At 37.8% G+C, this 72,089-nt stretch overlaps 3 protein-coding genes across 3 annotated transcripts in view; 1 reads left to right on the top strand and 2 right to left on the bottom strand.

Moving 5' to 3' along the window:
• The window catches only part of LOC141303557 (ADP-ribosylation factor 3-like), a 22,022-nt gene extending 18,123 nt beyond the window's left edge, over positions 1-3,899 (bottom strand). The window contains exon 1 of the mRNA XM_073832438.1: positions 3,734-3,899. Within this exon, the coding sequence (XP_073688539.1) occupies positions 3,734-3,899 (166 nt within the window). The remainder of the gene's footprint in view (positions 1-3,733) is intronic.
• A 14,214-nt stretch (positions 3,900-18,113) lies between these two features.
• arf2a (ARF GTPase 2a) lies at positions 18,114-31,772 on the bottom strand. The gene is made up of 5 exons (XM_073839226.1): positions 31,690-31,772; positions 24,357-24,514; positions 23,049-23,159; positions 22,835-22,959; positions 18,114-20,259 (listed from the first exon to the last, which is right to left on the bottom strand). Exons 2-5 carry the CDS (start codon positions 24,502-24,504, stop codon positions 20,098-20,100), a joined length of 546 nt encoding a protein of 181 aa, XP_073695327.1. The 5' UTR covers positions 24,505-24,514; positions 31,690-31,772; the 3' UTR covers positions 18,114-20,097.
• A 5,576-nt stretch (positions 31,773-37,348) lies between these two features.
• Positions 37,349-48,511, top strand: wnt9b (wingless-type MMTV integration site family, member 9B). Its single transcript, XM_073833403.1, has 4 exons — positions 37,349-37,485; positions 38,529-38,782; positions 41,004-41,269; positions 44,393-48,511. The coding sequence occupies exons 1-4, from the start codon at positions 37,400-37,402 to the stop codon at positions 44,861-44,863; spliced, it is 1,077 nt and encodes a 358-aa protein (XP_073689504.1). The 5' UTR covers positions 37,349-37,399; the 3' UTR covers positions 44,864-48,511.
• The last annotated feature ends 23,578 nt before the right edge of the window (positions 48,512-72,089 follow it).

Genomic DNA, 72,089 nt, shown 5'->3' with positions numbered 1-72,089 from the left:
ATAAGCTCCGCCCACCAAAAAACATCATCACTGCTTGCAAACACCAAATCGGTCTATATGACATCATAGTGCTCAGGCCCCGCCCATGACCGTTGATGGTCCCGTATTTGCATATCTCGCCTTCAGCCGGTTGAACGCTGGCTGCCATTTTCTCTGCGCTCGAGCAGCTGTAGTGACAACAATGTCTCGTAAACAACTGCAGGTGTTTTGTATTTAAAATGTTAAAATGTAGTGTTACTATAATTAAGCTCACTGAAGTGGTTTTCATCCAGGTATGCTCTCTCTTAGCCATAGGACCTGCAAAGCTGCGCATCGCATCACGTTGCGTTCTTCTGAGGTAAATTCTGGTTTATTCCTCTCAGCGCATCTTCTTCAATAAGCGAAAACTAGCCAAGATGAACTTGATGAATGTTCACATTTGTTTAAGGAGGTGATGTGGGCGTTTACCTACGTGTCCGCATGTCTCACATGGATGTTTAAAACATTTGAACATTTTTAAAGAGGAGCCGCTCATGGGTGTGATCACATTAGAGATAATGAGTTTAAAAGGGAACAACTGGAACTCGAGTTGGTATCATACGGATTTCTTTTATCAGAGAATTTTTTTTTTCCGACATGACTTACTTCATTTAAAAGTAGACATTTCAAGCTTTCTATACATATATTTCTCATGTCTGTGGAGGTATTCGCTAAGATTCAGGTTGTTTTGTTTTGTGTCTGTGAAGAGAGAGACAAAGACCGAGACAGCAGAGAGTACACCTCTTTATTTTACAAAAGCACATTTTGTTTTGTTGTTATTATGACTATACAAAAATAAAAGTAGACCCTTTGCAGGTTCAATCGATACCCTTTAGATCTTTTCAAGAAAAAGACGAGACAGCAGTGCGGTCTTCAACCCTAGAGGGTTTAACAGATGTTTTTCATATCCGCGGGTTATCCCAATAACGTGTTTCCCACATCGTCCCACAGCAACATTAAAATAATGTAGATTAGTGCAATGTTTTATTCATGTAACATTTAATATTGGGGTCATCCAAGTTATTCGACATATTTGAACTTTTTTTTAAAGTAACACAATAGTTACTTTTCCTGGTAATTAGTTACTTTTATAATGATGTATATAATGACTAACTCAGTTACTATTTGAGAGAAGTAACTAGTAACTATAACTAATTACTTTTTTATAGTAACATGCCCAACATTGTGCGCTACCGAATACACCTAAATTTGTTTACGTGTGCGCAAATCATTTTACTCCAGACTGCATTCTGAACGTAGGAAGACAATTCAAGGCAGGTGAGCAGAGCTCATTATTATATAAAGTAGGGCTGGGCGATATGGCAAAAATGTATTCTCGATAATTTTTTCCCATATTGAACGATAACGATATATATTTCGATATAAGCTGTTGATGTTGCCAGCTTTAAAATAGTATCCCAACAGTGACTAAAGCCACAAAAATTAAAGGGTTCATTAAATTACATTTTAAAGTATAGTTTATTAACAAAAACAGATTACAGATTTGGCCTTAAAAATTAAAACAACTTACTAAAATAAATTTAAAAAATAAAAGTTGTGACAGAGTATGGTAAATGAGAGTAAATGTACAAAATGTAAACTATTGTAAAAACATAATTTGTAACAATTATTTATTTATTTATTTATTATTATTAACATAATTGTTTATTTTCTCTATTATAGGTTGAGCTATTTAAATTAGAGGCAACCACTGCATTTTGAAACAATCTACAGTATAAATAACAAAAAATTACGACACAGTTCTTTCTTAATCGTATTAAGTGCAGATAATTCAGCCATAATCTAAATCTAATCATAATCACATAATCTGATCATAATCACAACCTATCATAGCCTACATACTAATAACAGCTTAGATATGTCATGTAGCCTAATTTGTGTGCATTGGGGAGTCACTCTCTAAACAAGGGGGATTAAAATTGATTTTGAATGCGCGTGCGTTTTTTGCTTTCGGTTTCAGTTTTAACATTCGCGCCAAACTCTCAGCTGAGGTGAGAGTCACTTTTCAGATAGCCAAACCACTTATATAACGGAATTCATGCTACCTATTTTTGTCGACAGTTTCAACATCTTTGGATAATAACTCGAGGTTAGTTTCACTTTCGTCGCTGCTTCCACTCTCTCTCTTTTTTTTTTGTCGTCCTGGTGTTAAGTTTGCTTCGCAAAGTGCGGTAGGAAATGAACTTTGTACTTTGACGTGCACACGCACGCTGCACGCTGATTGACTGTTGTCTCATATTTCTGCTGTGTGATTGGCTCTTAGATTAATCCATATCGAGCAAAAAATGTCTAGAGCCTATCATCGTTATTAACAAATTTTATCGCTATTCGATATGATATCGTTTATCGGCCCAGCCCTAATATAAAGTGACATGCAGCTAAACAGGTTTCCGTTAACAGAGCTAACAAGGTAAAAAGGGTGTTGTTTTACACAACTATTGAGGAATTTTAACCAAAGTATGTTGCAGATATTTAATGACGACCCTAAAGAATCACACCATCTTGTAGAAAAATGGGCATCCATTCCGATGTCCCCTTTAAAGAAGAAGTGGGTGGTTCTAGACAATTTAGAGCATGAAATCATGTTCATTTCAAAGGCTGCAAATAGTTTGGTTTTTCTGTATTTAGACAAATGTGCAAAAACGGTTACACTGCAAATTAGTGGCTTCATGTGTCTAATCATAATGACATTCCCTCCAGACATGGCAGAGTTATTAAAAACAGCTTACCTCCATTACAATATTCATCAATTTATGTACTAAATAAACAAAATCATTAGTATTAAAACACACACACACACACACACACACATAGGATGTTATCTGTATAACAGTATACCATCAGTTTCAAAAGGTTTGATACATCAAGTTCAATCCACCGATTCCTAATGTTTGAGAAAAACAAAAACAACAACTAAGAATATTGTGCATCCATCACAGCTTTCCCCTGTACATCTTTTGTGTACCTACACAGACAACATGCCAAGCACACACTAACATTTATTTTCACACATCCCTGGGCCACGAAAACAGAATTTCAGTGAAGGAATATCTACATTTTGCACTTCATTCACAGGTACACAAACAAGCGAGCATCTCTGGTTTAACCTTCACATTTTTGCTTATACTATTAAGGCCTTATTGCATTGTGCCGTGAAGAGCCAGGTTGATGGATAACTGTAGAAAAGCACAGTGAGGCACAGAGGATTCAATAACCTCAATTCTTCATCACGCATTGACATCCCATCTTCTCACCGTCTGGATTTTCACTGAAATCAGCTTCTCCCTCACCAATAATACTCCTTAAATTCCTTTTTAAATGCCTCTGCCTACATTTATCTGCCTTTGCTTGTTAAATCCTGCTTTTTACTTGCAAAATCAAGGAATCTTCTTTTTGTTTTGTGCTGTAATGGATGAGAATGACAGCTGTCTCTCTTTCCTTGTGGACCAATAAAGCAAATTATAATCATTATGATGTGCATATTATATGCCATTAGTCTCAGGTCCTCCCTTGATAATAATTATCTACCCATCTCCGTTTGAGACTCATTCATATGCAGTCACTTCACAGTATTGCATTGAAAATGTAAAACAGTTTAATTTCTGTAGATTCTATGGAACGACTGGTCTGACATCTTCCACTCCTTTTGCTATATAAAGAGTGAATTTTCCCTCAAATCATAACCCTAACGCACAACACACATCATCACACACCAACCCAGACCTTTGGGTTTCCATGGCGACCGTGATGATGGTGGAGGGGTGCTGTATTTTGCATTGCTGCGTGAGCTGAGGAAAGTAAAGAAACTGTGGGGAGCTGTGTTTACAGGCCACTGATGAGGTCTGAATGTGACAGGCCATTACAGCCTTTATAGCACAGCACGTTTTAGGAGGGAACAGAAAAGAAGCATTAGAATTGCAGACACCAAATCTCATTTACTGTATGTGAAACCGGTGCATGTTTGCACTAGGGATGCTCATATTGACCGTTTAACCGTTAACCGACAGTAAGAATTTTAACCGATTATTACTATCAGTTAAACGGTTTAAAAGGGTTTTTTTTCTTTTTTTTTTTTACGTTTGCTGCATGGTGAAAGAAATAATGCTATTTGTAAGTTATCCGTTTACTCACGCGCAGTGTGGCTGTATAGACATATTTTGCTTCACCTTTACTTAGTAAACTGATGTAGTATATGCAACGCAATGGCAAGTGGCGTTATTGGGTTATCAGAGAGTGAATCCGTGAGTGAATGTATTCAAATTCTGAATGAATTATAGTCTAGAAAGTGCGCAATAGGCGCTCCCGTTACAATCACTGGAAAGCTATCACTCATCCTAGAGTAGTTCATCACAATCTCATAAACTTATTAAAAAGTAATAAAATAACCTTTACACTGCACAATTAATCTCTTATTTATATAATGCCAACACTTTCTTTGTTTTAATAAGAGAGTTCGCGAAAGTGTAGAAGTCAGCAAATCTGAAACCGGCACTTTGGTTGGTGAGTGGATTGAAATATAGCCTCCTCTGATTGGCCACAGTGATAATCGAATTAACATACATGTCTGTGATTGGCTATTGCTGAACGCTGTAAAACACGCGCTTCTCTTCAGTCCTCACGCATATGACAGTGGATGGAAGTCCCGAACCGCAAATTGAAAGGGTTTTTGTGATGGTGTTTTTTTCGCGGATCTAACAGTTAACAGGCAGCGGTCCTGCCTATCCGTACAGCATGTGGACATGTTAAAAACTAGGCACACTGAGGTATTGGCTGGCCTGCTATATATTTTTATGTCCGACGAGAAGAATAAGACCGGTACAGTTCTTCAAAGCGCCTAAAAGGATTCAGTGTGTTTTAGTTTTGTCATCTTTATTAGGTAGTTATTTCATTTATACATATTTAGTGTAGGCCTATTTATATTATTCTTTTTTTTTTTCATTCAGATTTTCTCTGTTCTCAGAACCGCTGCTGATGCGTGATAATTTAAGTATATGTCAATACAGTTTTTGTTGTTGCTCTGTATGCTGCTGTTTGCACGTTAAAATAAAACATTTGTTTGTATTTTTAATGTATCATCACAGATACTCGTGCATTCTATTTTTATTTTAAACTAATTTATTATTCTAATTTTATCAGTTAACGGTTAATGTTCGGATAACGAGCAGCGGTTGTCGGTCAGGAAAATTAACCGAAATGAGCATCCCTAGTTTGCACACAAAAATCACTTTTCATCAATACATTTAAACTTAAAGGGCTTTAGATTCATGGAATGTGTTGAGTCGTAATGTACATTTTCCCTACTTTGACATTTAGAATACCTTTGTCATAATCATGTAAAGTATTCTTTAACCCTTATGCGGTCTTCGGGGTATTTTTTACCCCAAATGACGTTTGGAAAGATTTAAAAAATGTTCTCTTTGTCCAAGAGACATGAGACTCTGTAAAACTGTAAACACTTTGTAGATCTACAAAAAAAAAAAAAATTTGGATTGATAGCATGATTTTATCTTGGTGTAAAAAAAAAAACTCACACTCGTGGTCTTTGGGGTCTCTGGAGACCCCAGGCAACAAAATGCAATTTTTGTTACAAAATAATAGTTAAAAAAACAAAACAAATGTCATTTTCCTGTTTATTAATGTTTTTACTCCTCATGTGTGTAGTTTTTGAAGGATTTAGGATATTTTTAAAATATATATAAATTAATAAACAAATATTTTGTATAGGTTTTTACACAAAAACAGCTTTTTTTGTAAAATTCCCTTTCATAAAAACCTCACATGACTAACTTTCATTCATGTAGATAAAATGGATAATTTCACATGGTTTAGAGTAAGATTTTTGCCCATCTTTTGGAAAATCCAGTTTTAAACGTAAAAAAAATACTTTTACCAGTAGGTGGCTCCAGAGCTCCACTATATGCTTTTTGCTATTTGACCACCTGAAAGATGTCTTTTCACAAGTTTTTTTTTCAGTTGAGTTCATATCTACATATCATGAAACACACAGGACTACATTTGGAGACCATAAAAACTGCTCTCTTATAATTTGTCAAATAAAAAGTAAAAAAGATGTTGTTGTTGCATTCTTATGTTCATGTTTTGTACTGCAACTCAATATGTAATAGAACTGGTTTTGTTTCAGTACAAAAAATGCTTAACTTTGTATTTTTTATTGTAATAATTGTGATTTCATAATATGTAGATATGAATTCAACTGAAAAAACTTGTGAAAAGATATCTTATTGTTGGTCAAATAGCAATTAGTTAATAGTAGTGCTCTGCAGCCATCTAGTGGTAAAAGTTATTTTTTTTACTTTTAAAACGGCATTTTCCAAAAAATGGGCAAAAATCTTACACTAAACCATATCAAATTATCCATGTTATCCCCATGAATGAAAGTTTAAAATGTGGGTATTTTATAAAGTGAATTTTACATAAAAAGCTGTTTTTGCATATAAACCTATTAAAAAAATATATTTATTTAATAATTTATATATATTTAAAAAAAACTGCGAAAACTGCACAAATGTGGAGTAAAAACATTAATAAACAGGAAAAACATTTTTTCGTTTTTTTGTTACCTTTTATTTTGTTACAAAATTTAAGTTTTGTTGCCTGGGGTCTCTAGAGACCCCAAAGACCATGAGTGTGATTCCAAAACGAAGACCGCATAAGGGTTAAATACAGTAATACAAAAACATGTTAACTATAATCTTTTGCAAATGTCAACTAAAAATATTCATTTTGAATAATACACGTTGTGATATTGTGTTTTTAGGCAGCATTTATTCTATTATTCTATATAATAGATAGATAGATAGATAGATAGATAGATAGATAGATAGATAGATAGATAGATAGATAGATAGATAGATAGATAGATAGATAGATAGATAGATAGATAGACAGACAATCCCATTCAAATTTTGGGCTCAGTAAGTTTCTTATGTTCATCAAGGTTGCATTTATTGCTCAAAAAAAAAAACTAAAAAAAAAACTGTAAGATTATGATATATTATTGCAATGTAAAATAATGGGTTTCAAATTCTATATACTTTAAAATTTAATTTATTCTTGTGATGCAAAGATGAATTTTTATCAGCCATTACTCCAGTCTTTAGTATCACATGATTGTTAAATTAATAAAAAGTGATAGTAAAGACTTGTATTATTAGAAAAGATTTATATTTTGAATAAATGCTGTTCTTTTAAACTTTTTATTCATCAAAGAATCCTGAAAGAAGCATCACAGGTTGCTAAAAAAATATTAGAATTTGAATATTAGAATAATTTCTGTGTGACACTGAAGACTGGAGTAACTGTTGATGAAAATTCTACTTATATAATAATAATAATAAAATAGAAAACAGTTATTTTAAATTGTAATAATATTTCACAATTGTATTGTTTTTACTGTATTTTCCAATAAATGCGGCCTTAATGAGCATAAGACATAAAAAAAACATAAAACATTTAAAAACATAAAAAATCTCACTGATCCCTAACTTTTGAACAGCAGTGTGTATATATATATACACAATTTTTTTTTTCAAAGAAAGATAAACACATATGGTGATAAAAGCATTTTCAGTGTCAACATTATTTATTCTTCAGAAGTTCCTCTTTAAAAGAAAATAAGTATGCAAAGTGACCCACATTTGGTTTTTGACCACTGAAAATGTGTACACTTTACTCTTGGAGTCATATTTAGATCCTAATATCTCTGGAACTGAACCATACAGGGAAAGTTTGTTAAAGGGTTAGTTCACCCTAAAATGAAAATTAGCCCATTATTTACTCACCCTCGAGGCATCCTAGGTGTATATGACTTCCTTCTTTCAGATGAATCCAATCAGAGTTATATTAAAATAAATTCCTGGCACTTCCAAGCTCTATTATGTCAATAAGCAGATGTTTCTTGCCAACAGTACAAAACAAGTCTAATAAAGGTGCACCCATCCATAATAAAAAGTGCCTCACACGGCCCACGAGGGGTGAATAAATGTCTCCTGTAGCAAATGGATGTGTTTTTGTAAGAAAAATATACATTTATGAAAAGTAATAATCAGTTTTCTCTAGAAATGTAGTCTCCTCTTGGCTTATATCGAATTATTTCTTTACAAATCCTCATTTTGTATTTCTAATTCATGACTGTTGTTTTGTTTACCTCTCTACACTGCGCATTCGTCACTTTTGAGCGACGCATGCATTATTAAAGTGCATTGATTTGCTACAGTAGACCTTTATTCATCCCCCCCCCCCCCTTTCATTATTTTTATTATAGACGGATGCAATTTATTGGACTTGTTTTGGACTGATGAAGAGAAACACCCGCCCATTGCCATAATTGAGCTTGAAAGTGTCAGGATAAATTTTTATATAACTCCTATTGTATTCATCTAAAAAAGGAAGTAATATACATCTTGGATGCCTGGAGGGTGAGTAAATAATGAGCTAATTTTTATTTTTGGGTGAAATAACCCTTTAACACCCAAAATCTTAAGAGGCATTAATATGTCATTAATGCTACTTTAGTTACAGGCATTTAACTAAACTTGAAAAGTGCAGTTTCCCATTTTTGAACAGTCACCATTGGCACATAATGCAACAAAGATTGCTAAAGTCAATAGATTTTTACTAATAGACCTACCAATCTCTGTGTAAAAATAACATGACGCTGAAATCCTTCTAAGATAATTTGAACCCTCTTCAATTTGGCTCTAAATCTCAGGTGAAAACCCTCCTCTACAAAATAGTGGATTACTCAGTAAATATACATCCATCACATTTAATATTCTGGCTTTTATCACCATACATGTTTATGTTTCTTCAAATAAAATATTGAAAAAATCAAAAATTTAAGTCAGGGAAGTTTCTGAAATTTGGTTGCTTTGACACAGAATGACCCTATAGCTTGCGTGCCAGTCATTGCGTGTGAAGCTGGATGTGAGCTGTCGATTTGATGCAGAGGAAAATGTGATCTGACACCTTAAAAGAGGTCAGATAACCGATGAAATGTTCACAGATGTACACAAATACTCCAACTGAGCTAAGAGCGAAACCATGTTGCTACTCTATAGAAACACAAAATGGATCAAACATGCAGAGGTGAGATCACACATTCACATTTACACCCACATGCACACAATGAATAACTAAAGGGGCACTCAAGATGAAACAGACATTTACAATATGCCTTTCTAAACTCTTAGAAAACACTGAATTTATTCATAATTATTTTAAAAAACCTGACTGCCTGCTTGGGGAAAAAAACAATCTGAATTGAAGAGCAAACAGTTAGTTGTGACGGATGAATGGATGGATGTGCATCTGAAAGCAATTCTCATAAAAGAAGAATTTACTGCTTGACTGTTTCATCAAACTACATTTTAAAACATGAATTAAATAAACATTTTTAAATATGCATTTTTCTTTTAGACACATATTTTATCACATAAATAGTTTTCTATCTATCCATCTATTAATTTTCCATCAAAAATGTAATCCCCCCCCCCCCCATTTCTATATATAATTCTTAAAAAACAGATTCCTTCATTTCATTTTCATGTGTCACTTCTAGCACTCCATAAAAATAAGGCATGTTATGAATCGATGAGGTGACACAGACATGACCTTTAACATACTTGGCTCAGCTATAACAAAACGCTAACTTTGCAAAGAAATATGAGGAAAAATGTCTTCTCAATTATACTTTGTTCCTTTATGGCAGTGTGGGGAATAAAACTCTCATCCATTCATCTTTCCTCACTCCACGATGGCCTTCAAACAGTCCTTTGGGGTTTAGAGGGGAGGAGAGATGCTGTGTGTGGCGGAGGCTGAAGTTGTCGAGCTTGTCAAATGAATAACTGCCCTCAAATTTCAAAGGGCCCATAGGTTCAGCGATCAATGCGATTAATGCCGGGTGAGTGCATGCGTGCGTGCATGTGTGATGCACGCTCCTGTTTTCTCTCCTGGGAGACATTGGGTGGGGTTACTATGGCACTGAACTCGAGGTGTGTGATGCTGAATTCGATATGAATATTTAAGAGACGTGCCTCACCGATCAAACAGCCCCCAGACGTGGAGGAGAGTGAAAGACAGGAGGTTTCTTTTTCTTATCTGTTCCTGCTCTTTTTCTCTCTCCTCTCAGACTCTATAAATAAGTAAGGTTCTGTTTCCAAGGTAACATGTCCCCTGAGATTCGGTCCCTTCTACTATTAGGGGGAAAAGGTGCGAGAGCAACCAACACACAACAGGTCTCACAGTCCTATACGTTATCTATTCACAAATGTTTACAATCAAGCATAGGCTAAAGTCATAAATCTATCTATACGCCTCGTGTTTCCCATCATTCCCTGATGCTGTGTTTGTGTTGCCACCAATGCTTCGTTCCCCATCAGCAGCCTCCTTTAAATCACAGCATATGGGGAAGGCTTTGTGCTGGGATGCATGAATAAGTGCTCATAAACTGGTGGGAAATTTACAAGTACACTGCTACAGCATGTCAGTAACAATGAGAACAGATGTCAAGCCGTAGAGATTTGAAGGCTGCTTTTGCAATTAACTCTTTATTGCGGTTAATATCTGACTGCTGACTTTGCTCAATTCGACATTGTAAAGAAAAGCAGAGAAGCTTGATATACTTAAAGCAGGTATTAACCAACAGGAGTGCTGGATGGATAACAAGGCCTCTCACCTGCAGTTATTGTGAACGGCTCCCTCTTGTGGTGGTTTTGGTGTTTGAAAGCCGAGCAGTGGCCTGGAACAATGTCATTTGGAGATCGAACCAGGAACAATCCATTCGGCTGCACAGGCGATTTAACCAAGCCATTTTGACTTGGCTGCGGACCAGTAAAACAAATTTAGTGTACTCTAGTCAAATTCACTCACAAGTCATTATATTATGAGAGATAACCGAATACTGGCCGGAGAAAGTTTAAAACTACCTGTGAAACGTTGTGCGTCGACTGTTTTGAATCAGAACAAACATTACTGATTCACGAATGAGTCACTCGTTTGATTCCATGCGTAGGACGAAACGTAAACGTTTTGAATCGGTTCGCGATTCACTCGTAAGTGAATCATCAGCTCAGTCACGTGGTAAATCGTTTGGCGCGATTTAGAAAAAACATTTATTTTATAACACATAGACCAAAAATAGCTGGATGAATTAAACGATTACCTTTAATGAATTAAACCTAAACTTGCAAAAATTATTTTATCTGGTTTTTCAGTCATGAAGATTTCCTGGCTGTTCCAAGCTTTATAATGGCAGTCAAAAATCTATCATAAAACTCCACACGGCTCCTGGCGGCTAATAAAAGCCTTCTGAAGAGAATCGATGCATTTTTGCAAGAAAAATATCCATATTTAAAAGTTACCGTAATTTCCATTTTCTGTTAACTGTCTTAAACACTTTCGCAAGAGCTGCTGAAAAAAAACAGCTTAAACCAGCCTGGCCAGGATGGGAGACCAGCTAAAACAAGCTACTTCCAGCTTAAACCAGCTAAGACCAGCCAACCAGCCTATAGGCTTTTCTCCCTTTTTCAGCAGGGATATATAAAAATTCACTCCTTTACGTATTTTTTCTTTGCTGTAAACAAAATTGGCGAAAATATGCTAGTCTACATCCTACATAATCCACTGGAATGCCACTCTCCCTGGTGAAAAAACCAGCCTAGGCTGGTTTTAGCTGTTTTGTTCACCAGGGATAGGCTACTACACATTTTATTAGTCCTAAAAAATCCTTATTTTGCACTTTTAATAGAGGGTTTGCAATTACAATTTGTAATCCGTTACTGATTCCAAATTACATGACAAAACAAAAATTTAGTCAGTAGCGTAATCTATTACATTACACATTTTATGTAGAATCAGATTAATTTAGGTATAATTAGATTACTTTTAGATTACCTTTGATCTAACTTGTTTATCACATTGATTTAAACAGAATAACCTTGTACCATAATTATGTAAAAATACTAAAAATGAGAAAATACATTCCTTTCATTGTAATTAACAACATGAAGTGCATTAAACATTATATTACATTAAGGTTTCCCAAACTGGGGTTTGTTAAGGAACTGCAGGGGGTTTGTGAGTTTAATAAAAGTAATGTCAAATCATCCTACGTCATCTGCTGGAACACCACTCTCTTGTTAATGCATATAGGACAGTTAAGCTAGGGTTTTTACGGTTTAAAAAGTTTTAAATATGGATATCTTTCTTATACAAACACATCTCTTCATTTCAAAAAAACTTTTTTAACCTACCGAGCCATGTGGAGCACTTTTTATGATGGATGGATGCACTTTTTTGGGCTTCAAAGTCTCAACAGCCTTTCACTCCATTATAAAGATTGGAAGAGCCAGGACATTTTTTAATATAACTACAAATGTATTCATCTAAAAGAAGAAAGTCGTATACACATAGGATGACTTAAAGGAGTCATCAGATACCCATTTTCCACAAGTTAAGTTCAATACTTGCCCATGCAACCTTTCAATGACTCAATATCCAGTCGAAACTATCCACGAATATAAATGTAATAGCATAATACGTGGATATGTTAATCACTAAGTACAGTAATAAATAATTTTACCATCAACATCTGTGCTCTGTCATAATGAATAAATCTTTTGGAGATGCTTTGTAGCCCAGTAACATTAATTATAACCTAACTATTTACTGTATGGTTATGTATCTTTACAAATGGATAGTTGTAAATGTGGATTTAGTGTATCTTGAACACAGTGTGATTAGAGCTTAAGAAGCTAAATATGCCATACGATTGCTGTGAAAGTTTATGAATTTGATTTTATATTAACTGTTAAGTAGATTTCTGTCTTTCCAACGCGGAAGTAAGCCTATGGACGAGACTTCCAGTTCATTATCCGCTATAGGGAAATAATGAGAAGAATAACAACAAGCAGTAAATGTTAAAACTGTTTGCACTACAAAACAATATGATAAGACACGCCAATTTACAATATCAAGCAGCAAAACAAGCTGTTCTGTACAACTAAAAATAGCTGGACGTAGATGAGACCCGAAACCAGACCCATAAAATTTACAAATGACTGCACACACTCTTATAGAAAGAAAAAGGCGGATAGAAAATAGCCTACGGAGAACACTATAAGATGGCCACTTAGTGAACTGACTTTGCCTGAACTCAGTAAGCTCGCTGAGGCTAAAGACATGCCAGCACTGTCGATTAGTATATACACTAGTCAAAGAGTCTATGTTAAGGTGTTAATGGCACACACTAGGGAGTATGAGAATACAGTATTAACCTCTGATTACACACACCAAGTCTAGAGGGAAGAGTATCTAGCGTAAAATCCCTTCTTGTCTCTCCTCTTTTCGATAATGCCAATTAACATTCTTTAGCTGAGCAGATCCCAGGAAACATCAAAGCGCAGGATTAAATTATCACAATTAGTCCACTGGAAGTCATTATCCAGCGATCATCCCAAATATCAGTCATGGGGATTGAGAAATGCAGGGAGGAGAGATGGGTGGAGTACCGTGAGGGTGTAGAACAATGCAGTAGAGACCAAAAAATAGATGGAGACAAAAGGAAAACCCAGATGCTAATAATCTAATATTTAACAAAGGCTCATTTGCAAATGTGCAATGATGGTTCTTCACCTCAGTTAATGTGTGAGTGACATGGGGGAGCTTTTACATCAATGAAGCATTCACACCAGATTTCTCCAGAGCAACACACCCCCAACAGTGACTTTTCTCACCTTCACTCTTGAAAGTAAAGATGATTCACGATGCCATAGACAAACCTTTATGTCTAAATGGTTCTATAAAGAACCTTTAACATCTGAAGAACCTTTCTGTTTCACAAAAGGTTCTTTGCGGCGAAAGAAGGTTCTTCAGATTATAAAAAGGCAAGAAAGAGATGGTTCTTCAAAGAACCTTCGACTGAATGGTTCTTTGTGGAACCAAAAATGGTTCTTTTATGGCCATTTTCTAAGTGTGTTGGTGCTTAGGAATATTTTAAATGACTAAATTCGAACTTTAGGCCAAAATGTGATTTTTTCAAGGAGATGAATCTATTTCCTCTATTGGATTTCAATCCTGGGCTGAGTTTCCCTTGCCCTCTTGTAACCATGAAGTGTTTTTTTTTCTCTATGTTGCAACACATAAATGAGATGTTCTTCACATTAAGCTGCTGAAAATGAAAATAAAATCACAGTGTGTCTTTTCATTTTTGTGACAGGTGCAGTTTCAGTAGGACATTGAGAATGATGCAATCACTGAACAACTGGGTTTTTGTCACCAATGCAGGAAACACAGCAAAATAATGAGCAGCATATTGGATGGAGGCAGATCTAAATGTGGGACTGAGGTCAATTGTTAGAAAGAGGCAGGGTTTAAGCAAACTAAATTGACCTATTTAAACTTCATGATATATTGATTATATCGCATATTGATCATATCCAATTGCGAAAAATGACCAGGTGTAAGTGGGTCAGGAAGTGGTTTGAGAAGCATTCCAGCTATAACTGTACAAGTATAAATGGATCTGGTTGTTGAAGTCATATATACAGTTGAACTCAAAAGTTTATGTACACCTTGCAGAATTTGCAAAATGTCAAATTATTTGACCAAAATAAGAGGGATCGTACAAAATGTTATTTGTTATTTGTTTATTTATTGTTGTTATTTGTTAATGTTATTTTTTTATTTAGTATTTCCCTGAATATAATATTTCACGTAAAAGACGTTTACATAAAGTCCACAAAAGAAAATAGTTGAATTTATAAAAATGACTCAATGAAATCAACTCAACTCATGACTGTTCAAAAGTTTATATACACTTGATTTTTAATACTTTTAACTTTTGTAAACTTTTGAACGGAATGAGGATGTGCGTATTTTTCTTATTTTGCCTAAATATCATATTTTGTCATTTACTGCCCTTTAGAAGCTACAGAAGATAGACAAAATAAGTTCAATTTACCCTGATCTTCAAATTCAAAACGTTTTCATTGGTTTTTGAACCAGTTCAAAAACGTTTTATTGAGCTGAACTGTCCAAAAAGAACTGGTTTGTGCATGGTTGTTTACACAAAAATCATTAAGATGCTTTAAAATATAAATATTGAGATTTTCCATTTAATGCCAACTTTAAAATGAATATCTGAAATTCACTTTAATTTCAAGCTCTGTGGTTTAACAGTATAAACTGGAGGAAGTGATTAATCTTGAGCAGTCGTGCTAATTACCTTAACTGGGTACAACCTAATGTTCATTCGAGTCCACCTGTGTTCAATTGCTTGATGGCATCATTAATATCAGTTTGAGTTTTTTGCTCAGTTGAGCTTTTATAACTGAAATAGAAGCACACATCAATCCGGCTGTCTGTGGGGTATAGAGATGCATTTGTAAGAAGGGAAAAACGAAAACAGATTGTCAAAGCCTTGAACTTTCTTGCCTGAAAGAAAAAGGCTATATTGGGTGCAAACCAAATATAGTTCCACCCCCACATAACACTGTGGAGACAACGTCATGTGCTCAACTGAAGAGAAGTAACTGGAAAGAATATTAGCATCACAACCTGGATGGAATCAAATATAAGCAAGTCTTTTGGGAAAGTTTGTTTTAGTCAACTAGAAATCTGCAGGATAATGGACTAAAGGAAACTCTAAGGCCCGGTTTCCCAGACAGGGCTTAGACTAAGCCAGGATTAGACCATAGTTCAATTAGGAAATTTAAGTAATTTTTATAAACATGCTTAGAAAAAAACATTACTGGTGTGCATCTTGAGACAAAACAAAGGCACTGATATATTTTAAAATCAATCAGTGCAATTTTATTTCAGTTGAAACAACTCAGACTTACATTTTAGTCTAGGACTAGGCTTAAGCCTTGTCTGCGAAACCGGGCCTATATGATTATCCTTTAAGTCCTCTAGAATGATTAGGTCTAGTCTTAAATTTGGATATCAGCACCAGCTGTTTGTGGAAATGCTTTGGTAGCTGAGAATGTATTTGAATGTCTTAACTATAGAGTGTTTTCACGACATTTCATTAAACAGCCATATTGGCCACACTGAACGTAAACTATCCCACTGAACCGAATGATACTCTCATATTTTACTGACTATTGCTGCTGAAAATTGATTGTCATGTTTTGGGCTGTACTAATCTGTCAGACCAGGAAAAACATTTGGAGTTTATAACAAATCAAGGAGAACAGTGCAAAAAACTGTCTGTTTGTGCAAAAAAGGCGTTTGTGGTTGGCCAAACTGAACCAGGATTTCCAGGGCAAGAGTCTTGACAACATTCATGTTTGTTCTTTGTATCTTAATACTGTTTGAACATATCTTTAACACTTATTAACTTTAGTTTGTTAAACTATTGTGCCCTTTCCTGCTTACTAGGTCCTTCTTTATGATTTAGCAGCTTCCACATGTTTTTTTCTGTGGTTTAGACAGCAGAAATTAGCAGAACAACGTATTCAGTAGTACATTAACTGTGCAATCAGTGCTGTTGGTTTACATCCGAGTGTCTCCAATATATGGCCACCCTATATACTTACCAAACCGTGACTTTAGGAAAATTTGCTGAACATTAGGCTCCGTTGCCACAGCATCCATTAAAACATAGTTATGTATGTATATCTAGGTGTTCATTACTTTTTCTTTGTAAATTTTTCTCTTTTTACAGATATGGATGGCCAGCCCTAGTCATGCAGTGCCATTGTGTTTGGGTTTTCTTATTGCCACGTCACCTAAGGGAAACTGTCATTTTATAATGCATGCTGATCAGAGTTAAATGGCCTTCCTTTAGACTTCTTCTTATCATTATTACTTTATAGTGTTCTTGTGACTTATTTCATCTCTTCTCCAGGGTCTTTACATGTGTTAATGGATAATGGGCTGCTCTTCTTGGCCTACTGCCACCATGACCTGGTCACAGAAAAGCAGAAGATGGATGTTTAAGTCTATGCACAAGTCTGATCTTGTTCTCCATTTTGCTTAACTCACTTTTTTTTGCCATGTTTTTATTTTTACTATGGATTCCAGAGAGACTATTAATTCATTTGTCTTCCCAACTACTGGTCCTATAGGGTCTGTCCCAGCAGCTCAGGCCATAGGCTGTAGCCATTAGGACTACTTAAAGTATACGTTTTGTGTGTCTTCCCCTCGCCACATTCGTCATGACTCTGCAACAGTCATGTCCTTGCACTCCTCTTTAACAAATGCCATCTTTGTAATGTTGACTTGATGTCTTTACAAAGCATGTCTTCATCAATTTGATAACTCTTTAACTCTAGCCCTGTCAGCATCAGCTCTACAGCACCACCTAAAGATGAACTAGAGTATGACATGGCCAAATCAGGGGCCAGTTGTCAAAAAGTTTTATCTGGATCGGATCAATCTGGATTTGAAAATCCCATGTTTTGCTATCAGGATCAGGCAATCCATCTTAATTTTGTGCCGTTGTTTTTCAAAGCGAAATTGAATTGGATCACCCTAATCCAGATACACACTTTTTCAAAATTTGGATTTCTGGTGCTCTACAGAGCCACTGAAGGGACATGGTGATGGGGGAAAAAATAGATTAAAAAAGCCAATGTTTTGCACTGCATTTACACAAAACTACTTCTGACTGGTCCATCTCTGATGATTGTGCCACAAAAAAAAAAAAAACTTTATTTTTGTTTGATATTAAAAGCTGTTTATGGATATAACATGTCAAAATGTTGTAGCTTTTGGACCAGTTTTAAAGTTCTATTGCATTTTTGTTCCTGAAATCCACCTGTCTGCTGGGATCAGAATAATCCTTTTTTGTGATCAAAAGTATCCCAATCTTACTTAAACACAAACTGAGGTTTTAATCTGAATCAAAACCAAAATTGGATTTTGTGATCTAATCCGATTCAGAATCTTTTTTTCTCTTAAACAACCCATTTTCAATATTTGATCCAATCCGATGGCCAAAAAGCAATAAGTTTACATTTACACACCTGGCCCCAGAGCTACACCAACTGAAACCATGCAGATTTGAATATTGATAAAAGTTGTAAAATAAAGGATCAACAACAAATCAATTGTAATAGAGATCTCTTTATTATAGTGCATTTATCAGATGTTACAAGATGGGTTTAAAAAAAAAAGAGCTAAAAACAAAAACCATTTCAGTAAAAGAAAAACAAACATGTGCACACGTTCCTTTTGCTTTATTATTTTACAGAATTTTTGAAATTAAAGCTTCACATCTGAACATAGGATAGCTAAATGAAATCTGCAAGCTAAATACATTTTCATACTCATACACTTTAATTACTTGTCATAGATGATGCTTATTCAAATAAATCTTTTATCTACTACAGTAGATCTGTATCAGAAGAACTAAAAAGGCCAAAAAACATTATTAGAGTTATGAAACATGAATTTCGGTGACAGACAACAGGGGGAAGAAAACAAATCAATAAAACGCACTCATGTCGCTATCAAGTTTCACACACGGTGAAACATCACCTATTCCCTTGTGAGAGAGGTCAGTACAGGGTTAGGACCACTGGGATCTTTACAGCAGAATGTTCAATGCTGTATTCAACACTGCAGTTGCCTTTGGAATATGAAGGAAAACAACGCGTTTGTCAGTTTTGGATTATTAGATGCGTGTACACGTCCTCAAAGCGAACATCTCTCTGCTGGTGCTTGATTCTATCAATGACGTGTTTTAAAATGGACTGGTGCATCAGGTAGAGCAGCCATCGGCAGATGAAGAAAAACAGGGACATAGGAAAGAAATGGGAAATATGGAACGGGTACGGCTATAGCTGGCTGGAGGAGTTTGCGTTTTGACCTGCATCTGTTCTGCAATACAAAGAGAACCAACTGAGGAACCACTGGAGCTCTGATTTTTAGCGATCTATTAGGCATTTCAATTTTAAGCACAATTGGGAAAAATGAATGCATCTCAAAAAGCCCTTAGTGGCCTCACCTGGACACTCATGAGATTCTGACTGTACATACGATGCAGGACAACTTGAAAGAGACCATAATAACGAAATCATCACAACAATAAAAAAAAAAAGAAAAAGAAAAAGAGCTAAAAGAAGAATCACTGGAGTGGGAGCAGCTCGCAATAGGCCTCGCTGCTCCAGCAGAAGGCGCTCACTCCCTCCATAATCCCACAAACACTCATCGCTTCTGCAGTCGCCTCTTACATGGCAATCAAATCACATGTAAGGCTGTTAGTTAGCGCCTGGGATCTGATTGGATGATCGGCAAGATCCAAAAAAAAAAAAAAAAAAAAAAAAAAGCAGACACACAGGGTCAAATGATTTCTTTCCCACAGGCAATAGTTTAAGACGTTTCCAAACTGACTTTGTGTAAACGAAAAGGTTTCACAGGCTTGTGCTTGAGGACAGCAGTAGGGAAAGCAAGCTGGTGGTGTTCACATGGAAAGCGTCATGTGACGTACCTGAAAGCGTTAGCATGATTTTCAAATAACGCGAAGAAGAATGGATGGAAAAGAAATGTCACTTTATTGTCTGATTTTTTTTTCCTTCTTTTTTTTTCCCAACCTGATGCAGGTTACAATGAGTTTTATCAAATGTTGGGGGTCAAAGGATGGCAACTCACACCTTGTAACATTTTAGACATGCGTGATTGCTTCGAACATTGGGAAAGGGGAAAAATAAATCAGGCCTATAGTCTGGTTTCAGTGTATTAGGTAACAGAAATATTTAACATCCTGGGTCATTCTTTGCGTGCAGAAAACCACGGGGAGAGGAGGGAGAAGAGAGAGAAAGAGAGAACCGTGCTGTACACTGAGTGTCTATTTTGAAAGGCACAGCAAGGCTACTCCCACCCTCAGTTCATACACACACATACACACGTACACACTCTTTCTTGCATGTGTATTATAGACAGCACTGGGCAGAGTCTCTTACGTATACAAGACTGGACGAGAGAAAGAAATGGATAAACTGGGCAACCGGGCAAGACTGAAACCAGTGCTGTCACCCTTCACACACATTCATACACACAGCGCTGACAGAAGAGGAGAGAGGGTGGAATGGATCATTTAGCGTTTTTGAGCTGGTTGGAGAGCCAGTCGAGCCCTTCGTACAGACCGTCCCCACTGGTGGCGCAGGTGGCCTGGATGTACCAGTTACGGTGACGCAGGGAATGAAGGCCCAGCTTATCTGTGATCTCGGCTGCGTTCATCGCGTTGGGCAGGTCCTGTTGTGGAACAGATGAAAAGAGCAATGCCGTCAAATACTAGAACACCATTTTTGATTTGCGCAATACTGATTAAAAAAACCCCAACATCATTCTGACTGTGTGAAAATGTGCTGACCGTTCTGCAGATGTCACTGAGTTCTGCTGAAATAACTTTAATGACTCTGAGCCAGTTCATTTTAATTAATCATCATCAACATAACCAAAAAAAGATGAGTTACTGGTTTAAATTAGTCTAAAGCACTGGCTCATTTCCTTTACAGTATTACCAGAGAGGGAGAGTTACTTATGCTCACCAAGGCTACTTATATTTAATCAAAAATACTGTAAAAACAGTATTTTCATGAAATATTATATTTTAAAAGATCACATTTTAGTTCACCTTACTACTTTTCTGGGCATTTAATATGTTGCTTGCATTGCTGTCTATGCAGGGTCAGAAAGCTCTAAGATTATCACAAATATCTTATTTTGTGTCTTGAAGATGAACGAAGGTCTTACGGGTTTGGAATGACGTGAGGGTGAGTAACTAATGACAGAATTTTCTTTTTTGGGTGAACTATCCCTGTAACTCTCACTTTTGATCAAATTAATGCTGCTGAATAAAATGCTTGTTGAATGAACAAAATTACATTAACAAAAACGAATAAGATGAGGCATGACATACACCACATGCTGTATTATATACAGACTAATAAATTACAGAACGTTTAGCATAAATAAAATAAATGAAAGAAAGCCTTTAGATGCTTAAAATTTCAAATTTGAGCATTCTCAAAAAACTGTCAAAAATGCAACCATTTTAGTCACAGTCTAGAGCCCTGAAAGTTCATTTTTCTAACTGACTAATGAGTTTACGGTCATTACCAGAGAGGGAGAGTTACTTATGCTCACCAAGGCTACTTTTATTTAATCAAAAATGTAGTAAAAAACAGTATTTTCATGAAATATTATATTTTAAAAGACAATATTTTTAGCATAAGTAACTCTCCCTCTCTGGTAACGACCATAAACTCATTAGTCAGCTAGAAAAATATCTTAATTTGTGTTTTGAAGAGGAACGAAGGTCTTACGGGTTTGGAATGACATGAGGGTGAGTTACTAATGACGGAACTTTCATTTTTGGGTGAACTCTCACTTTTGATCAAATTATCAAGGGAGAAAAAAAAACCTCAACTACTGCTGTTAAATATACACGAGAGTCAGTTGGTATACATTACTATAATATTGAAGGTTAAAATTAACTCATTTTTTTATGAAACTCTTAAATTACACTCAAAGTTTTTATAATATTAAAGTTCCAAATATATAGTTATATTTCTACTCACATTCATTTTTTAAAACATTTAAATGGTGGATGACGCTTTTATTCAAACATAAATTAAACACTGAAGAACAGTACAAATTCTATAATTATACAATTATATGGTGCATATATTTAGCAAACTGCTCATCTCTAATGTCAGGGCTCTAGACTCATTCCACCCACTGGTTGCTCTTTTGCGACTAACGTTTGCAGGAGCACATCATTTGGTCGCTTTTTTTTTTGCAACAACACCGAACCAATGCATGCTAATAAACTTTTATCATGGTTTATAGTTATATGGTAACAACAGTGCTTAACATTCAACCAGTTCTTGTTCATCAGTAGTATTATTTGTGATTTGAATTTTGTGAACGGGAGTTCCTCTTTTGCTATAAGCCGGGCTTCGGATGCTTTTGGTTTCGATCTTGTTGTCACGTTTTGCCTACATACACCTCTCACTTTTTAAAACTAAAACAAAAGATGGATTCATTGTTATATTTTTAATTCATTAAAAAATAGCAATAAAACAGGCTACAATGACAAACTAGCTTTTTAGACACAGTCAAGAGCCCTGAAAGTTCATTTTTCTAGCTGACTAATGAGTTTATGATCACCAAATGACCAAATGTGTTTTTTCTGAGGTAAATGTGACATTATGTAACATTACTTACAAGCTGTAACATAGTGACTCTTCGAGCAGCTGAAACAATGATTGAGCAAATACATGGGACAGGATATGGATTTTGGTAAGTTGTACTCTCTTTTAACATGCCTTTGGATGTTAATTTATGTGTATTTTATGCTGTAGCTAGCATTAAAGCGGAGGAGATGATTAGTTTATGTGCACTTCACGTTGCTGCTTCTCTTGAACTGAGGCACTACAGAAATCTGTCACTCCATATTAAACAGCACCAAAAGGGCATTTATGGTTTAAATATTGTAATGAAATGGACAGAATTTGAAATCTGAGACTTTGCTTTAGATCAAAAGTGAAAAAGCAGAAATCCTATAGCGATTTATTGGATGGGAGGTGTGCTGCAATGTTCCGCTCATTAACTGAAAACAGGCTAGACTAATGATTTCTTAGGATTTAAGAATCAATATTGTTCTGTAAAAATGAGAATAGGTTAAAGTCAAGACATCAATATTTTATACCAGCCCTAATTAATACCCAGACTAATCAATGAAACAGTCATACCTGACATTAGCCATAGCAGAAGTCGGAAAAGAAACCAAATTAACACAGGATCGTTTTTTTCTCTCTTTTACCTGTTTGTTGGCAAAGACAAGCAGCACAGCATCTCTCAACTCGTCCTCCGCCAGCATCCTCGTCAACTCCTCCCTCGCCTCATTCACTCGCTCCCTATCGTTACTGTCCACCACAAAAATCAGGCCTGTGAAAGAAACAGTGAGAGAATGACTATGCGCTCAAGAGTTGCTCAATACCTGGTTCTGTGTGGGGTTTTTTTGTGTAGACACTTACCTTGTGTGTTCTGGAAATAGTGCCTCCAAAGCGGCCGGATCTTATCCTGACCACCCACATCCCACACAGTGAAGCTGATGTTCTTATACTCTACCGTCTCAACATTAAAACCTGCAAAAAGAAAAAGGGCGAACGTTAAACACTGGCTTAAAGAAAACAGGGGCAGATGGAATGAGGGTGAAAAGGCATGAACTTCTTGTGTCTCATGCTGGGCCCCCACTCTAATAATTTTAGCATATATACACACAGACAGCAAAAAAAAAGAGATGGGATAGAGGGATAAGAGATAGGACACAAAGAGATGGAATGAAAGGGGGAAGGGAAGATAAAGTAAAAAGCTAAAGATGCAATAAACTACTTTTTTCCTTCAAGTCAAAGTCCTTAATGATTGGTTTCAGAGCTGGTTTGTTTGATTCATAGCTTACACCTTTTATTGATTAATCTGTTTTAAACACTCATGGAATAAATTTATTTTCCAGAACCAAGCCCACTAAAAAAGGCACTCGTGTGCGTTTTCATACTTGGTGCAAAACAAGTTTAGTCTGGGTGATATGGACAAAAAAAAAAAATAATTCATACAAGTTGATATTAATAATTACCATGATAAATGTCAAATCTGAATTTCTTTTAATGTTTAAAAGAAGATTTTTGCTTGCAAGTAAAAGTTGTAGAAATCAGACGAATAATTGGTTTTAATCTACTCTCTATGGTCAGAAAATTATGTTTTTTAATTGTTTACACTTTTCCACTCATTTTTTTCTTAATAAAAAGTATCTTAGAAAAATTAATTAGTTTCTGCATGTTCTAATGAGTGATATTGTTTCAAATCATGAAACAGGTTTGTGTTACTTGCCAGTAATAATTATTATTTATTTTATATATATATATATATATATATTTTTTTTTTTTTTTTTTTGTCTCTTGATAGTAGTAGTAGCATGAGTTAGGATGCAGATGTAAATTTATGTTAATTATCAAAAACAGCAACATCTGTAAAAACTGTAACAACTTCATTTTTATATGGCGAAATTTCATTAATCTGACTGTTTAAAATGAACTATTGGTCTTCTATAGTAGCATGCATTTATATCGTGATAACCACAGTTGAAACCACACATATAACACCTCAATACCATGGTAAAAATGTAACTACTGTATAAGGTTTCTAGTTATTTGTGTGAAAAACAAGTCTAAATACATTTTAGTATAACATCATAAATACTATAGCTTAATCACAAAAATAATGTAGTTATATTCCATTACTCCTTTAATACATTAGAGAAAGAAAGCATAGTCAAAATTACAAACCGATAGTGGGGATGGTGGTGACTATTTCTCCCAGTTTCAGTTTGTACAGGATGGTGGTCTTTCCAGCAGCATCCAAGCCCACCATCAGAATTCTCATCTCTTTCTTCCCAAAGAGATTCTTAAAGAGGCCTGCAAACATATTCCCCATGGTGGCGGTTCTGCAGAGGAGAACAGAGAAGGTAAATGGAGTTACAAACAATTTGAAATTACTCAGCAAATTAAACAACAACTTTTTTTCTATACTGACAAACAAGATTTTGAGTGCCTGAAAATGGTGTAACATAATAGTATACATCAGGGGTGGAAATTGAAAAATAGAAGTTTAAACCCTGCAATGGGTAATACTCGCTTAAAGGAGTAGTTCACTTTCAGAACAACAATTTACAGATAATTTACTTACCCCCTTGTCATCCAAGATGTTTATGTCTTTTTTTCTTCAGTCGTCAAGAAATTACGTTTTTTGAGATAAACATTTCTGGAAATTTCTCCATATAATGGACTTAAATGGTGCCCCGATTTTTGAATCTTCAAAATGCCGTTTAAATGCAGCTTCAAATGGCTGTAAACAATCCCAGCCGACGAAGAAGGGTCTTGTCTACCGAGACGTTTGGTCATTTTCTTAGAAAAATATATTTTTATATACCTTTTAAGCACTGAAACTCGTCTAGCACTAGGGCTTGTAATGCGCGTTCCCGACTTTACGTACTCACGTCTAAAGGTCACGCGTGACGTATGCGAAACTACAGACCCAGTGTTTACAAAGCCAACTTGAGAAGAGAGAAGTGCAACGCAATCAAATACTCTTTAGCAACAAGGTACAACATAAAGTACAACGATGTCAGACGACTTTGAAGCTGGAGGAGCACATGAGATGGAGTTTTTCACCGTTTCCTACCTTTTTGAGCCGGAATACACAGACGATGAACTCTGTCAGAGAGAGAAAACTGCGACAGCTGACCGCGTTCAAATGAGACGAGATGGTGGTGCAAGTGTGGAAAATGCCAGCCATTTTCAGCGGAGCAGGAATCTCAGTGCTGTCACGACTGGACCACATCTGTTCCACTGTTACAAACAATCGGCGAGTCAGGTGATGGGACTGCTTCAAGCATTCGCTGCGTTGCAGAGCACGGTGGACGCAGTACGTAAAGTCGGGAACGCGCACTACAAGCCCTGGTGCTGGACGAGTTTCAGTGCTTAAAAGGTATTTAAAAATATATTTTTCTAAGAAAATGACCGAACGTTTCGGTAGACAAGACCCTTCTTCGTCGGCTGGGATTGTTTACAGCCATTTGAAGCTGCATTTAAACGGCATTTTGAAGATTCAAAAATCGGGGCACCATTTAAGTCCATTATATGGAGAAATTTCCAGATATGTTTATCTAAAAAAATATATATAATTTCTTGACGACTGAAGAAAAAAAGACATAAATATCTTGGATGACAGGGGGGTGAGTAAATTATCTGTAAATTGTTGTTCTGAAAGCGAACTACTCCTTTAAAGCACTAAACCCCAAATCAGTCTGCCACAGGGTTAGAAATTAACAAGGGCTTGTGGCAAAAATGCCACTAAAATGAACAGAAAAATTCAAGATAAATGGGGCAAAAAAATGCCCCTGAATAATTAAACAACATATCACGGCTGTCGCGATTAATGAAACATGAAAATGAATGAAAAGTGTCAACTCTCAGAATAACATTTAGATTCACTTGCACTCTATCAGATTGCTTTCATGTGCTTTTTTTGTGCAGCTTTGAGCCTTATAACCAATCAAATGAGTTTCTGTTGAACTTAGGAATGCATTGGCCAATCAGAAGTGCTTAGATTAGCCAGCACTGAAGCGTTGTTTTGTGGAGTGCACACTTTGCAAACAGTAGAATAATCTACAATAATGATTTTTTGTCATTATATAAACATGTATAATTAAGAAAGCATTTTAAACAGTATTTTGTTATTGACAGTTTAAAACACTGATTGAAGTAATTGGGTAAATTTAAGTATTTGACATTAAAGAAAACATATGGCTTTTATAACATTAAGATTATTACAAAAATGTTTTAAAAAAATCCACAATCATTTACACAGGAACTGATTAAGTGTTAAATGTGTCATGAATGCTTGTTATGGTTCAACCACAACTGGGGAAACAAGTGTAGGTCAAGGCTGATTCACCATGTGAAGAGAAAAGAGGAGGGAGGAGAGTCACAGAAACAAAAGGCCCAATGATGAGGTGAATGCAAGATGCCACCGGTGGAAAGAAGAGTACAGGAGGTAACCAGAAACCTGACAAACCTGTAAGAGGAGACACCTGCCCTCTGAATTAATCAGAGACACAGAGGAAAAAAAAGAGAGAGGGCTGGAGAGCCTGGTCTCCATCGACTGAGTTACACTCTAATCCCAACTGTAACTCAAGCGATAAACTACAGTTTTAGACAATGAGGCCACCATATCCCTAGTCAGACTCAGATCTTTGAAGAATTATAAACCCCCAACAATTGTTTTCATGCAATAGATGGGTGACCTTGTTAATCTGGTTTAAAACCTGTAATGTTTGAAAAATGTATTTACAAAAGAGCTGTGCCGATACAATCATTTATCACTTTACTTTCTCATAACATTACATTAATACTATAGCCTTTAATTATTTTCATTTATATAACTATATGCAGTTAATAAAGAAGGTCATCTAAAGCCTAAACTCTGAAACCAATGTGTCTGAGTCCAGAAAGAAACTCATTCATTTAAGCTTTTCTTTTGCAAATTGCTACAGTTTTAATCATGATTTAACTATAATGACATAAAGCACAGTGACATTTTGAACTGTGACATACTGTATTGTGAAGCAGCAATACCATATACTTTATACAAAATACATTCTGCAAAAATAAATCAAAAGACTGCAGCTACACACACACACACACAAAAAAGTCGTTAACAAGTACTTAATCTGAAGGAATGTACTTTGTCTACTGAGTCTAATTGTGGCACAAAAGTTAGGCGCTAAGAATGGTGCGAGAACACACCCGTCGAGATTGTGAGAGCAGTGTCCTTTGGGTAAAAAGAAGAGAGGTGGGGCTACAGAATGCAGTGACACCAGAACAAAACTACTACATAAGCCTCAAACTATTTGGAAAAACACCCTTTGTTTAAACGATGTGCTCGACAAGGGGCCACATCACTGAAAGAAGACCCTGTAAATACAAGGAAGTGCTACAAAAAATGACTCATTCTGTAACTTACACATATTTTCACAGCTTGACTCACTGATCAGTCAGACAGGTTGCATTATGGTCGATTTGTGTTTTAGATAATGAAAGAAAATGCAAGATGGAGTACGGAGGAGAAAGGAATAGTTAAGGACACATTTTTAATCGGCCATTGGGTATTTCAGCAACAAATTAAACCACATCAATTATTTACAAGAACCAAAGAAAGTTGAATTATTGAGTAGAAAAGGTGAAACGAGAAGCTCTTGCTAATGAAGCTGCTGTAGTCATAACTGTACACCAATGTATGTCCTGTGTAAATAAAGCTAGAACGTCACACATTACATTGAAGATTACCTCTTACGTCTACAACGTCTTAAATAAAAAATGTGATGCCTGTAACAGGTTTCAATGGCTTAAAAAAAAAACTGTTAAGTGAAATTGTGCTCTTTCTCTACTATGATTCACTTTATCCCTCTGTGCAGCAACACATTTAAAAACATGCATCAGATGTGATGAGTATTGCTGATTTTTTTCCACTGGTTTACAACAGACTGAACTAGTCATGCTGAAACTGAAGGCATTTAAGAGTAAGCGCAAGCTTAAATAACAGCCCCATTCTTACTCTGAAGTCTTCAGCTTAAAGGGTTAGTTCATCCAAAAATTACAATTCTTTCAATAATTACTCACCCTCATGTCGTTCACAAATCGTAAGACCGTTGTTCATCTTCAGAACACAAATTAAGATATTTTTAAAGAAATTCAAAGCTTTCTGTTCCTCCATAGAAAGCAAGGATCCTTCCACATTCAAGGCTCAGAAATGTAGTAAGGACATACTTTTTGTGCACAAAGGAAACAAAAATAATGATTTTATTCAACATTTCTTCTCCTCTGCATCAAAAATGGCACTGGGGTGACGCAGAGGAGAATAATGGAGGGTCAAATCATCAAAAATATCTTAATTTGTATTCCAAATACAGTCTTATGGGTTTGGAACAACATGAGGGTGTGTAATTAATGACAGAATTTTAATTTTTGGGTGAACTATCCCTTTAATACTTAAAAAGCAGAGTAACATTCACAAACACTACCATTCAAAAGTTTAAGTTTTTTTTTTAATGATTTTAAAAGAAACCAAGGCTACATTCATTTAATTAAAAATAAATATTGTTAAATATTATTACAATTCAAAATATTAACTTTATTGTATTTTAAAATGTAATTTACTCCTGTGATGCAAACATTACATCCTGATGTAAGATTGTGTTGTTCCTATATAACTCCACCAGCTGTCTGCTAACATTTACAACAGCTTTCACTAAACACACAGTACATACAAAAAATGTTTATTTTCCCGGCAAGCAGTTTTAACAAACAGCATTCCTGGTACTTGGGAATTTAAAAAAAAAACTAGTCAGCTAGTGTTTAAATTGAAACTTAAGATTTTTTTTTTTTTAAGAAAACCTTGGCCAGTCAAAAGTTTTTGAACAGTAAGATTTTTTTTTTAGTGAAATCTCTTCTGCTCATCACGCCTACATTTATTTTATCCAAAGTACAGCAAAAACAGCATAATTTTTTAATTTTTACTATTCAAATTAACTGTTTTTTATTTGAATATGTTTTCAAATGTAATTTATTCCTGTGATTTCAAAGCTAAATTTTAGCATCATTACTCCAGTCACATGATCCTTCAGAAATCATTCTAATATTCTGATATTAGAAAAAACATTTATTATTATTCTTGAAAATAGTTGAGTAGAATGTTTTCAGGTTTCTTCGATAAATAGAAAGTTTAGAAGAACAGTGTTTATCTGAAATAGAAATCTTTTGTAACATTATGCATGTAATTAACATCACTTTTAATCAATTTAAAGCATCCTTGCCTAATAAAAGTATACACTGAATCCAAGCTTTTGAATGGTGTAGTGTATAGTGATCACAGGAATAATTTACATTTTAAAATATATTCAAATAGAAAAGCTATTTTAAATAGTTAAAATATTTCAAAATTGTACTGTTTTTGCTATACTTTGTTTAAATTAATGCATGCCTAGTGAACATCAGAGACATTTTTAAAAGATCTTACCGTTTAAAACTTTTGACTAGTAGTGCACAAGGTTGCGCATGAAAGGTGACAGAAAGCTTTATGAACTCTGGCTAATGAACAACTCATTATGAGAGAAATCAACACCTTCCCTGCAACAGCTCAGGAAAGTCACTTCATGCTTGACGAATAATAATTAAGCTGATGATTAATCATAACCTTAAACGTGCTTTTAGATTATATCCAAAAATCATCACTAACAAAAACAAACCAGATGTCAAATACACCCAGATCTCTAATGAATCAATCTCTTAGTGAGATTAAACACTCTTTAGTAGTCCATGTGATACATGTAGGATACACCTATATGGAAATGAAAATGCTCATCAAACTTGAAAAAAGATCAAAGACTGAAATAGTTACGACAACTCATTTATCAGGCAGTGAGGAAGTGAGAGCATAACAGAGGAGCTAGAGAAAAATCACATGACAACATCTGATCCCATCCACAGTTTCAATGTTGCGACAGACACAGCCAATAATAGCGAGAAATGCTTCCTAACTAGAAATCAACACGTCAGTCATTCATAATCACTGACTGGGAGGCTGTGCCTGCTTATGAAACACCTTACAATTCATCAGAAGCAGTACAACCACATGTATCAAACCAGATCTGGTGTTTCCATCTGACCTAAAACTGAATGGGGGTTAAGTAAATAATTATTTACAGCGAACTACGATTACACTTGATTTGACTCAATCGATTCCTTCATGCATTACAGTAGAAACCTGGTGTTTGACACCTGCTAGTTATGTAGACATGTAATCACAAATTAAAAGCAAATAGCATTAATATAAATGATGGTTTTATATGTGCAAGTAGCACAGGTATATTTGTAGCAATAGCCAACAAAACATTACATGTGTCAAAATTATCGATTTTTCTTTTATGCCAAAAATCATTAGGATATTAAATAAAGATCATGTTCTATGGAGATATTATGTAAATTTCCTACTGTAAATATACCAAAACCTAATTTCTGATTTATAACATACTTCATTTGGACACCTTTAAAGACGATTTTCTCAATATATTGATTTTTTTTTTTTTGCACCCTGAGATATCAGGTTTTTAAACAACCGTTTCTCAGCCAAATTGTGTCCTATCCTAACAAACCATACATCAATGGAAAGCTTATTCATTTAGCTTCCAGATGCATAAATGCTGTATAAATTTAAAAATATATATATATTTATGACTGGTTTTGTGGCTCAGACTCACATACCATTTTTTCATGATGTCTAAGACTGGATCAATCCTGTTCTTGCTTGTCAAAAAGCAAACCTCTTTAGACATACATAAAGCCGGTTTCCACTAATTATAGAAGCATCATTTTCAGGTGAACTCTCAAAACCAAACGAACATCTTAAGATCTGAAATACTCGACAGAAACAACGTCAGTTTCTTCGTACCGAACCGAAGGATCTCAGAAACAAGGCCTAACAATCATTCACACTAACAGATTACGCACAGTCAATGTATGACCCTCTATGCTGATTTTGAGTCACTGCGATCTAATAGTCTGTTCAAGTCCTCAATAGTTTCTTAATATTTACACTGCCACGACACAAAAGATCGCATAATCAATTTAGATTATCAGCGTTCATGATAAAGGGAGCGTTCTGCTTGTGTTGCGAGCGACGCCTTGTCGTCTGCTATGTGCTAAGGGCGCAGGCGAGGTAACTAGATCACTCTACTGTTTACTTGGCGGCTACTTGTTTTACTCCGGTCACTCATGAGAAGCTATATAACTGTTTAAATTGGTAAAAAATGTTTACGCAAAAAAACAGTACGCTGAAAATGTTTGTATATTCGGATAGGTAGGCGCGAACTGGTTGTGCAGTTCCACATCAGCTAAGCAAACATCCGTTCGTTAGCCTGTTAGCCTCCCTGACTGAAATGATAATTCATAACCGAAGTCTAGTTTTCTCTTAGCTATATATGAAAGACAAATCAATTAAAATACCTCTACATGACATACGTGAGAATGACAACGCAAAACGAGTCGTTTCGCCATTATTTACCTTTTGGTGCAGTTTCGCTACAATTTTTTCCGGTTCTCCTCCTCACCGCTAAAAACAAAATGGCGTCTTTCTCTAGTCCGAGGACGGTGGCGTCATTGGCCCCGCCTTCGCGTAAGTGTTGTCCAATCACATTCTCCAAAGTGTATGCGAAACCCCACCCCGTTGTTGTCTTCGTCCAATGAGCGCATCGTGGGCGTGAGAGGCCGAGGTACGCGTGTACAGGCCGCCTCTTCCCATGCAAAATGAAAGATGAGTCGACCTGAATATGTTTAGCAAATGTATGGCCCTGATGAGAACCTCATGTTTGCGAACCGCGCTAACCAGAGGGATGGGTAATTATAAAGTCAAGGGATAAATTAATTGAAGGTTTGTGTTGGAAATGGATGTTATAAATATATGACAGATAAGCTGCTTTGACTGGACTGTGTAACATGTAACATGAAAATGTAGGTACTGGATGAGGTTACCCTCTAGTGGTAAAGATGCTACAACGTGTCAGGTGTCCGTCCTGTATCGCCTGTGATGATAACAATCAATGGGGAGTAACTAGTTACATTTAATGACGTTACGTAATTTAATTACAAAAATGTGTGTACTTATGAAAATGTTTACAAGTGCAAAGGGGGTTACATCTAAATATTTTCACACATACATACAGATTTAATTCCCTTACGAAAATTAACCATGGTTTTATTATAGTAAAAGTGTAGTAACTGTTTTTTGGCGTATTGATTGCCATTTGTATAACCACAGTTTTACTACAAATACCATGGTTAAACTATGGTTAGTGTAGCAAAACCACGGTTAACTTCTGGTTACCATGGTTTAATTATAGTAAACGTTTTTTTTTTATTATTTGTAGTAAAACCATGGTAAATTTTCATGATTTCTTTCTCAAATTGCATTGACTGCTCTACACTCTTAAAAATAAAGGTGCTTTAAAAGGTTCTTCAAGCGATGCCATAGAAGAACCATTTTTGGTTCCTCAAAGAACCATTCAGTCAAAGGTTCTTTAAAGAACCATCTCTTTCTTACCTTTTTATAATTTGAAGAACCTTCTTTCACCACAAAGAACCTTTTGTAAACCTTTGGTTCTTTATGGAACCATTTAGACATAAAAAGGTCCTTCTATGGCATCGTGAAGCACCTTTATTTTTAAGAGTGTAACTATTTTACATACGGGACACCAATGTTTCAGCAGTTTTTTTGTACACAGAATTGTTTTATTTCCTTTTTGGGTTGAAATATATGCTTTAAGAATAACTGTTTTTTCCGAGGCATTGTTAGATGACAGTGTTTTTTGTCATAGCTGTGCAAAATTTTGATTTCAAAAACAGTATTGTAGTTATTAAACTATTTCTGGTTATGGTTTTAAATCTGTATTTAACCTCATATAAAAAAAGAAAGAAATCTTAAAGTAAAAAGAGGTGCCAAAGTCTGATTTTGTGCTTTAAAATGCAATTATTATAATCTTAATTCAAGTGATGAAGGATTTTGAAAGCCTGACAGTAATCAGTGTTGAGTACTACTGTAAGGTTAACCCTGCCTGCTTTAAATGTTTGAAAATGACTCAACATTCATGACATTCATTAGAATTAGAACATTAAATTCAGAGACGTATTAATAATTAAAATAGTTACACTACTTATTACATTACCTATTACATTTCTAAAGTAACCTTCCCAACACTGAAAATAATAATAATAATAGGCTTTTGTCATATCTTAAATCCTTTATATAAATACTTAGCAGGGTTATTATGGTTAACAAAATCAATAAATAAAACAAACCATTTAAAATATTTTTGCTACTTGAAAAATGTAGACATTAAACAAACGAAAAGAACATTTTTAAAAACAAAATTACTAAAACTTTAATTAAAATTAAAATGGGAAATATAAAACCAAATATTATTTTGGTTTATAAACCCTATATCTCAGTGTTACTAAAATAACACTGATGATACTTAGAAAACCTTCCTTAAACATACTTCCTTTTTATTACCTTATTTATTTGTGACCCTGGACCACAAAACCAAGTCTTAAGCTGCACGGGTATATTTGTAGCAATAGCCAAAAATAAATAGTTTTGTTGATTTTTCTTTTTAATGCCAAAAATCATTAGGATTTTAAGTAAAGATCATGTTCCAAGAAGATATTTTGTAAATTTCACACCTTAAATATATCAAAACTCAACATTTTTGATTAGTAATATGCACCTGCTAAGAACTTCATTTGGACAACTTTAAAAGTGATTTTCTCAATATTTTGATTGTTTTGCACCTTCAGATTACAAATTTTCAGTTGCTTTCAGTTGTAGTTATATCATATTATAAATATTGCCCTATCCTAACAAACCATACATCAGTGGAAAGCTTATATATTCAGCTTTCAGATGATGTATAAATCTTAATTTTAAAAAATTGACCCTTACTACGGTCCAGGGTCATTTTTGTCTTAAATCGGGATGACTCCTCATGAATACAGTTGCAATCCAAATTATTCAACCCCCTTGACCTGCAAGACATTTTGCTGCAGAGAACAAAATTTTGTGAAAACAATTCAACAAAGGCATCAGTAAACTATTAGAAAAAGTTTATTCATACACATTTGAGTAATTTTGAGAATGTAAGTTGATGACTAATGAAAGAAAATTAAATTGGCTCTAAATGTTCATGTTCAAAATTATTCAACCCCTGTTCAACATTGCTGTTTTTTAGTCAGTTATTTTTATGGTGGGGAACAAAATTGTCTTAAAACACAATAAAGCCTTTAGAAACACTATTTAAAAACAGAATGAGCTTGAGCTGTTACACATACATACAGTTAGTCCATGCATGTGCTGAAGTCGAGTAGAAAATATGGTAAAGTCAACAGAGCTCTCACAAAAGCTATAGAGAAGAAATGGTTTTATTATATTATAAAGTCTAATGCTGTATGAAGATTTTCAAGACATTTAAAAGTTCCTAGAGACACAGCTGGCAGCATTATTCTTTAGTTTAAAGTGTGTTGTACCAGAAAACCTTTGAGGATGTTGAACAAAAAAACACAATATCATAAAATGTTTGATCAGAGCAACTGAGAAAAACCTGCAATGTACAGCCAAATACTTGCAAGATGACCCAACGAAAGGAGGAAAAACATTTCAATGCAGAGCACAAGATGAACACTAGACAAGTATGGCCTTCATGTTGTGGCATCTTGCCGAATACCATTCTTGACCAAGAAGAACAAAAAGACCGACTTGAACATCCTAAAATTGATCTGGATAGACCTGCGGAGTTCTGGAAGAATGTTTTTTGGAGTGATGTGACCAAACTGGAACTTTTTGGACCCATGGATCAGCAGTATGTCTGGTGCAAAAAAGGCAAAACTTGTAAGCAGAAGAACACCATCTCCATCGTCAAACATGGAGGTGGATCAGTCCTGTTATGGGGTTGTTTTACTTTAGCAGGAAGTGGAAAACGTGACTGTATGAAGGACATCCTGGATTCTTTGAAGTATCAGGACATTTTTGCAAGAATTGTGATGCCTTTGGTGCAAAGGCTGAAGCTATTAATCAATTGTCTTTCCTGCAGGACAGTCATCCCAAAGTAAACAACCAAATCTACTTAAGCTTGGTTCAGGGATCAGTCACAGAATGTTCTTGAGTGGCTTGTTCAGTCTCCAGATTTAATTCTCATTGAAAATATTTAGTTGAATTTGAAGAAAGCAGTAGCAATGTGAAACTAAATATTATCAGTGGTCTAAAAGCTTTTTCAGGCGAGGAATGGGCCAAAATTGCAGTAGAGAGGTGACAAGAGCTTCTAAATACTTTCAAGCAGTGTTTATTGCTAGTTTTAAAGAATAAAAGATTCTGCACCAGATTTTACTTTTGGGGGTTGAATAATTTTGAACATGAACATTTAGAGCCAATTTAATTTTCTTTCATTAGTCATCAACTTACATTCTCAAAATTACTCAAATGTGTATGAATAAACTTTCTCTAATAGTGTACTGATGCCTTTGTTGAATTGTTTTCACAAAATTTTGTTCTCTGCAGCAAAATGTCTTGCAGGTCAAGGGGGTTGAATAATTTTGATTGCAACTGTATATAAATAGCATAAAATCAACAGTCCACCAGATGGTATTATATTCTCCTTGCTCCCATGAGCTACAATAGTCAACATTAATTCTGCAGAATATAGACAGTTCAGTCAGCAGAGGGTGCTACAGATAAGACAAACCAAGCCATTGCCAATCCACTGAAGCCACAAAGCTATTCATTGAAGTTCTGAAGCTACTGTTTTTGTTGTTGATTTATTTTTTTGAACTTGTACTTGGATGACACATTCAAAATTTTAGGTCAATGTGGGACAAAGTACTCGTCTGCCTAAGCAGTGGACTCTAACTATCTGAAAGTACTGTTAACACAAAAGCTGGGTATCTAGAGAGTCTGCCATTAAATGAATTAAGCTAATTCTATTTTTAGGCTGAAGCTTCCTTCAGGTTGCACCAACTTAAATACCTGAAATACATAAATGGACCTATTGTCGGAAACATGATTTCATTTTGAAAACATGACATTATAATTAAAGCCCAACAAAGTACTTTTTGGTTTTTGGGATTGTGAAAAATACTGTTTTTCACAAACAATTTAAGTTCATCTAACAACAGTGGCACCCATCTAGAGTCTGGTATGCAAGGTTTTACTGTCAACAAATAAACTTATTTAAATAAACAGTGACATGCATGGCATTCAAATTTAGTTTCAGCTTAAGTGCTATCTGCTGTGTCATTCCAAAGACCTCAAAACAATTTTAAACTAAACAAATGGATCTCCAAGAATCCAACACTAATGATGGAAATACAGCTGTGTCTCCTCTTAAACATTATACCTATATTCACTCATATTATTCCCATTTCAGAAACATAGCATTGTCTGTATTGTTTGGATTGGTCACCGCAAGCAGGAAGTGCACCTGGCACACCTCCGTCATAAAGGTGGTTGTCTTAAACAAAGAAGGTGACATCATAAGGGAAATGTGGAGCCCGGTCGGTCAGTCACTGATGGAGGCGAGAGGAACTGAGATGAAAGATCAGTCATGATTAGCTCATTATATCTTGTGCTTAGTGATGACAACAGCATCAAAGACGGCAGTGTGTTAATGATGCTGAGGAAATGAGAATGGAGCCACAGTTTGTAAACAAAGTTGGAATTAAACAAGAGTAAACAGACACTCATTATCCTTATACTGAACTCAGAAAAGACGGAGAAAAAATATTTATAGCACGTGATGATATTCAAAGTCTGAGTTATTCCATGTTGTTGTTGTTTTGACATCAATAAAAGAGATATCAAAACAAAATGGGACTTTCCTATTAGTTTATACCACCTATTTTGGTGTTGGGAGATTATTTTCGTATTTTCTAAACCATATCTTCCATGATCATAAAAAAGGGAAGTTGTCTGAATCATCCCTAGGTAAATATGAAGCATTCAGCTTCAGCAGGTAAACGCACCTGCCAATATGTAGGGAAATATCGTTTCCCTGGCAATGGGCGGAGTGACTGATGATCCAATAAGTTTGGCGCGCCTCACCCCTCTCGGGATCGCGCCTCCCCAAGGGCTGAAATGAGTTTCTGCCCCTTTAAGAAGTTGAGCTGTCCGGCACAGCTGGGATTTCAACACGGACAGATAGCGCAATGAAGAGCAGCGTCGACCCGTCATCATGTGCACCGGGCTTCCGAGGACTGCCTGTCCGCTGCGACTTTTTGCCCTCTGCATCCTTTTCTCCCACGCAGCAGCCTATTTCGGGTCAGCAGAGATTTTTATATCCTCTATCTTTTCTGAATTCAAGGAAACAGCTTCTGAGTGCACAATTGCTATATCTGACATGGAATCGAATAATTTTAAGTTGCGGCAACAGGTGGAGATATTTGGCGATGTTGGATGCCCCATGCGCAATTACGCATATCTTGTTATTGTTTGTGTGTTTAACAATCATGTTTAAAACCTAAATTGCAGGTTGTCTGTTACAAATGATCAAATAAGGAAAAATTAAATCATTATTTATTAAATACGGCGTTTGAAAAAGATCTAAAATTATTATTTAAATAAGGAAACTTCTTTTAAACAGCAGCTACAAGTATTTTAGTTATTGTTTTTAAAACATTTTGATTTGTCTAAAATATTTAAATAGTGTGCTTTTCGACTCGATTATTGCCGTTGAGCGCTGCGCAGTGTATAGATCCAGATGTCTTTCCGATGGTTTGGCACCGCGTCCTTGCCCTCGCACTACCTGATAATTAAGATCTTTCTGGCTTACGCTCATAGGACGTTGCCCCACTGGTGTTTATAATAAGAATCCTATAAACACGTAAAAACACTCTGCAATGGGGTTTATTGCTTACTTAAGTTTGTTAAGCGCCACAGTAGCGTTCCCAAAACCCAAGGGCGCTCAGACTAGCAACTGAGTGACCGGGGCACGAGCACGTGTAGTTTTATGCAGTCTTTATTCAAACACGACTATTCAAATGAGGTATTTAAAACACATATTCAAAGCACGTGCGTCATCTCTTGTGCATTTTAGAAAAAAAGTTAATTTGCCTTAAGTTTTAAAATACAGTAACTTTAGTGCCAAAGTTTAAGTGAGAGAAATAATTGTGACAAGTTATATTTAAACAAAGATGTTTGAAAAACATTATGATTAAAACGTTTTACACTTCAGGCCTATCTGATGTTATCTGACGGTCTATTTTAGTGTATTTTAAATGTATTGATGCTGTTTTTGAACAAATCAAAATGATCCACATGTTGAAAAATAAATGAATAGGTTGTATTGTGTATGTTATCGTTAGCCTTACAGGTCGGGAGCCTCTGGTTTTTCTGCCCGGTCCATTTGCCAACGAGCCTCCGAACGGTAAAGCGCACCTGAAGCAATGCGAGCAGATGACTTTGACGCGCCGGCAAAAGCGCTTGTGCCGGCGAGAACCGGGGCTGGCGGAGACTCTGAGGGAATCTGTCCGTCTCAGCCTCCTGGAGTGCCGCTATCAGTTCCGCAACGAGCGCTGGAACTGTAGTATGGATGGCCGTGGAAGCCTTTTAAAACGAGGTAAGATATGAGACCCTTCGCACATTTTTGGGTGTTCCATTCGGAAAACGTGACTTTTTAACTTTGTAAAATGTTAAACAAATATTAAGTGTTATTCACATTTAATTTGCCCTCTCAATCTAAATGTACAAATGTTTTGTTATTGATGTTATGATAGGGTTGACAGTTCAGCCATTTTTAGCCTTGCGGTCAAGGTCATGAATTTACAAGCTGGTGTTTATCAAAAATTTTCATAATTTTAATAGGAGTTTTTTATGTTTTTGCAAGTAAAATTTTATGTCCACTAAACTAGATAGATAGATAGATAGATAGATAGATAGATAGATAGATAGATAGAAATGACTAAGCTTTAACTGGAAAGAGTTGATGACAGTCCAAGTGGAGAAGGAAGACAAAACAATACATTTATAGCTAATTAATTAATTATATTATACATTTCTTCCGTTAGGAATTGTAAAAGCTTTTCCTTGTTGAATCCATTGTTTAATGTTAATAAAGAACAAACGGAATGACCGAAACTTGTGAGTTTAAAACCCACAAAACACAATTGTACAATTTGCTCTTTGGTAGCCTTAAATTAGTCAGGACTATACTTATATGTCAAAAGGGGATGTTTTAGCATTAACAACTATGCAGAAACCTCCATGTGGTGCCTGCTTTCAAACGAACATGTGCGTAATGTGCAGGATGTGAATGTGAAAGCCATGCGTAGGTCAGTCCGCTGGTAATTAGGGACTTGGGAAGCGCGGAATCCCTGTGCGGTGAGGCCTCGCGGGGCCAGTTGAAGTATTTTTATCTCGCGGAAAAGCGCCCAGTTCTCAGAGGAAAAGGGCGGCGTGATCGCGCGCTTTCATCTGACAGAAAACTTAGTCAAAATAATAATTAATTGGAGCAAAATACACGCCTTGTCCCAGCTCTGATCTAAGCAAACAATAACACTAGGAGCTTGCAAGGAGGGATTACTGTCAAAGGATCGAGATTAGTGACAAAAACACTGCACTTAACACTTAATTGGAAAAGTTGTAGTTGGTTTGAATGTAGGAGAAATCCATTGTACAGGCATGATAAGGACGGCCTTTTCGTTTAACATTGTGAGTTTTAAATAATAGCTGGTAAATGTGGCATCATATCCACTTTGTTTTCAATTATCGTTTAAGAATTGCATTATTTGCAACCAAAGAATTGCTTTTATTAATATCAGCCTACTTAGACTAATTCCAATGAAGTGCTTAGTAGGCCTATTTAGCTTGTCATGTGAACTCATGTCGTCCCTTGAGGCTACCTATTACATATAAACAATTTTTATTACATTACTGATATGACTGGAGTAGTAGTCTCAAACCACTAATAATCTATTTACGTGTATGGGCCATTCTACAGAATTGGTGCAAAGTCAAGAGTTGGAAACATCTTGAAAAAAAAATGTGTCTTTTTCCACAAATGTTGTATGCATGCAAATTGTTTAATATCCAAGGTACACATTTTTAGTAATTGTTTAGATATAATTTTTGTAATATTTGTCCTCTCCCCAAATTTGACACTACCGAAAAACAGTAATCATTTAATAAGGGTTATAGTGACCTATTAAAGTTGTGCTTACATGTATCTTTTAAATATATTTTTTCTATTTTATTAAAACATTTCAGAGGTAAATCAATAACAATTAGAATTTTAACAATATTTCAAATGTGATTTATGAAATTTGTTGTATTTTGAATAACATTTTTCTTTGTAGGTATAAAGTTAATAATACTGATTTCAACTAATTCATTATACTATAATTCAGTATACTATATTTTTGACAAAACATCCCATGTTTCGTTCCTGACTGGACATTTACGGTATAGTGACAGTAATGTTTTTGTAGCGACGACATCACATACAGAATTTTTGCCATATTTCTGCATAAATGTGCTAAAATTGAGTTGATTTCCTCTAAATAAAGGATTATGTGTTCTCTTTTGTCATTATTGAAACAATGATGACATGTTTCGAGGTGACATTTTTGATTTTTTAATATATTAAACTAATATTTTAAATATCATTCTTAGTAAACATCTAAAATTTGGAATGCTTTTTAAATGTGTTCTTTGGCCGTGGGACAGCAGCTTGCACCAATTCTGTAGAATGACCCATATACAACTTTTTAATGTGTAAAAAGCACTGTACACCTTTTAAGCAATTGCTCAGTGCCTAATCACTGAATGCATCACTTCATCAGGTTTTAAAGAGACAGCCTTCCTGCTCGCGGTGTCCTCAGCTGCGCTGTCTCACGCATTGGCTAAAGCATGCAGCTCGGGGCGCATGGAGCGCTGCACCTGCGACGACTCTCCTGGTCTCCAGCACCGCGAGGCCTGGCAGTGGGGTGTGTGCGGGGACAACCTCAAATACAGCACAAAGTTTCTCAAGAAATTCTTGGGGCAAAAACGGGTCAGCAAGGACCTACGTGCCCAAATCGACGCTCACAACATTAACGTCGGCATCCGGGTAAGATTCAGAATATTCATATGTACACTCTTAAAACTAAAGTTTATAAAAGGGTGATTTTATAAGGATAGTTCCCCAAAAAATCTTACAGTGAACCATTCTTAAAAAAAACTTTTTGTCTTAATGTGTAAAAAAATCGATAGAACCTTTTGTAGAAAGTTCTTCATGGAACCACAGATGCAAATAAATAACCTTTATTTTTAAGAGTGTACATGATCCAATCTTCTCCAAAGATCGTAGTAGAGAACATTTGTAAGGGTTAACTGTCTCACACCTTCACGTCCTCTCTTGGTCGATGGGGTGCGGTCTTCTAGTTCATTGTAGCCCAAAGGAGAGTTGAGCGAGTGGGGTGAGGCAGGTAGGCGAGCAGGTATTGGCCAGCTCTCTGGAGCCAGGTGTTCGTTTCCCTGGTCCAGGCATGACAGCGCTTGCTGTGGGGGCCCTCTTCAAAATTAGAGGTCTCCCATGAGGCCTCTGTAATATACGAGCATTTTTTCCACCTACAGTATGCCTCTCGCTCTAGCAGTCTCACTGCTGCCGCTGCCGCCGTCGCCGCCGCTCTCCCAGACTTTCATAAATCCTCATAACATCCCTCAAAACAGTTCTGTTACCAGGAGACTGGCAGCCTCGGGGAAAGACGGAGAGAGCGAAAAAGGAGGAGGGTTTACGAGGTTCACAGAAAGAGTAAGAAAAGAACGGCTGGACAAACTCGGATCTTATCTTATCAGTCTCCGGTTTTGTTGTTTCCCACAGTTGACACCTCAGGCCACAGATGGCGGTTAACAAAAACAAGCAAAGGTGGCTGAGGTCTTGTTTTCCCCTCCTCTTTCAGATTCTCTCTCCGTTTTCTTGCTTCTCCTATATGTTGCTCAGGTGGCCCTGGGGTGGGAGCTCATACCTGTGTAGGGTGGAACACCCCCATCGACCATTTGACCTCCCCATCTCCCCTTGGGCCCTTTTCGATAGACTGATTTGCTCTGCGGCTACCTCCACAGGATGTGAAATGAAGAGAGGGGCATTAATATGAGAAATAGATCAACAGTAAATGGGGGTTGGTTTTCAAACTCATATACAATACTTGGAAATTGAAAATAGAGAGTGAGAGAGCAAAGAAGATGGAAATGTGCTGATCTGAGCGTAGATCGAGGATGGTGGTCTTCAAGAGGTGCAGGTCAGAGTTGAAAGACCACCAGCTCAGGCATTCCCTCTGCATCCGTCTACACCATGTCAACCCAGTGTTTTTAGCTCAGGGCTATGGAGTTCCAGAGTATTCGCTGAATTACTTGAACAGCTTTTAATATTGGATAACATTACTTTTACAAACTTCTATCTCTCACAACTTTTGGGGGGATAATCAATGCCAATATATTAATGTGATCTCCCAAACATATAAAATAGTTCTTACTAGGCCAGTGGTTCTCAACTTTTTGGACTCAGTTCATGATTTTTGGCCCAGAAATGAACGTTTTGTCAGCATTTACTCACCTTCATGTTGTTCCAAAACTGTATATGTTTCTTTCTTATGTTGAACACTAAAGTAGATATTTTGAAGAATTTTAAAGAAGCAAACAGTTGTTGGTCCCCAGTGACTTCCACAGTAGGAAAAGAAATACTGTCAATGGGTACCATCAACTGTTTCAAAATATATTTTTTTAAGAAAGAAACTCTGGTTTGGAACAAGATGTGGGTGAGTAAATGATGACAAAACTTTAATTTTTGTGTGCATTATTCCTAATTAATGAGTAGGATTTTTACTCACAATAGCTACACAATTAAACATTTTAGAGCTGGACATAACTAGAAAAATGTATATTCATTTGTATATTCAGAACCGATGGAGGTTTAAGATTTTTAAGGTCTAGAAATTCCTATTTTTTTCAGAAAAAAGCGAACTCATGTGTAATAAGGGTCAATTTACAGGGACAATATTTGGCCGAGATACATCTATTTGAAAATCTGGAATCTGATGGTGCAAAAAAAATAAAAAAAATAAAAAAATATTGAGCAAATAGCCTTTAAAGTTGTCCAAATAAAGTTATTAGCAAAGCATATTACTTAATCAAAAATTAGGTTTTGATATATTTCTGGTAAGAAATTTATAAAATATCTTCATGGAACTTAATGGATCTTTACTTAGGATCTTAATGATTTTTTTGGCATTAAAGAAAAATCAATAATTTTGACCTATACAATGTTTTGTTGGCTATTGCTACAAATATACCCATGCTACCTGATATTGGTTTTGTGGGCCAGGTTCACATATATATCCATTTTCCAAGGCCACAGGAAGTCTTATTAAGAGTGTGAAATAAAATAAGAAATATCTTGAAATGTTTTATTTGATGTAATTTTAAGTCACCCTGAGGTCCCCCTAGTTAGCCTCAGCCCCTTGGTTGAGAACCACTGATCTAGGGTTCTTTTTACACCAATGCAATATGAAACCAATAAAAATAAATCACCAGTGAAAGATCTGTTCATACCAAGAATGAAACCACTCTTGATCTTGAGGAAACTAGTGAATCTTGAGTAAACTAAAATTTGATCCACAGTAATTTTCAGGCTTGGGCTTTGGACATATGTGTCCCTGGACCACAAAACCAGTCATAAGTAGCAAGGGTATATTTGTAGCAATAGCCAACAATAACTTGTATGGATCAAAATTGTCTTTTTTTTTCTTTTATGCCAAAAATCATTAGGATATTAAGTAAAGATCATGTTCCATGAAATTTCCTACTGTAAATATATCAAAACCTAATTTTTGATTAGTAATATGCATAGCTTAGAACTTAATTTGGAAAACTTTAAAGGTGATTTTGTCAATATTTTGATTTTTTTGCACCCTCAGATTTTCAAGTTGCAGCCAAATATTGTCCTATCTAAACAAATCATATATCAATGGAAAGCTTATGTATAAATCTCAATTTAAAAAAATTACCCTTATGACTGGTTTTGTGGTCCACGGTCACATATGACTAAGAGCTTATATCTTATTGGCTGGCACATTTCATGAATAGCTCTATAGGAATGAATTTCCTCTCCTCAGATTTTTTAGTTCAAGGTCATAGTGTTGTATTTGGCAAACTGCGTTCATGTCCTCACCTCTGTCTTTTCTTTTCCTCTCAGGCGGTGAAGAGCGGACTTAAGACTACTTGTAAGTGTCACGGTGTCTCCGGTTCGTGTGCTGTGAGAACTTGCTGGAAGCAGCTCTCCCCGTTTCAAGACACAGGCATTCTGCTGAAGTACCGCTATGACACGGCCGTCCGAGTGCATAGTGTTACCAACTCCGCCACTGGAGAGACCGAGCTGGCAAGCCCACGGCGCCACAGCAGCACAGGTCCCCGTCCACGGCCCACCGAATTGGTGTTTCTAGAAGAGTCGCCCAGCTTCTGCAGGCCCTCGCGCTACTCTCCCGGGACGGCCGGCAGATCGTGTTCAAAGGACACCAGCTGCAGCAGCTTGTGCTGTGGGCGGGGTTACAACACGGCCCTCCGCCTCACCACCCTCTCCTGCCACTGCCAAGTCCGCTGGTGCTGTCACGTTGAGTGTCAAACCTGCCTCCGAGAAGAAGAGGTCTACACCTGCAAGAAACATTGATGGAAAGTGAGGAAGGTTGAGGATTGTTAATGCGTCTAGAATTGTGAGAATTTTGGAGGTTATAATCCAGGTTGTGGTAAAGAAAAACATCTTGAGGATGATCTGCCCGTCTTACCTGATTTAGAATGGCTTAGTTGAGATGGCTAAACTCTGGGCTCCTGCATGGAGTTCCTGACAAAAGTTCAGGAGGAACATGTTTATTTAATATGACCAATCAGTGCCTGAACAAGCATATATAAACCACTGCTTACCTCTGCCTGACAGTTCTTCCAGCATTCCTCAACCACCCCAGCTTCACCTTATTGTTCGGTTACCTCTAAGCCCAGTTAAGGAAATCCTACGAGGTCCAACTTTTGGGCTTGGGTCAAGTCTCCAGCTCAAACCCTTTAACGTGGACAGCAAGCATAGTATACCTTCTCTTCATTAAAGATTACATGAACCCATGAACTCATGACACAAGTGAGGGTAAACCTGGTCATGGGTCCAAGAACTTGACTAGACTGAAAATTGCTTTTCTGCTGTCAAGGAACCCAAATGGGACTATATGTTTTTAAGCTTCTCACAAGTAGTGGAGGTTTGAATTGATGCCTGTTGAACAGTCTGTGTTGATCGCACACTTCTGGCAATGGACTAGTGATCTGCAACGTTTAGTTATGCTCCAACTAATAGTTTGGAAGTGAGACGGCGGTCTGCTTACTTACATTTCTGACGGCTTGTCTCTCTACTCGCCTATACTGTATATCTCTCTATTGCTCTGAGAGTCCACATATGGCTTCAAAATATACTGAGAGTATGAAGCACTTATGAATGCGTTTATTTGTGAATATTATGGTAGTCTTTTATATGTAAGGAAGAAAGTACTTGCATCTGTTATGGTATTCACAGTTATAATGCTTATAGGGATAGTTCACCTAAAAATGAAAATTCTGTCATTAATTACTCACCCTCATGTCGTAAACCCGTAAGACCTTCGTTCATCTTCGAAACACAAATTAAGATATTTTTGATGACATCCAAGTGCTTTCTGACCCTGCATAGACAGCAACATAAATACCACGTTCAAGGCCTAAAGCTACCAAAAACTAGAAATGGTCGCTTTCGAAGCACTGCAGAGCTTTGAAACTTTTGTGAATTAGTTGTTTTAAAACAGTGGTTCGAAGCGCTTATCAAACTGCCAAATTCACGTGATTTCAGTAAACTAGGCTTCATAACGTCATAACTGTTTCGAAACATTTTGAGATTTCAATGGTGTGCCAAGTTCACTGAGATCGCCCCCCAGAGGCAACCAATCAACCAGCATCTCTGGTTTTTACCTGATCTTGGATAAGTTTAATCAATTTGTAGATATTTTTAATGAGAAAATTGTGTAATTAAAAGAATAAAAAGTTAATAGTCTCGTACTGCCCTCTATATAGAAGCTGTCCATAAAACAAACAAAGCAAGCCCTGCTAATGAATATAGAATATTTTGAAAACCAATTTTTTTTATTGCATTTAATGTATATTACTTTCATTAAAACATTTGAATTGGGTTTTTTAACACTGTTTCATGCATGTTTTAGCCAGAGTTTTAGTTGCATTTACACATTTTTGGCCAGCAGGCATCACTAGTGTGTGGTGTTTGGAGCGCTTTGAAACACTAAATAGTTTCACAAAGCAATTGGTTCAATTGATTCATCCATCACTACCAAGAACATCGACAAAATAGTTGCACACATGCATTGTGGTACTCTCGATTTGGAAAAGAATTGTTGAATAAAGTTGTCTTTTTTTTTTTGCGCACAAAAAGTATTCTCTTAACATACAATTACATTTGAACCACTAATGTCACATGGACTATTTTAACAATCCTTACTACCTTTTTGGGTCTTGAATGTGGTAGTTGCATTGCTGTCTATGCAGAGTCAGAAAGCTTTCGGTTTTCATCAAAAATATCTTAATTTGTGTTCTGAAGATAAAAGGTCTTACAGGGTTTGGAACGACATGAGGGTGAGTAATTAATGACAGAATTTTCATTTTGGGGTGAACTATCCCTTTAAGAAAGATATATTACAAATGGGGGGGGGGGGGGGGGTGCTGATAAACTGGAAATCTACTGGGACAGTCTGCTTTCATAGACTTCGAATGAATGTTAGAGAAAGTTATATAACCAGAAATGTTTTGTTTTATATTTTGAATGGCCATTAAATGGCTGCATCTGGTAATAGAATAGGAATGTATTTATTGCAGTTAGATAAAACTGATCAACTGCTGCACCAGCTTCAAGTACACTTCACAAACGTACACCTTTTTATTGACATTTGCCACATTGCTATATAATATCCTGCTTTTGTGTGTAAAAAAAAAAAAAACAGAAACACAAGCATTAGGAATCAACCAGAACAAAGTGTGTCATTACAGTATGACCCATGCATAACCTCTCTCTACAGCTGCGTATAGTGTGTGCAAACATCTGGGCTTCTGAGTATGTAGTCTCTTAACTCTTCAGTTTCCCATCAAGGGCAATGAGAATGAGTATATCCCATCCAGAACAAAGTAAAAACATCTTCTCTAGCAAGCAAGGCTCTCTGGCCTATAAAGTCTGTAAGCCCTTTCATGTGCGTGAAGCCTTTGATAAAGTCCATTCCAGTCCCTTATTAGCCCATTACCAATCAGAGCAAATAACAGTGCTTTTTCTTCCGAATGTGCTGAAAGCAGAAAGAGTTGAAAGGTGGTATGCTGGATGCCCAATTGAGGCCTTTGTTACAGGGATATTTAAATATACATATTTTTTCTTTCTTGCTGTCCTCAACTCAATATTTGTTTGTTTTGCAGTTCTTAGCTGTTTTTTGTTTTGTTCTGAAATGTTGAAATCAGTTGTATAGGTGCACTGCACGTAAAGGCACATTTTAGCTATCAGACACAAAGTATTACTTATAAATATTTTCTGTTACATGCATTTATTCACTTAACAATTGAAACTCGGATTTAAAGTATGAGAATGCGAGGGTGTACGTGTCTGCTTGTTCATGTCTGTGAGTGTGTGTGTGCATGGTGATTCTGGGAAGGCAGAAAACTGCCGTAAAATTGCCCACATCAATCAAGTGGAAGAAAGTCTAAGCATTCAGTGACATGCCATTCAGCTGAAGCATTTGTAATGTCTAAAACGTTTGCTTCAAGATGGTTTCGCTCTGACTAGTTGAAGTTCATATGCATGGTTTGAACGTTTTGTCCTGTAATCGATTCAGTTTCTATGACAGACTTTTCTCAGACTGAGTCAGCACATGCAAATATCTGAAACCCCAACAGTGGCTGTGAAAATCCAAATGAGATTGTTTCCTACTTTTGAGAGTGTGTGTGGATGTGAGTGTGTTTCTTTGCTGCAACTGCTGAAATAGTAACATTTATAGCACAGACATCTGTAATGAACCCTCTGTCAACCTGCGGGTTACAGAGTCTATGTGTTTGTTTGTGTTGTCATAGCTTTAACAGTGTAATGTTTCACTTTGTGATTTCACGCCGGGGATTTTTGCTACTACCTCACCCGGTCTATGGGGGAAATAAAATACTAAGATGTTTTTTTTTTCTTACTAGATATTTAAGACAATGCTTCTTTTAAAAGCTTTATCCTGAAATACAGATGCATTTACTCTTTTGTGACCTATTTCCTTATTTAAGAACCAATTTATCATATTCAAATAAAATAATACATTTGTTAAAACAGTGTCTGATATTTCTCAACAGACTGACCTCTTCCAATGAAATTTAAAAATGCTGATTTCCTTTCTGTCTCTCGCTTTCTCTCTTTCTCTTTCTGTGTTTGAGGTTGCACACCTGTCCAGAGCTCTGCACGCAAACACCTGCTCTCTAGTTAAATCACAGCTAATCATGGAGCTGATGGATCCTGACCTGCAGTATTTTCCTGTCACTATACTCTCAACTTGAGCCTCATTCTAATTTCACTCACCCAAAACATATACAAATAGTTGAGCTTGCACATGATGTACCACACTACATGCACACACACAAAAAAAAACTAAGTAATGGACACTGGGGATCTGGCATGAGCCAAGTGAGCTTCTTAATGTTTAGCTACTTTCATCTCAGTTGAAAAAAAAAAAAACATCACAGAAATTCTAATGGTTTCCAATACAAATACCATTACAAACCATCAACTTTCAACCATTAAAACCAATATAAAATGTAAACAATGCCACTGGACTAAATGACCCATAAAATTTACAAACGGCTACGTCCATTCTTACAGGGAAAAAAGATGCATAAAGCAGTCCTTTACTCTTATATGGAACTGAAACGTCCCATTAATTTCAGTGAATCGTTCATCCTTAATGCTCTACATAGTACCATAAATTATGATTCATTCTAAAGAATCGGTTCATGCTAAATTGTCCTGATTCTCATATTGAAATGTCCAATTCATTCTAGTGAATCAGTTCATAATGGTCTGATTCACTAAATTAACTGAATGAATTAAAATTAATTGTCTGAATGAACTGATTCACTAGAAATCAAACACTGCAATGCTATGGTACATACAGGTACATCTCAATAAATTAGAATGTTGTGGAAGAGTTCATTTATTTCAGTAATTCAACTCAAATTGTGAAACTTGTGTATTCAATAAATTCAATGCACACAGACTGAAGTAGTTTAAGTCTTTAGTTCTTTTAATTGTGATGATTTGGCTCACATTTAACAAAAACCCACCAATTCACAACAAATCTCAACAAATTAGAATATGGTGACATTCCAACCAGCTAATAAACTCAAAACACCCGCAAAGGTTTCCCGAGCCTTCAAAATGGTCTCTCAGTTTGGTTCACTAGGCTACACAATCATGGGGAAGACTGTTGATCTGACAGTTGTCCAGAAGACAATCATTGATACCCTTCACAAGGAGGGTAAGCCACAAACATTCATTGCCAAAGAAGGTGGCTGTTCACAGAGTGCTGTATCCAAGCATGTTAACAGAAAGTTGAGTGGAAGGAAAAAGTGTGGTTGTGGCGAGGGGGGCGTGGTTCCGCGAGGTCTGCACCGGGAGAGAGAGGCAGGTGAACGAGTGGTAAGTGGGTCAAGTGAGAAATAACGAACACCTGTGTCTCATTCCAGTAATTGGCGGGGAGAGACCGGATAAAAGGAGAATGCGCCCGAGCAGAGAAGAGGGAGACTGGCTGAGGACTCGTGCCACAGACGCTGGAGCAGAGAGAGAGAACTGCAACCTGTTATGAGTTATTAGTTTTGATACCCTTGGTGGGAGAGCGCATCTGACGCTAGATACTGTTTGTTTGAACAAATTGTGAATAAAATAGCATGAGTCCCAGCCTAGCTGACCCTGCCTTCTTCCTTCCGTGATCGAACGAACGTTACACTGGTGCCGAAACCCGGGAAGGAAGAAGAGTGCCGCTGCCATCATGCAGAGTCCGTCATCCTCGCCGTTTGCGGAGGTAATCAACTCGCTCGCGGGTCTGCATCAAGAGCAACATCAGGCACTGTTGGGCCTGAGGGAGGAACAGGAACTGCGCTTCCAAGCCCTCATTAAAGCCCAGCAGGAGGACCGCGAGCTGTTCCGGAGCTGGATTGACCGGGAGGTTCGGGCTGGGGAAACCCCAGCTGCCAGCGTGACACCCACCCCGGTACCCCTTCACAAAATGGGTCCGCAGGACGATCCTGAAGCATTCCTGGATCTCTTTGAAAAATCTGCGGAGGCGTGGGGGTGGTCCCAAGAAGAATGGCCAGTACGCTTGATTCCACTGTTGGCGGGGGAGTCACAGCTGGCCGCGCAACAGCTGCCGGTCCAGAACCTCCTGGTCTATGAAGACCTCAAGCGCGCCATCCTCCAGCGGGTCGGCCGCAGTCCGGAACAGCATAGACAGCGCTTCCGATCGCTGGACCTCGGTGAGTGTGGCCGGCCCTTCGTGATGGCGCAACAGCTCCGGGACGCCTGCCGCAAATGGCTGATGGCCGAAGGAAGCGACGTCGAAGGGGTTCTAGATCGCGTGGTGCTGGAGCAGTTCGTGACTCGGTTACCAAAGGAGACTGCCCAGTGGGTCCAGTGCCACCGCCCGACGTCGCTGAACCAGGCCATCCAACTGGCGGAGGACCAGATGGTGGCGTGCTCCGGGGTCGGCGAAATTTTACCATCTGTCTCTCTCTCTCTCTCTACCCCCATCTCCTCTCCTAAGCCTGTCCCTTTGCCTAGGTCACGGGGGAATCTTCCCCCACGCCCTCTTCCCCGGTCCCGGATGGAACCCGTAGCGGCACCGCGAGTCCAGCCCCGAGGTTGGGGTGGGACAAATATAACCCCCGCCGCGGCTTCCGGCCCACCGCTCTCTCCTCGCCGATCCCTTGATCCACCTCCCGCCACTAGGGCAGCGGGGAAACCCGGGCCAGCCTGTTGGCGTTGTGGGGACCCGAGTCACTTTATCGATCGTTGTCCGATGATGGAGGTGGGAACGTTGATCCGGGTCCCTGACGCTCCAAAGGCTGCCCCCGATCAGGCTGGCTTGTATCAAATACCTGTGAGTATAAGGGGAGGTAATCATCAGGCTTTGGTGGATTCAGGTTGTAACCAGACCTCCATTCATCAAAGCCTGATTCCACCGGAGACATTGGATAAAAGCCGCATGGTTACGGTTAGGTGTGTGCACGGGGAAGTGGTAAATTATCCCCTAGTGCCAGTCACGGTTCAATTCAGGGGACAAAAGCATAGTGTAGAGGCTGCAGTTAACCCGCACCTCAGACATCCGCTAATTCTGGGAACCAATTGGCCAGGTTTTAAAATTTTATTGGGACATTTATGCGCGGATGTTTCTGGGCGATCACAGGCACAGGAAGGGGTCGCGGCTGTGCATGTTGGGGAGGCTGAACCCGCGAATACTGCGCCAGGGGAAAGGAATGCGGAAGAGAGACCAATCCTCTCGCTGTCTGAGGATTTTCCCCTGGAACAGTCGCGGGATGAAACGCTCAAAAATGCGTTTGAACAGGTCCGTACTATCGACGGACAGCCTCTTCAGCCTGCACGTCCGCTCTCCTATCCTTACTTTGCCATTATTAAAGATCGGTTGTATCGAGTGACCCAGGACACTCAGACAAAACAAGATACAACACAATTATTAATACCTAAGGGCCGTCGGGAAATGCTTTTCCAGGCGGCTCACTCGAATCCCATGGCTGGACATCTAGGGCAAACAGCTACACTTAATCGTCTAATGACCCGTTTCTTTTGGCCGGGCATTCACGAGAATGTGCGCAGGTGGTGCGCGTCTTGTCGTGAATGCCAGTTGGTGAATCCCCCGGCCACTCCAAAAGCACCATTGTGCCCCCTCCCCCTTATGCAGGTCCCCTTCGAGAGAATTGGCATGGACCTCATCGGGCCATTAGAACGATCCGCACGAGGGCATCGTTTTGCATTAGTCCTGGTGGATTATGCAACACGATACCCCGAGGCAGTAGCACTCCGCAACATTTCAGCAAAAAGTGTGGCGGATGCGCTGTTTCGATTAATCTCCCGGGTGGGGATCCCGAAAGAGATCCTCACCGACCAAGGCACGGCGTTTATGTCACGGATGCTCCGCGAACTTTACGAATTACTGGGCATTAAATCGATTCGTACCAGCGTCTTTCACCCACAAACAGACGGACTGGTCGAACGCTTTAATCGCACGTTAAAGACCATGATTCGTAAATTCGTTCACGAAGACGCCAAAAATTGGGATAGGTGGCTGGAACCCCTCTTGTTTGCTGTGCGGGAGGTCCCCCAAGCCTCCACGGGGTTTTCCCCCTTCGAGCTTCTCTATGGACGTCAGCCCCGAGGGGTGTTAGATGTCCTAAGAGAGGCTTGGGAGGACGGACCTTCAAATAGTAAAAATGAAGTTCAATATGTGCTGGACCTGCGAGCAAAGTTACACACATTGGGGCGGCTCTCTATGGAGAATTTGCTACAGGCCCAGCACAAACAGAGCCGGCTTTACAATCGGGGTACCAGATTCCGTAAATTCACTCCGGGAGAGAAAGTACTTGTATTACTCCCAACATCTAGCTCTAAATTGCTCGCCAAGTGGCAAGGACCGTTCGAGGTCACACGACGAGTAGGGGATCTCGATTATGAGGTGGTGCGTACCGACAGGAATGGGGCACATCAAATTTACCACCTCAATCTCCTAAAAAAATGGAATGAGGCGGAGTCAGTGATGTTGGCGATGGTGGTGAGTGGAGAGGAGGATCTCGGGCCAGAGGTGAGCAGCAAAAATCAATCCCTCGCTCTGCCGCTAGGGGGAGACCACCTCTCACCATCGCAGCTCACTGACATTGCCAAGTTGCAAAAAGAATTTGCAGATGTGTTCTCATCCCTGCCGGGTCGCACTGGTCTCATCCAGCACCATATTGAGACCGAGCCGGGCGTGGTGGTGCGCAGTCGGCCGTATCGTTTGCCCGAGCACAAAAAGAATGTGGTACGGACAGAATTAGAGGCCATGCTAGAAATGGGAGTAATAGAAGAATCCAGCAGTGACTGGGCGAGCCCGATAGTTTTGGTCCCTAAAACGGACGGCTCAGTCCGCTTCTGCGTGGATTACCGCAAAGTAAATGCTGTGTCGAAATTCGACGCTTATCCAATGCCGCGGGTGGACGAATTGCTTGATCGGCTAGGTTCTGCTCAATTTTATTCGACACTGGATTTAACGAAGGGATATTGGCAAATCCCCTTAACGCCTATCTCTAAAGAAAAGACAGCTTTCACCACGCCGTTTGGATTACACCAATTCGTTACGCTTCCTTTCGGCTTGTTCGGGGCACCAGCTACATTTCAGCGACTCATGGACCGAATTCTCCGTCCACACACTGCATACGCCGCGGCCTATTTGGATGATATCATCATTTATAGCAATGATTGGCCGCGGCACATGCAGCACCTCCGTGCAGTACTCAGGTCGCTGAGGAGGGCTGGGCTCACGGCCAACCCGAAGAAGTGTGCGATTGGGCGGGTGGAAGTCAGGTATCTGGGCTTCCACTTGGGACATGGGCAGGTGCGTCCCCAAATTGATAAGACCGCAGCTATTGCGACCTGCCCAAGCCCCAAGACCAAAAAGGAGGTGAGGCAGTTCCTGGGGCTGGCGGGATATTATAGGCGGTTTATACCTAATTATTCGGACCTCACCAGCCCGCTGACTGACCTCACTAAAAAGGAAGCACCAGATCCGGTCCAGTGGACGGAGCAGTGCCAGCGGGCTTTCACCCAGGTAAAGGCTGCCCTATGTGGAGGGCCACTCTTGCATTCCCCTGACTTTACTCTCCCCTTTTTGTTGCAGACCGACGCATCGGACAGGGGTTTAGGGGCGGTCCTGTCCCAGGAGGTGGGGGGTGAGGAACGGCCGGTGCTGTACATTAGTCGGAAGCTCTCTAAGAGGGAGACGATGTACAGCACCATAGAAAAGGAATGTTTGGCCATTAGATGGGCCGTCCTCACCCTTCGATATTACCTCCTGGGGCGGGAGTTCATCCTCTGTTCGGACCATGCGCCCCTGCAATGGCTCCACCGCATGAAGGACACCAACGCGCGGATCACCCGTTGGTATCTGGCATTACAGCCGTTTAAGTTCAAGGTGGTCCACAGGCCGGGGGCGCAGATGGCTGTGGCGGACTTCCTCTCCAGGAATGGGGGGGGGGGGGGCTGCAGGCCGGATGGCTCCCCGGCCTGAATCGGGCGGTGGGGGTATGTGGCGAGGGGGGCGTGGTTCCGCGAGGTCTGCACCGGGAGAGAGAGGCAGGTGAACGAGTGGTAAGTGGGTCAAGTGAGAAATAACGAACACCTGTGTCTCATTCCAGTAATTGGCGGGGAGAGACCGGATAAAAGGAGAATGCGCCCGAGCAGAGAAGAGGGAGACTGGCTGAGGACTCGTGCCACAGACGCTGGAGCAGAGAGAGAGAACTGCAACCTGTTATGAGTTATTAGTTTTGATACCCTTGGTGGGAGAGCGCATCTGACGCTAGATACTGTTTGTTTGAACAAATTGTGAATAAAATAGCACGAGTCCCAGCCTAGCTGACCCTGCCTTCTTCCTTCCGTGATCGAACGAACGTTACAGTGGTTTTGTACAAAAAGTTTTGTATTTCATTTGGAAACCAAGGTCCTAGAGTCTGGAGGAAGGGTGGAGAAGCTCATAGCCCAAGTTGCTTGATGTCCAGTGTTAAGTTTACACAGTCTGTGATGATTTGGGGTGCAATGTCATCTGTTGGTGTTGGTCCAGTGTGTTTTTTGAAAACTAAAGTCACTGCACCCGTTTACCAAGAAATTTTAGAGAACTTCATGCTTCCTTCTGTTGACCAGCTTTTTAAAGATGCTGATTTCATTTTCCAGCAGAATTTGGCACCTGCCCTCACTGCCAAAAGTACCAAAAGTTGGTTAAATGACCATGGTGTTGGTATGCTTGACTGGCCAGCAAACTCACCAGACCTGAACCCCATAGAGAATCCATGGGATATTGTCAAGAAGAAAAATGAGAAACAAGAATTCAGATGAGCTGAAGGCCACTGTCAAAGAAACCTGGGCTTCCATACCACCTCAGCAGTGCCACAGACTGATCACCTCCTTGCCACAACGAATTGAGGCAGTCATTAAAGCAAAAGGAGTATTGAGTACATATTCAGTAAATTAACAGTTTCCAGAAGGTTAACAATTCACTAAAAATGTTTTTTTTTTAAATTGGCCTTATGAAGTATTCTAATTTGTTAAAATAGTGAATTGGTGGGTTTTTGTTAAATGTGTGCCAAATCATCACAATTAAAAGAACCAAAGCCTAGGCTGGTTTTAGCTTTTTTTTTTCAGCAGGGACCCTGACTAAAGTCTATAGTTGGCTTCTTTTTTAGTTCGTATAGTGCAGCTAACTACTTCTTCAAAACAGCATCTTGATAGCAGAACTCTGCAAAATTTCCAAATATTGCTACAGAATTGGAACACCCGTCATTTATTAAGTGCCCCTTGTATGTTTATTTATAAAAGCTTCCTCAAAGAGTTCCCTCAACTGTAATTAACAAATTTTACCATATTCAAATCCATTTCACAGATTTCCAACAAAAAAAGCACAAAAAAGAGACTCCAACCGCCTGGCCCTGGTGACATCCATGAGCTGACTCATCACAGAACTCACGTGCACATACAAAGCGCTTTATTATCCGAACATTAAAGCATGCGTGTGTTGCCGTGTTTGATGTGTCTAAAGGTAATAGCCCCAATAAGACTCTCCCATTCTCTGTTTAGACGTAATGAGAATAATAGTCGTGCTCCATCAAACAGATCTGTGCTTTCACTGTCTGCCCAGATCCTCAACCCAGACCTCGTCTAATGACTGTTTATCAGTACTTACCTTTATTAAAGAGACGCAGAAAAAGGTTGGAGGTGAAATGGCCCAGAGATCTCATGTTTACAAGACAACAGCCGCGTCATGTGGCGGCTTTGTGAATTAAAGCTGATTTGGGACAAAACCAGAGTCTAAAAACCTAAGCCTCGTTGACTACGTTTAAGCACACACACAGATGCACGCATGCTTCAACAGAGGAATTTCTAACCCTTGGGGCATGTCAAGGAGAGAAAGGTAGAGTTCAGACAGAAGTGAGGGATGAAGAATGAGGGAGTGAGTGAGCATATGGATGAATAAATGAAAAATGTGCAGGAGAGAGATGGCTACTTTGTAAATAAGTTACAGTTTGACGTTGGTTTCACAAAGAAGCAACAGGACTGCAGATGAATATGCTTCTATGGTGAACCGCAGGGGGTCTGCGAGGGATGATACAGCACTAGTTTAATAATGAATCCTAAAGCCTTCATTTCCCCAAAGCCCAGCGTCCACAGCCTTCTTCTCACGCACACATCCCCTAGAGAGCGGCTGTAACGGGGAAGAGAGTGTGTGTGTTCCTCAGTGAGTGGCTTTGATGTGTGTATGTTCATCGTTATCATTTTTATTTCATTTGCATATGCAAGCGTGTTTGTGTTGTGGATATTTAAATGTTAACTATCTGAGCATGTTTTAATGTAATCATAATATGCATTTGTGTTATGTAATACTGTTTTGTTTGGTCAGCGAGGTCAAGCAGGTAGGTCTCTTACCCTCAGGGGACAGGACGCTTTATCTGCCATCTTCAGTCTGGATAGAAAACAGAGACACATAGCATAAAAATACCAGTTAGCTATTTGATAAATTAGACGTTAATTACATCTTTAAATCTCATTTTCAAGCACATAACAAGATAAAACACTGCAAGCCAGCCAAGGACAATGGTATGTATGAATGTTTGTGTGTGTGTGTGTGTGTGTGTGTGTGTGTGTGTGTGTGTGTGTGTGTACCTGGTATTCATCACGTTGTGGGGACCAAATGTCCCCACAAGGATAGGAATACCAGTAGATTTTGACCTTGTGGGGACATTTCTCAGGTCCCCATGAGGAAACAGGCTTATAAATCATGCACAATGAGTTTTTTTGAGGAAGTAAAAGTATGCACAATCTCCTGTGAGGGCTAGGTTTAGGTGTAGGGTAGGTGTAGGGCTATAGAAAGTACGGTTTATACAGTATAAAAACCATTACGCCTATGGAATGAATGTCCCCATAAAACATGTAAACCCAACGTGTGTGTGTGTGTGTGTGTGTGTGTGTGTGTGTGTGTGTGTGTGTGTGTGTGTGTGTGTGTGTGTGTGTGTGTGTGTGTGTGTGTGTGTGTGTGTGTGTGTGTGTGTGTGTGTGTGTGTGTGTGTGTGTGTGTGATTTTGGAACACAAAACAGATGTTTTTAGAAATGTAAATCAATGTCAAAGTGTCCAAAAGTACACTGACTTTCATTGTATGTAGAAAAAAAAAAAAAAAACATTTCTCCTTTTGTGTTCAACAGAAGAAAGAAAGTCATACAGATTTGGGACAACAATTCGTACATTGTTGACAAAGTGGCTAATTCGTAATTTTACAAAGTTGGAAATTTGTAGCAATTCGTTTAAAGGACCATACCTGACCCGGCCCTAAAAAATGTCACAGAAATCGTACAAAACCATGCAATTGATGTTGTACAAATTTGTTCAAATTTGCCACCTTGTAAAATATGTATGAATTGAGATTGTTTTCACTCGGATGCTATAGCATAACCATTATCAGGTTTCCCAAAACAATTTTTCAGTGAAATTTTTTTAAAAGAACAGTTCTATTCTTAGGCTCTGTTTACACTGGTGCATTTTCGTTTTATGGTTTTAAAATGCTAAAATTTTGCTAGTTATGCCTGTCGGAGATTGTGTCTGAAACACACCAAGAAATAACAGTCAACACTGGCATTTTCACTATGTAAAAATACTGTAATTTCTTTGTTTTACTTTGCAAATTTAACAGTTACTTTTCTTAAATGAGCCTCCAAAATAAGACGCACGGCCATCAAGGATAAGCAGAGGGAATGTGGGCAGCCACACCATCATTTTCAAAAGTCTCACTTTGGTCCATTTACAATAAGGCTACATTTACACTAGTGCATTTTCGTTTTAAAATGCATAACTTTCGCTATGGTTACGCCTGTTTCGAGGGTTGAATATGCTGGAGTAGTGTAAACGACAGGTGTAACAGTGGCAAAAGTTATGTGTTTTAAAATGAAATGCACTAGTGAAAACTAAATAACGTTTTCCACTACAAAGAATCTTTTTTATGGTTTCCATGGATGTTAAGGGGAGACACTGTAGGCAAAATCACTGTTTTTTCATGCACCTGTCAAATTTGAGATTTTGGGCTTTTTGGTTTTTCATAAAGTGTGTTTTTAGACTAGTGGAAAGAAAACATCCAAAAGATATTGTTAAGTGTTTTTTTATAGCACTTTATCTATTTGTGTCAATAGGTTTCAATTACAATACACATTTTTAAAGGCCGTTTTCTCAAAATGAGTTTTTTCTTCTATACTGAGCCATAAATCTTCACTTCAGTAGCACTTACACACACCAAACCTTACATTTTTGTTTATTCCTGTCTATATCCTGGTTTTATTATTAAGGTTTTTACAGAAGGATTTGTTCTTATTTGCTTGATTTTATACAACATTTTATTCCTCAAAAAATAGTAAAAAAAAAAATATAGTGTTTCCTGTCTGTTCTAAGTTTTTTCCGAATTATGTTGTGACGAAATGACATCCCCTCTGTAAAAACATTTGATTCTAATATGTCAAAAAAATTAAACAAGAATTTTAAAAATGACTTCATCGAGTGTTTAGATTTTTGTGCTAGAAATTAAAAATTAGAGCATATTTCATCAAATAATGCCTCATTTGCATATTTAAACGTAACATTTTAGAAAACTTAATACAAAAAATGTTTGCAGTTATCAATGTAATCAATCAACTGGGTAAGTAAAGTCATAACTATTAGTTAATTTTTTTACCCTATTTACCTGCAGTGTCTCGCCTTAAAGGTGCTTCACGGAACCAAATGTTATGTGTTTTAAAGAGAAAATGCACTAGTGTAAACAGGGCCTAAAGCGCAACCCCAGAGTTTTCTGCAGCGTTTTCGAAAAGTCTGTGTTTTTGATGGTCGAAAATGCCAGAGTAGTGTAAACTACTGATATAACAGTAGCAAAAGTTATGCGTTTTAAAAATGAAAACGCACTAAAATGGGGTCTGCAGCATTTTCAAAAGTCTACGTTTTTGACGATCAAAAATGCTAGAGTAGTGTAAATGGCAGGCATAACCGTAGCAAAAGTAATGCATTTTAAAACGAAAATGCAGTAGTGTAAACAGGGCCTAAGACACAACCCCAGAGTTTTCAAACTAAAACGCAATCTGCAGCATTTTCGAAAGTCTATGTTTTTGATGATCGAAAATGCCAGAGTAATGCAAACGGCAGGCATAACCGTAGCAAAAGTTATGCATTTTAAAACGAAAATTGCACTAGTGTAAACAGGGCCTAAAACGCAATCCCGGAGTTTTCAAACTAAAACAGGGTCCGCAGCATTTTCGAAAGTCTTCGTTTTCAAGGGTCGAAAACGCTAAAGTAGTGTAAACGACAGGCGTAACCGTGGCAAAAGTTATGCGTTTCAAAACATGACTGGTTTCCATGGATGTTAAAGGTGCTTCATGGAACCACAGATGCAAATCAAGAACCTCTATTTTTAAGAGAGTAAGTAGGTCAAGTATAGTGTACATTTTCATAAATATTATTTTCCATTGCTTAGCAAATGTCCTTTATCCATAATGGCTTACATAGTTTTACATTGATTGCTGGTTTATGTGTTACCTATTGGAACAAACTGATGCTTAGCTCCTTATAGCCTTGAGCAAGAACACATTTCTATGAATTTGTAACCTTATGTTTTGTTATGAACCACATGAAATGCTGAAGGAAAAAAAAAGAGCCTTGCAAAAGGACAGAGGAGTGTTTTCTTTTATTTGAAAAGATAAGGAGAAATGTAATAAAAAGGTATTGTCTGAAAAGTTTCTGTGAGTGAGTGAGATGAGGGAATGAGAGAGAGAGAGAGAGAGAGAAAGAGAGAGAGGTGGACGATGGCACAGGGTAAGAATTTGGAATGTGAAATGAGTAATGTTATTGCTCAACCCACATCACAAAGCCACAACGCCTGGAGCTATGACAAGCTGAATGCATATCTCCATACCTCCATCCATCCCTTCATCCCCTCATCTCTCTGTACTTTTTGCATTCTTTATCCCTTCATTTGTCCAGCTGTCTATAATTATGGGTACTGTATCTGGTTTAAGTTAAAGATCTAATCTAATGTCTAGTCCCTATAAAGAAACGACAGTGACTTTCAAGAAGCATTACACAGTCCAACAGTGTACTCTAGTAGTGGAGAGTTGACTCTTTCTGTTGGTTACATAGTTACGCCAGTAGGTTGTGACAAATGAGTGAGTCATTTGAATCATTCACTCAGCTGATTTGTTCAAAAGACTGATTCAGTTAAGGAAACAGGGATACTCTGCTGTGGAAGTATTTTCATTTAGCAGTGAAAAAATACACAAAGCAACTGGCAATATTGGGTCTAAATATAAGTTACGCAATACTGAATTCCTGCTTAATGAACAGTTAGGAATGACTGCTGTCACAGTTTCGCTGCTCAGCGTGGGTGTGATTACCTGCAGCATCCAGCAACTTACCCTGTCTCTTATTGTGAACAATACATTGTTGCTTAATTTAAAAATGATTTTAAATTATTTTTTCATTTTTTAAGAGATAGTTCACCCAAAAATTTAAATTGTGTCATTAATTACTCACCCTCATATTGTTGCAAACAAGTAAGGCCTTCGTTCTTCTTTGGAACACAAATTAAGATATTTTTGATGAAATCGGAGAGCTTTCTGACCCTGCATAGACAGCAACATAACTGACACGTTCAAGGCCCAGAAATGTAGTAAAGACACTGTTAAATTGTCCATGTGAAATCAGTGGGCGAATTCCAAACGGAAGTGAGCATCCCTATGCCCTACTCTTTGGAACTCCCTTGGCGAAGGGAACGACTGACGAAATGTTACCTTGACAACGCTGCGTGTACGTGCGGCATTCAACACTCCATCAGTTGTTGTAAATAAATATTTCGTCTCATTATTATTTTATTTAACCCCTTAAGCTCTGCGGCTATTTGGGGGATTTCCGCCTGCATTTGGCCTATACCTAAATTCAAATGGTTCCCCTATACACATACAATAGAGGAAATAAAAAAAAATGGTTTCATTGTATAGAAAACCTTTTAAACTACATAATATCAGTGTAATTCTTTATAAATAACATTATATAGATTTCAAATATTACAATAAAAACAAAAAAAACATAGGCGCTTTTTGATTTTTTTTTCAAAAGTTTTTTTTTGAAAGTCTATAACTCAGGATTTAGGTGTCTCAGTTCTTTGCAAATTGTTTTGTTTGATTCCACTAGGTCTCAGGATATACCAGAAAAAAGATTTTTTCATATAACAGTTTCTAATTGAAAGTTATTGAATTATAACCGAAGGGAGTCGCATTGACCCTTTTCCCCCTTTTTCCCCCTAAAAGTGTCCTTCTGTTTCTTTGCAAAAACAGGCTTTATAAAGCACATTATTGAGAATAGAATAGAATAGAATACTATTTTACTATGTACCATAGCACTTTTCATGATAATTGACTGAATTATGTTTCATTTTTATGTTTGCCTGTGTATTTACTGAAACACATACTGTACTTTACTGTCAATATTCAATATACACTCAATACATAGCTTAGCAGATTGTTTTGGTGTCCTTTACGTTTCAAAGTAATTATAAGAATAAAACAAACCCAGAGCCATACAGAGAGAGAGTTGCGACAACTCCGTTGACGCCAATGGACCATTTTTTTACAGCAATGGCGGATCGTGGAGACGCTCAATAGTTCCCGGAAGTTCGCGCTAATAATATCTGCGCCGTAGAGATGCAGCAGAAGAGACCGCTGAGATCAACTTTTAAACGGTAAGACATTTATAGAACAAAACTGTATACTATCAGCACAGCTAATCAATTTAACTTGTGCATTAAAACAGATTATTATTACATTATTTCTCACTTAAATAGTAGATTTACGGGATGTTATGCATTATGTCCGTGCAGTTTCATCCATCATTGTGTAATTAAGGCTTTTAAACAGGATTTTTGCTGATGGGAGCTACTTAATAGTTCTGAATTTATTGCAATGAATGCTGATTGACCTAAGTGAGAATGAAAATTTTAAAATAGGCGAGCTATTTTCGTTTCAGAATCATGCTAGGCTATATATATATATATATATATATATATATATATATATATATATATATATATATACCACTGCTGTATTATAGCAGTAATCACTGTTAAACTGTATGTTATTACTGTTTTTACACTTAAACGTCTTAGCTACTATAGAACTACTGTGTGAAGGATCAGTGATGCCACAGGACTGAATTGTGATGAAGCATCACAAAACCATTTCTCCTGTTATTCTCCTTCTTTATCCTGCTTTCAGAACAAGAACCACCTGAAGTAAAACAGTGCCAGCTCCTAAGTATGATTACATAACATTTTGTCAATGTAATCTATAGATTGCTCCTGCTGACTATATCCAGTTTTTTATGAAGACTTCAGATGACCAGCACCTGTGAAGAGTATTCGCCAACACTTGAGAGGACTTCAGATGAAGCAGACTTTAAATAAACATACAAAACTGATAAATTGCCCTTGCACTGTAATCACATCATGCTTTAATCTGTTCATTGTTTCTGATTACGTGACGTTACTTACTGTAACTGCATGATTTGTATAGCTTAATTTCAGAACATTTCTGCAATATGGACATTACAGTAAAACAGATACGCCTGTTAACAGAGCTCTTATTTTTAAAGCTACTAGAAACAATGTGTATACTAAAAAGTGCCATACAAATAAATGTAAATTGAACAAAACTTGATGCATAATTTTTTTTCTCCTCACCAGATCAGTAGAGTAACCATTCACTCTGCTTTATGTAACTGGTGCACTCCCACTGTAATGGAGACTGTTCAAGGACAACTTGGTTTATAATTTATTATAAATGTCTAAATTGATTTCTGTAAATATGTGCATAACAAAACTCAACATACAAAAAATATATGATTTAATGTGTAAAAATGTTTTAATTTTTTTTTTCAATTTGAATATACTACAAATACATTTTTAGATATTAATAATTGAGGGGTGCACAAGAATCAAAAACCTTAATCAAGATTCATTTTCACTTAATCTTAAAATATCTTTACTTATTTGGAATTAATTTAAAAAAGACGACAAACTTAACACTTACAATGAGATTAGTAAAACGACAATAAACATTAAGATGTGATTGCACTTGATTAACATACAAGCTGTAAGAACACACGCACATATAGAAATAATTGTATTTAACGTTATATATAAAGGCTAAATTACTTTGTAAAAGACCACGATGTTGTTTATATAGCAAACACGGACTTTTACCATGGTAAATTCAGCCTTAAATATGTTAACAAGGCAGGTACGGATCACTAACCACATTAATCCTCAAATATTAGCGGTTTTTATCTTTTAAAACCAACACTATTACAACTACATATATATACTACGTATACATTATTTTATAAATAATGTCAATAAATCATTTTTTGTCAACTAAATACCAAAAATTGCTGTTCTGTCCCTCTGTCCCTCTGTCCCTCTAACAACTCAATGTATTCCAATTGCCCGCTATGAACTTCCTGGAACTATTTGAGGGCTGCGTGTATCACGTGACGATCGAGCGTTTTGGACTTCCGTTGTCGCAACTCTCTCTCTGTATGGCTCTGAACAAACCTGAATAGAAGCACTGTTATACTTATAGACGCGCTTATGAGCCGCGGATCCTCTGCTCTCCATGGAAACGGCCCGTTATTTATTCATTTAGCGTCTATTTTGGATAATTGAGACCGCTATATTCCTCTGAGACGCCAACAGACGCATATCTCCGGTGTAAGAGTCCAAAAACTACATATCCCACAATGCCCGGCACCGTCGAAGCATCTTTTGTGACCCGGAACCTCTCCATGGCTCTGCTTCTTCTTCGCGTCTGGAGAGGCTGAGCTGTCATCGTTCACACCTCGGAGCAGCACGGCAGGCGGTCGGAGGGTGTAATCTGATCTACTGACACGCTCTAAGTGCAGCCGCAGACACACACACACCTGCTTGAGCGGTTCAGAGCGCGTTTGGAAAGCCGCGTCCGAGCGCATCTGGCAAAACAACGGTTTCTCAGCAATGGTGCAACGCAGAAACGTGAAAATGGTCTTGTTTGAAAGAAGAGATCCTAATCTAAAAGATAAAATGGAGTTTGTGGCTATTTGCGGCTAACTGAAGCAGTAGTATGTGGAGGAAAGTAATATAATATATCATCATATTCTTCAAGTATATTCTGACATCGCGATTCAATTGAAGATTATTTGATCTGTGTTTGTCACACAATAAAATGGTCAGATTTATATGGTCAGATTCTTGAGAATGAGCACTTTCTTGTGATATATGATTTGTCTGTTTTGAGAAAAATATAAGAAATACACATTCTTTGTAATAATTCTTCACAATTGTTAGGCGGAAATTTGTGTGTGGAACAACATAAATTCTAAGCACAATTTTACTACTTTATGAATCATAAAACTAAAAGTTATGGTATTCCTAGTAAAGAGGAGACTCTAAGCTTTCAAATGAGACCATTTATGGGCTGATACTATGTGAAGAAGGTCGTGTAAATGAAGCAGCAACATTTTGAAACACTTTTTGTGCAGAGTTTAAGAGGTTAAATATTTATTTTATTTACTATTAAACTTTTTTTAAACTAAACGTGCTTAAACTTGCTTACACTACCGTCTTAAATAATATTTCTATCACTGACAAAAAATATTTTGTATTACACTAAAATAAAAACAAATTTAATCAGCCTATTCTACTTACGTTTGTATGTGAAGTCGAAATCAACCCCAACTTAGCTTTAAAATGCATCGCAAGAGCTCCTAACTGAAGACCACATGATCACTAACGGAAATCATTTCCGTGAAGTGACCATGGAATGTTCCCTTCGCTAACGGACTTCTGGAAGGGATTAAGTTGCTCACTTTCGTTTGGATTGTCCCTACAAATGGCGTCCCCTTCACGAGGTACCCTTGAAGGGCGCAAAAAAGCCGTTTAGAATTCTCCCAGTAGTTCAACCTGAATTTTATGAAGCTATGAGAATACTTTTTGTGCGCAAAGAAAACAAAAATAACAACTTTATTCAACAATTTCTTCTCTTCTGTGTCAGTCTTTTATGCACATTCACACATGTGTGGCGCTGCTGATGTAGAAGTCGGTGTTCTGATGTAGAAACCAGATGTGCTGCACCTTGTTTACAGAAGGTGCAGAAGAAGACGTAAACTGTACATAAAACAGTCTTTGTAAATATGTCTGAAGATTTCAACAGAGAAGGTGATTTGCAGTTTTTTGCCCAGCTTTACTTATTTGACCCAGAAAATACAAACAATGAACAAAGAGAGATGTACATTCAATGTCTGAATGCTGGCTTCTGCATTAGCAGCACCACATGCATGTGTTTTATACTCTATGCATCTGACATGGAAAAGAAGAAATTGTTGAATAAAAATGTTTTGTTTTGTTTTCTTTGTGCACAAAAAGTATTCTAGTAGCTTCATAACATTACAGTTGAACCACTGATGTCACATGGACTATTTTATCGATGTCCTTACTCTTTCTGGGCCTTGAACATGTCAGTTGCGTTGCTGTCTATGCAGGGTCAGCTCTCGGATTTAACCAAAATATCCTCATTTGTGTTCTGAAATGAAGGTCTTATAGGTTTGGAATGACATAGAAGTGAGTAATAATAACAGATTTTTTTTGTTGGCTGAACTATCCCTTTAATCTAAAAGTCATTTTAAAGTCTTAAAGTCTCTTTCTGGTAACATATACATTTAGTCTGCTTAAACCCTGCCTTTTTATTACAATCAACCTCAATCTTACATCCAGTATTTTTCAGTATTTTTTAATAGTCTGTTTCACATGGATGTACAAATGAAAAGGTCTGTTGCTGCTTCTATTTTATCACAAGTTAAGTGAGTGAGTGAGTGAGAAGTAAGTGAATGATGAGGAATTTGTCTATTTAAATGTCTCTTTTGTGAGATGTCTCTGATTTGCTTGGTCAATGAAGAAATAGATTTGAGGGCAAAGGCTAGATGTTGTAAAGTTCAGGTGTTTACAGACACATGCTCTCTCACACACAACACTTTGAGTGTCTACATTGGACACCAGTGGGGGCAGTGCAACGCAACAAAATACTACGGGACATATTGTAATCAGTAATGTTGTATACACTGGCACGACAAATCCCCAATAGTAAACTGATGCTTGGTTCTATTTATGACATATTGACACAAAGTACAAATAATTTACTACTGTCGCGTATGGTGTAGACACAGTGTAATTTCTTCTACAAGGACAAATGTTCTGATGAAAAAATTACACCTTTCTCAACCTATCCTTTATTCACTGTGTTGTTCGGCCTTGCATCTCTCACTTCTTAACAGAGTTTCGTCTCCTCACGGTCCTGACTGGGTGGCTGAGGGCTGGGAAAACTGTGAAGGAGGATTTCCCATGAGCCTTGGCATAGTGTTAAAAAAACACATACACCTGTTGGGTTAAAACCCAAAGCCACCTAGGATAACATTCATTCCACTCATATTATACACTACACAGTTTCAAGAGCACTAAAATACCCTGTACAACCAAAGATTTAACTAAAGATCACAAAACATCATATTCAGAACCTGTGCGATCAGATCCAGTCCTGGACTTGACCTCCATTAGAAGATAAAACAAAAGTTTCCCAGACTGATCAACAAGCGCACTGAAGATAACGACAGATAGGAGGCAGGAGCAGCCTTCACTCCTCTTCTGTTCACATCAACATTTAAAGTTTCATACACACACAAATGACATGTGTTCACCTAAACATCTCATGTGATTAGAGAGCTCCGTGTGTGCTCTTGGTCTTTCCCAAGCTTGTAATCTCTTATGCCCGCATCTGCACTCTTTCTGTGGACATTCAGCTATCTGTACACTGATAATTTTATTACACGAACAAGGATATTAAGTGTTTTCAGTGTTTGATTTTTGATGTTCATAAAAGTTGAAAGTTAAGAGGGGATAAGGAAAGGGGAAAAAAACACAAGTAGATGCATTTTTTCAAAGTTGTACTTCTGCAAATGAAACTAGAACACAGTTAAACATGCCCATCTGAAGCTTTCTGGGCAAAGAAAACAAAAATAACAAATTATTCAACAATTTCTTCTCTTCCCAGTCAGTCTTTGATGCACATTCACTAGAGTACTACGATGTATTTGTGTGGTGCTGCTGACACAGGAGCCGGTGTTCTGATGTAGAACCCAGGTGCACACAAAAATTATTCTCGTAGCTTCATAACATTCGTAACACTGATGTCACATGAACTATTTCAGTGATGTCCTTACTACCTTTCTGGGCCTTGTCAGTCGCATTGCTGTCTATGCAGGGCCAGAAAGCTCTCGAATTTTATCAATGTCTTCATTTGTGCTCCAAAGTGGAGCTGACCAGGGCGGAGCCGGAGGGACGATGGAGCCCGGTGGAGCTGGTGGACCGACGGGCGACGGTGGAGTCGAGGGAGCAGAGAGCCGAGGTGGAGCCGCAGGGTCGGAGGGCCGAGGCGGAGTCCAGGACTCTGAGGCTGGAGGCGATGGTGAGGGATCCTCCAGCCATGACACCAATGGAGACTGGCAGACCCGCGGCGAACCCACCGCACAGATGGTGGCCTGAGGGTGAGCAAGGGGACAGACAGAAGACAGTGGGGATTCAGGAAGGCTGGGCAGAACCAGCGGAGAATCAGGCAGAGACAGAAGAGGGAGGGTGGGTGGGAAATCCAGGCAGAAACCCAGTGGTGGTGCAGTGGGCAGGGCTCTCTACCGTCCTCTCTTGCTCAATGAAGCACTCCACCGTCGCAGATGTAATGGCCGGCTCTCGCACCTGGTCGGAAGTTTTGAGCCCACCGGCGCTCCATACTGCTGTCGCTCCGGGCTTGGGCTTCCCGTCTACGATGGGCTCAGGCTCGTAATCCACAGGTCAGGGTGGCTGGCTGGGCTCTGGGTCTGGAGTGGCACTGACGAGGTTCTCCTAGGAACGGGTGGAAAACGAGGGTTTGTTTCTCGCCAGTGTCCACTCCACAAACGCGGCGAAGTCCACTCGAGGACCGTCCTCGGACGACGGCGCTCTGAACGACGCGTTGAGGCTAGCGTCATAGAACGCACAGAGCGCGTCGTCCGGATAGCTGGTGGTGTTAGCTACAAGCTGGAACATGACCGTAAATCCCTCGAGCGGTAAATCCCCCTGCTTCAGCCGGAGGAGGATAAATTCTGGACGTAGGAAGGAATCCATGGGGGAAACACAATGGAAACAAAAAGACTGGGAAACGCAAACGAGAAATAAAAACGGGGTATGACGCAAAAAAAAAACTGTTTCGGTCGGTCTTTCTGTCATGATTCAGGCAGGAACACACGAACAACGACGTAATAAAAAGTAAGAGTATGGACTTGAATCCTGAATGTAATACACTCTTGTAATGTAACATTTTTACATTTAATTCCTCATATACCGTAAGGTTGTCACAAAGCTATTTGGGTATCATCATGGATCTGTGCTACTGTATATGTTTATAATATAGAGACAGTGGGAATGGGTGACATGTTCATCTTGAGTATGTGCTGGAGGGGCAAAGGTGCTCCTCTCACAGGTGGTACGACCACAGGACTGTTTGTGTATGTATATGTTCATTCACGCTCAAGATCTTCAAGTTCCTCAAGCTATAGAGACCCAGACAGAGGGTGAGAAATATGGAGGCAGATGATTTCAGTGCAAAGTCTGAGGGGAAGTGAAACGATAGATAGATAGATAGATAGATAGATAGATAGATAGATAGATAGATAGATAGATAGATAGATAGATAGATAGATAGATAGATAGATAGATAGATAGATAGATAGATAGATAGATAGATAGATAGATAGATAGATAGATAGATAGTAAATAAATAAATTAAATACAATATAAAATAATAGGGTTATTACAATATACAATAATAGTTTTTATTTTATTTATTTTTTCCTGTGATGCAACGCTGAATTTTCATCAGCCATTACTCCAAACTTTAGTGTCACATGATCCTTCAGAAATCATTCTAATATGCTGATTTATTATTAGAATGATCAATGTTGGCAACAGTTTTGCTACCAAATATTGTTTTAGAACCTGTGATACTTTTTTCAGGATTCTTTGATGAATAAAATGTAAAAATAAAACAGCATTTTATTCATTATTTCTCTAACAATATAGGTCTTTGCTATCACTTTTTATCAATTTAACACATCATTGCTGAATAAAAGTAATAATTTCATTCAAAAAAGTAAAAAAAAAAAAAAAATTATCTGACCCCAAACTTTTGAACAGTAGTGTATATTGTTAGAAAAGATTTCTATTTTAAATAAATGCTGTTCTTTTAATTCATTATTTTATTTATCAAAGAATCCTGAAAAAAGTATCACAGGTTCCAAAAAACCTGCAACACAACTGTTTTCAGCACTGATAATAAAGCAGTATATTAGAATGATTTCTGAAAAAATTAGATTTTTAATGTATGTTAAAATAGAAGAACGTTATTTTACATCATAATAATATTTCACAATATTAATTTGTTTCTGTATTTTGATCAAATAAACACAGCCTTTATGTAATTTCTTTAAAATACATTGAAAATCTTATTGATCCCAAACATTTGACTTTCAGTGTATATATGTTCAATTAGTTCAATACAAAAATGTATGAGACTGACACAAATTGGATATATAAACCTGCTTATTGTGTATTTAAAACATTTTCTTGACAGATTACTGTATTGCTTCATTAGATCAACTGACACGTGAACTGACTGTCTTTGCTTATTTACTTAAAGCACAAAATAAACATGATTGAACATCAGAACGTATTATATTTCAATCACGGAAATACGTCAATACACACAAGTTCATCGAAGTTAACCTACTCTCCTGTCTGATTTGTTTGTCTGACAAAATGGCAGATTCTGTGTTATGATGGTCAGATCGCCTGTCAATCAAGCTGTTTGTGAAGGGTCAACTGACCCCTCGCAAAAACCCACCCTCCTGAGTTACTGTTGCTATGTCTGACAAACAATGGCGCTCTCACACTACACATCATGTTCTCACACAGTGAAAAATACATTGTGGAACAAAGAGGAAACTGACAACATGCCAGACAAGACAGAGCAGGTTATTTCTGGTATGAAACAATGTCTCATCTTAAAAATGTTGTCATTGTTTTAAGAAATTCAAACAATAAATATTTTGTGGCTTTTTAATGTCTTGACAGATCATTATATTGCCTTATTACATCAGAACGTATTTTATTTAGTTTGTAGAAAGACGTCAATACACACAATTTTCCACCAAAGTCCACCAAAATTAATCCACTCTCCTGTCTGATTTGTTTGTCTGAAAAAATTGCAGATTCTGCATTATGATTGGTCAGATCGCCAGTCAAGATGTTTGTGAAGGGTCAATTCAAACTAAAAAATCTTAAATCTAGGCCTAAATATGTATTTAAGTGTGCCAGAGTTGAATAATCCACTTATAAACACAGAGGCAAAAGCACAAACCCTTACAGGTTGTTATTAGGTTCTCTGTAACCTCTCATCAGCTGAAACACAAGTGTTTTATACTTCTCCTCAAAATAAAGAAAGCTCAGAAAACAATAATGAATGAGGAAACAGACATCTGGCATGCAAACATTTCTACCCCTGGAGCGATTTCAGCACCATCTTCATCATCATGACATCATAGATTGCCACCTTTACCATGCTGTCAAGATAAAAGACAGTGACTGCTCTTTCCAACAAGCATTAAATTTAAGTGACTTAATAACATATTATTTTCTCTTAACGCGTGAAAAAGACACAAGAACACCTCGTGCTGTATGTGCATCACCACAGAACAACATAGTTGTTGCTAAGGTGTCTGACACAATACTGAAAAAAAACAAAAAAACAATTTACCCACTTTTTGTAGCATTTCTATTAATTTCTAAGTAAAACAGGTCATCAGGGGCAAATCAGCACCTGACAAAACCCCCAGCCTCTGGTTCACAGCTGCATGAGTGTGATGGCAGAAGGTTGAATGATGCTTTGTCGCTGGAGGACAGATTGCTTTGACATGTGTAACCTCTGAAAATATGATCGAAAACATCAACCAGCCTCATTGCTCTCTATCCACTTCCTCTTCCCAGAATAATCATCCCCGCCTCCATTTCTCATGACTCTTGTCTGCTGATTCCTGTGAAAGTCTCCCTCCCTCTCTCTTTCCCTGAATGTATCCCTCTTGGCCTCAGGAGGTGTTATGACAGTAAGGATGGAGTGTGTAAAGAGCAAGAAGGAGCATGAAGAGAGATAGTGCTGGGGGCGAGCTGGATTGAGGGTAGACGGGAGTTAAAAAGGGGGCACTGTTTCAGAAAGGTAGCCTGAAGAGACAGACATCAACCACCATTCGGCCTCCATTCAGACCTGCCCATCTCACCCGCCACACTAATGGTTTGGGGGGATGGGGTAAACATCAACACCAGTCAAAACAGGTAGCTGCCCTGATCTCGAGTAGCACATAAACACA

This window comes from Garra rufa, chromosome 1 (assembly GCF_049309525.1).
Source record: "Garra rufa chromosome 1, GarRuf1.0, whole genome shotgun sequence".
NCBI classification, from domain to species: domain Eukaryota; kingdom Metazoa; phylum Chordata; class Actinopteri; order Cypriniformes; family Cyprinidae; genus Garra; species Garra rufa.
This window is presented reverse-complemented; position numbering and strand designations above follow the sequence as displayed.

What these genes read in the sequence shown, in the direction of transcription:
- arf2a (XM_073839226.1), bottom strand. Translation starts at nt 24,504, where the DNA reads ATGGGGAATATGTTTGCAGGCCTCTTTAAGAATCTCTTTGGGAAGAAA. An exon ending in CACCACCATCCCCACTATCG is followed by an intron (nt 23,160 to 24,356) that starts GTTTGTAATTTT and finishes TTCTTTTTGCAG; the next exon opens with GTTTTAATGTTGAGACGGTA. An exon ending in CTATTTCCAGAACACACAAG is followed by an intron (nt 22,960 to 23,048) that starts GTAAGTGTCTAC and finishes TTTCTTTCACAG; the next exon opens with GCCTGATTTTTGTGGTGGAC.
- wnt9b (XM_073833403.1), top strand. Translation starts at nt 37,400, where the DNA reads ATGTGCACCGGGCTTCCGAGGACTGCCTGTCCGCTGCGACTTTTTGCC. An exon ending in TGGAAGCCTTTTAAAACGAG is followed by an intron (nt 38,783 to 41,003) that starts GTAAGATATGAG and finishes TCACTTCATCAG; the next exon opens with GTTTTAAAGAGACAGCCTTC. An exon ending in ACATTAACGTCGGCATCCGG is followed by an intron (nt 41,270 to 44,392) that starts GTAAGATTCAGA and finishes TTTTCCTCTCAG; the next exon opens with GCGGTGAAGAGCGGACTTAA.